This window comes from Malaclemys terrapin, chromosome 15 (genome assembly GCF_027887155.1).
Source record: "Malaclemys terrapin pileata isolate rMalTer1 chromosome 15, rMalTer1.hap1, whole genome shotgun sequence".
NCBI classification, from domain to species: Eukaryota; Metazoa; Chordata; order Testudines; family Emydidae; genus Malaclemys; species Malaclemys terrapin.
The window spans coordinates 18,955,921-19,027,552 of NC_071519.1; the positions used below are offsets into that span (position 1 = coordinate 18,955,921).

Here is a 71,632-nt window from a genome sequence, read left to right on the forward strand (position 1 = left end):
CCTCCCTGGTCCCAGCGCCTGCCCTTCACGCGGGATCACCGCTTTGCACACCCGCCACCCTCTCCAAACAAACACAGGCTGAAAGTATTAGCACTAAAATAATAGGGCTGGCAAGCCGCGGCCCCCTTGGTAGAGGCAGATGCTGGTAGGGGTTCCTGGGAAGGAAGCCACCTCCCTCCCGGAGCCGTTCTGCTCGACAGAGATCTCTGCAAGCTCTCTGGAGAACTAAATAAATAACGGTGCCGAGTGGAGTTCCGTTTAGTTTGGCAGCAGGGCCAAGACATCATCTCAGAGCGTGTTTTCTGTTCCTAGCGAGAGCATTAACTCCAAAGACAGGATGATGAAGCTGCAGTGCTGAAACCCCTGCTGCTCTGCCGGGGCACGGGACTCCTGGATGCTTTGCACGGTGTCAGCCACAGGTGTGGCGACTCGGTTAGCCTTGCACTCTGGGCAGGCGACATGCATTTTCCCATCGGCCTGTGAGTTGGCCACGGTGACCCAGGCACCGCTGACCCGCCAGAACAGAGCCACCGACCCTGCAGGAGGTCCCAGTGGGTCAGCGTGCTGTAGTCAGCTTGCTTAGTGATCACCTTGGGGATCTCCTCTCTCCACACGCTCCCTGTGGGATAGGGAACCGAAGTCAGGAGTGGGCCAATAGGCAAAGCTACCCAACGATCACTCCAGGGATCCCTCCCAGTGCCACCATGCCTCCCCCCCGGAACAATGTGCAAAGGAGAGATGCGGGCATGTTGAGGGACAGAGCTTTCTCAACAGCTGGTCCATGACTGTGCAACTCACCCCCAGAGCCCATCACAAGGAGCAAGAATCAGGGTGCCTCCAGAACAAACGGCACGTCCCTAGCTAGATGGATGGGATGCCTGGAGATGGATTGGATAGAAACTGGTCTTCTACTAGTTCTCTGGTTTTCCCAGAAGTTTCTTCATTAAAGCAGTGAGCAGCTGTGCCCCCCAGGGCTGTGATCTCGCCAGTCCTGCAAGCTCAGCAGTGGTAGGTCCTGGAGCAGGAGACCTTGGGGGATCACCAGCTGCAGCAGGAAGTGATGGCAACAATTCGGCAGGGCCTCCTCTCTGAGTACACTTGCCCCAGAGGGAAGCTGCTCTCGGTGTGGCAGCGGCAGGCACAATAGCCAGGCCTTCGGTGTTTAAAACTGTGGTGCAGAGCCCCAGGGTTACCAAGGTAGCCCAGGAGAGCATTGTGGGAAAGGCCCATGCTGGCCCACGTGGCCTGAGCATCCAGCACTGCACAGATGGGGCTTGTGTGGCGATGACCCAGAGCTGCAAAGTCTGGCGAAGGATTTCCCTAGGGTGACCAGATGCCCCGATTTTATAGGGACAGTCCCGATATTTGGGGCTTTGTCTTAAATAGGCGCCTATTGCCCCCAAACCCCCTGTCCCAATTTTTCACACTTGCTGTCTGGTCACCCTAGATTTCCCACCCACCAAAACCAGGGTGTGAACTGAGGGTTGGCTTGGCCTGACTCCTGCCCTGCTTGTTGCCCTCTGTAACCGTCCATCGCGGTAAAAGCTGTCACCGAACGCACGCTGCCGCTCCGCGAGACAGAGGGAAACGCTCTCTCTTCCCTCGGCGCGAAGTGCAGGGCTCTGAACTAATGTTATTCCAGTTGGCTGGCTTTTTCCAAGTGCATTCCCCTAGGGTCAGTATTGAAAAGCTCATTAACAAGACCAGCCCCTTCCTGATTCATAGAGAGCAGCTGACAAGCCAAGGCAAAGAGACAAGCGAGCGCTGTCAAAAGAGTTCCTCCTGTACGCGCAACCCTGGCATGCTGTAGGGGCTCCCACTGGAGAATGGGGGAAGACTGAAGGCTGGTGGTTCGAGTCAGCTTGCCAGTCATGTGTCTGACATTAATCCTTCGTGTCAGTGCAATTCATTGCTCCCTCCAGCTCGTGCTTGAAAGAAAAATGACACTGCTGCTGTACAGAATATTTCCAAGGGATGGACAAAGGACACTGGGTAAAATAAGAGCTTCTGATCCCTTCCCCAAGCCCTGAGTCTTTGGAGAAGCGTGGCTAGCATGCTTGCCATTTTCATACCCCTGGCAGGCTCCATGGGAAGAGTCCCAGTACCAGGATCAAGGGTGCCTGGTATCTCTGACCCCGCCCCACCCCCAGGAATAGGCTGCACCAGACAGCTCACGGGAGTGGCCAAAGTGCCTGGATCCAATTCCCAGCTCTGCTGCTGGGTAAGTCACTTCACCCCCTGTGCTTTGGTTTCTCCAGCTAGGAAATGGGGATACTGACACTGACCACCTTTGTAAAGTGCTTTGAGATCTGCTGGGGAAAAGAACTAGATCCAAGCCAGGTACCTTTCTCCAGACAGCCGTGCTTTCTCTACCCTGAGCGTGTGCACTGACCACCATATCCACCCCCTTGATCAGTATTTATACACCAGACGCTCATCACCAGGGCATGCGAGCCACTCACAGACATGCATGAATTCATCCTCACAACACTCCTGCCATGAGGCAGAGAAGAATGATTATCCTCATTCTACGGATGGGGAAAGTGAGGCACAGAGCAGTGAAGTGACTTGCTGGGAATAGAAGGGAGGAGTCGTGGCCTCCCAGGCCTGTGATTGGGCCCCAAGGCCACCCTCTCTCCTGTTGATTTGCTAGCACAAGAGGTCTGGTGATTAACTGATCACTCTGGTGATATGGCCTTTGACTCCTGGACGTTGCAGAGACAGAATCAGTGCAAACTCCCTTGTCACATGAGGTCACATGAATCCTGGCGGGCATCATGGAAAAGTTGGACTGAGCTCTTGTACTTTGTAGCCCTCCTGTGCCCAGCTAATATTGCTTCTTACTGTGTTGGGGGGCCAGACCCTCCGCCCCTGGAGCAGCACAAAGGAGACTTAAGTCAGCGCCAGAAGATTGGGCCAGTGGAGAAGGATCCTCAGATGATGAGTTACATCACCCCCCCATGGGCATTCTGGGGCTGGGAGAAGGGGTGTGTGTGCGAGGGATGGAAAGGGACAATGCTGGAGCATGATACACACTGACGAGGAGAGCAGCCCCTTGAGGTGTGCTAATCAGTATCACAAGCTCGGGTAGCTCCGAGGCTGCTCTAAGTTGCCCCTACAGGATCAGGATGAGGAGGAGCTAAAAGACGGTGCAAAACCTCTCGTGTCCCAGCCTCCTCGGGTGCACAGTTTCTGCTGTGTGCGAATCCAGCCGTCAGGGGCTTGGCCCGTTTATTTATTTATTTACATTGCATTAGCTGTTCCACTGAAATCAGGACCGTCACATCAATTCAATGCAGGCCATCCCGTGACAGTATCAAAGTATCTGATCCTTCCTCCAGGCCCGTGTGCCACAGAAGTCTCACTTTAAGCCCCCAGTGAGATATAAGTGGTGCTGGTCCTCTGCACAGGAATGAATTTCATAGACTTTAAGGCCCCCACGGTCAATCCAGTCTGATGTTCGGCACATTGAAGGCCACAGAACCTTGCCCACCCACTCCTGAAATCGGCCCATCACCTGTGGTTGAGTTACTGACGCCCTCAAATCGTGATTTAAAGATTTCAAGTTACAAAGAAGACACTGTTTCCTCTAGGTCAAACCTTTCACTCTGATTCCTTAGACTGAGGGCACGTAGGCTGTGACAAAGAACCACTGCTCACGTGAGGGAGTTCATTTCATTAGCAGAAGCTTTGTCCACACGCTTGATTTCAGTTCCAAAAAGCTTGGCCGAAAATCAGAGAAGAAAATACCCAGTGAAGCAATAATTGGAGGGAGATGAAATGAGCGATGTTCACTGGTAACTTCCCCTCATTATGAGAGCATCACTCGTCCTCAGAGCACATTCCCCTCTGTCCCACACACACCTGCGATGTCTCTCTGTGTCCTTCTGTAAATATTGCTGACATGGGGAATGTGGAATATTGAAACTGACATGGGAGAAAACATCAACCCTATTAAAAAAACACCCCAGAGTAAAAGTTTAAAGTGTCTAAGTGACTTAGGAGCCTGTGTCTCATTTTCAAAAGTGACTTAAGCATTAAGGACCCAGATCCTCAAATGGATTTAGGTGCTCTAACTCCCATTGATCTCAATCCAGAAAGGCAGTAAGAGGCTCCCTCATGCTATCCAGGTCTCGGACGTGGGCACGCAGTACCCACACACTTCCTTCCGGAGCAGAGGGGAGGGATGGATAGAGTCTTGGCTCCGTACACACCCACATGCAGGCCGGCACAGCTGAGTCAGTGCAGAGGGTGTCATAATATGCTTGTTTAGGCCAGGATTCCTCCCCCTCCATACCAAATTGGGGGAGAATCTCGCTTCCCTCTCTGAGTCACAATACCTCCGGGGGCCGCTTATGTGTTGGCTGCACCACAGATAGAGCCGCCAACCTCCAGAGCTAAAAGCATGAGCTGCTCCAGCTTGAGCTGAAAGAGCCAACCTCTGTAGCTGAGCCGGGTCAAGGCCCCACGAGCTCCGGGGACACGGCACAGATGGGGACACGGCCACACTGACCTATGGGTTATGGGTTTCCTCTGGAAAGAGGAAGCTCGTCCCGAGGCTCTGAGGCCTCCAACAATTCACATCCCAGGTCAGTCGCCATTTCGGTCATGTACAATTGTGGGCTCTTTGGGGCTGTTCTGCGTTTGTACAGCGCCTAGCACCAGGGGGCGTTTAGTTGCTGTAGTAGTAAATAATTTATGTGCGGGCTGCCACCTTGGCCAGCATACCAGAAATGGAACCAGGCAGCTTTAGCAGCCTCATAGCCTCTCTGCACTGGCACCGAGGGGGCCCCGCATCACCCGCTCACCAATCGGGGACACTACACACTGCCCCTTGCTAATCCCGCCCTGTGTAAATAACCCCTGCTGGATTTCTTGCATCATTCTACGGGCATAAGACATGGGGGATGGGGAGGAATGCAAACTGAGCATCGGAATGGGCCGCTACCTCCCGAAAGACTATTCTAACAGCTGTGCCGCAGATGGGGAGCCGAAAACACAACTCACAATTCAATATCCCTCTTCAGTGTTTGTTTTTTTTTTTTTTAATTTTCAGTAAATCTCCCAGCCGTCTCCCCTCCCCCCCCTCGGCCCACGGCTATATTATGGGTTTTTGTGAGGGTTAGAAAAATAAACAGAATGTAACCGTAACTGTCTTAATGTGCTAAATTACTGGAAAAGACAAAACAGATTAGCAGCATGGATTAGGCCTGGTGGAAAGTGGCCAAAACAACCCATCTCTGGCAGTTATTTAGTTTAGGATCGTTTTTGTTTGCCTGTCTCTCGGGATGGATGTCTGAATGTATCTAAACCAGTTAGATTTCTCGAACCAGCAAGGAGAGTTTGTACTGGGGGAGGGAGGGGGGGTAGATCTGTGGCTTTTTAAATATTTAAATTGCAAATTCTGTAGCAGGGCATTGCGGGTTTCATGGTTCAAAAGGCAGCAGCGTCGTTACGGCTTCTCACCCTTTGGAGCTGGAAAAACGCACCGCCCGGGTGAAAGTTCTCATGAGCAGGGAGAGAGAGAGAACACACAGCCTCGGGGCTTCACTCCACTGGGGTGAATTCTCTCCCCAGCGCGTACGTGCTAATGATAGTGACCGTACATCCTCTCTTGGGTCCCAGCATCCTCCCTGCACAGCTGTCTGCTTCGCACGGACGCTGAATCAGACCATGCCCAGCTAATCTGTCTGAAGTGGCCTGTGCTGCATCACAACTTTACTACCTTGGAATAAATCACAGCTCCGAACATTCCTGAGTCATTCTCCTTTCCCTGGGTTATAGCCAGAGCTGGGTGAAGCTCCAGCAGGGTTGATGTTTGGATCAGACAATCCCCCCGGACATTCAGATTCTTCTCCGTCCGAGCTATCCACAGCTCTGCAAAGCTGGGCTGGAGACCTTGTGAGCACAAGCTCTCTCTCATGACAAAGCCCTGGCTGGGATGATTTAGTTGGGGATTGGTCCTGCTTTGGGCAGGGGGTTGGACTAGATGACCTCCTGAGGTCCCTTCCAACCCTGATCTTCTATGATTCTATGAGATTTCTGGTGCTACCAGGCACACCAGCTGCCAGCCTTGTATTTCAGCCCATTTGCTTCCAGAACCAGGTGGAACCCAGGAGCACAGAGGCAGCTGAGCAACCGAAAAAAGCAGAAAGAATGAATCACGCCTAGTAATTGTCCTCACCAGCTTGAACGTGGGATTTCCAGTGCTGAAAGCAGGTCTCGCTCCAGCATGAGCTAAAGGAGTAACTCCTGGGGCCAGCAGCTTCAGTAGACTCCCAATCCCTGTGGATCAGCCACTTGCTGGGGACAACACACACACTAAAGAGTCAGTGACACAAAAAAAGATTTGGAGCTGTGGATGGGAAGCCACCGTCCGCTGAGCTCGATCAGCCTGTCCTAGTAACAACGACCGGCCATACCAACTCTCTGTTTGTAAGCAGAATACTCTACTGACCTGCAGGAGAAGGCGCTGCTTCAGACTTATGGCACAATAATAGTATTTGTTGTAGCCATCTCAGCCCATTAGTCCATCAAGTCTTGTAAAGAAAAACCCCACAATGCACCTGGCTAATTGTGTGGTGTTATACCTGGCAGATCAGATTGAACCAAAGAGCCCATCTCTTTGAGATGGTTGAAATCTGGGGCCAATACTCATGGCCAACTTCTCTCTTGGTATCAGGACCCAGTCTGCTATGCAGGAACATTGCACAGCAGTGCTTCATGCTCTTCTCCAATTCAAGGTCCTGCTCCTCACTTATAAAGCCCTGATGGGGCTTGGGCCAGGCTTGGCCCCTCTCTGTCTGCACCACAGAGTGGCAGTTGCGATCAGTCAGGACCCACGGCGTGCCCTCTAGAGTCAGGGGCAAGCGTTTTCAGGGATGGGCTTGCAGCTGGAGAACTTGGTCCTGCTAGTGAAGGCAGGGGGCTGGACTCGATGACCTTTCAAGGTCCCTTCCAGTTCTAGGAGATGGGATATCTCCATTTATTTATTTATTTATTTATAACTGGTTTCTGCCAGAGAACAGGCTGCACCTGGTGCCCTGGTCAAGCAGGTTGGTTTCCTAACTAACCCGCAGGGCTCCTGACTCCATCCACAGGCTAGTCTAATGATAAGGATTTAGATTGTGAGCTCCATGGAATGGGGACTGTGTCCCCCTTTCCGTTTGGGGCTATCACCATATCAATTCATAGCTTCCAAGGCCAGACGGGACCATGGTGATCATCTGACCTCCTGCGTAGCACAGGCCCCAGAACTGCCCTGAAATAATTCCTAGAGCAGATTTTATGAAAACATCCAGTCTGGATGTAACCACTGTCAGGGATGGAGACTCCATCACTACCCCTGGGGCATTGTTCCAGTGGTTAGTTACTCGCAGGGTGCCAGATCCTGAGCCAATGTAAATCAGCCTAGCTGACTTCATTGACCCCTGGTGGAGAATTGGGCCCACTTTAATAACTAATTAATAGCAGAGAAGAGGTGGGGCATCCACGCTGCCGTTGGAGGACACCCCTTGCATTGGATGGGAGCTTTGGGAACTAGAAATAATGGGATAAAATTGAGAAAATGACGATCTAGACTGTGTGAGCCTAACACTGCTCTCACAGAGGGTTTACACACTGGGTGGAGTGACTCCTGATTTATGCTGGGGGAAGTGAGTTCAGAATCAGGATCAATGGGATGAAAAACGTCCTGGCGGTGAGATGCGTGAGGCTGTGGAATTGTCTCCCGCAGGCAGGTGATGGAAACGGCACTGCTAGGGACATTGAAATCAGACTGATAGAGGCTGGCGAGTATGCTGCCTGCTCCCGTTGGGGTTCTGGCGTGAGGGGACGCTCACCTTTCCCTCGGCAGGGTGTCTGGTGCTCACCGATCAGGGGCAGCAGGGGAGACAGCGTGGATTCCTGTTTGCACTCAGTCGGAGGAACGTGTGACCAAACGCTCAGCTGGGAGCTGCGAGACTATTCAGGGAGTGGAAGCTGTGGGAGCCACACGGCGCTGTTTGTAATAGGGCACTTGCCATCATCTGGAACCTTTTTAGCGGCAGGTTTATTTCAAACAACGGTAAGGCCCAGATGCTGCTCCTTGCCCAGGCTGTGTTTGCTATTAGACCTACAGCTGCAATTACATAAGCACTAAATATATAAGAGGAGAGCTGAGCATGTGGTTACAGACCCACCAGCCCCTAATGTCGGGACATCTGGTCACCCGAGCCAAAGCCACACTGCAGTCTGTGGGTGTTTGCCTGAGTTGGGATGAGTGAAGATTGGGGAGGGGGAGGCTTGTTCCCCCAGATCTATGTGCAGAGAATCCCCTGCACTCACAGATCTCCCCATTTACTCTGGATTGGGGGGCTCTGCACACGGGGAGAGGTGGGGCACCTGGATCATGTCCCCACAGCACCCAGGCGGAATCTTGCCAAGCAGGCAGCACCGACCTGAGCAGCATACTTCCTGTGTGGTGCCACACCCCTTCCCAGAGGGCACAGGGCAGCTGCCAGCATGGGCACACTGATGGACAGAGGGGAGGTGTGGCAAAGTGCCCAGCCTGGAGATCTGGGTGGGCCATCCCCTTCCCTCTGGGAAAGTGGGGCCTCCCTACGCCTCATCATAAGGATTGGGAAGAGACCCTGTGCAAAGGGAAGCTCCCAGTGTTTTCCAGCCCTGAGCCCCTCCTGTGGGTCTCCCCTCGTGAAGCGGTGACATAGCCCCGAGGAAGTCCGGAGGGATTTGGCTCTCAGCGCCGATGCCACTGGTTCTTCCTGTTGTGGCGTCACTGTGGTGAGGCTAGTACACGGACTCCTGAGGTCCGTGAGCCAGGTGAGCCAGCCGCAGGGTCAGGAGGAGCTGTGCTAATCTAGTCTCCTTTGGAAGCTGCTTGTTGCTGATCGGATGTAACACAAGCACGGTCAAGCCCTGGGGTGCCTGGGAGATTTCTCCAGGCAGGAGATGACTCAGACTGTCAACTCTCTGGGCAGAGCCTGTCTCTTTGTTCTGTGTTTGTACGGCACCTACCACTGCTGGGTCTGGGTCCATGTCTGGGGCAGCTGGGTGTCACCACAATACAAATAACGAATCCTAATAATACTAAGGAAGTGAAATCAGCAAGAAGGTAACAGCCCCTGAAAGTAAGAAACTGAAAGAGAGTAAATTCTGGAAACTGAGTCAACAAAACACCCAGCCTGCGGCCCGACCGGCGATACACCGCCGAGAAGAGCTGTGAGGTAAACGCTGGCGGAGCCTTCGCTGCCAGGGAGCTAGTGGGTGCTGCTGCTCAAATGAGCCTCCCAGATGGTCTTTATTAAATGATTATTCCAAAGTTTCCGTCACGGGGCTAGAGACTTGAGCCAAGAATGTTCAATTTCAGCTTCTCCTCTCTGAAGTTACCCTCCCCCAGGACTGTCAGTTTACAACTGGCCCAGGTACCTCCTGGCACATGAGATTTAAAACTCATTTACTCGCCTGATAACCTTCCCAGGCTCTGTGATGGAGATTGCTGCAACCTTGCGTTCAGGAGTAGGAGCAGGACGTGGGGGATAGGCCTGGCTGACAGCTACACAGCACCACGGGAGAGAGCAACAGGAGGCACCGTAAAGGGAAAAGGGAACGGAAAGATGCATCGGAAGAGCCCAAAGAGGAAAAAGAGATGGACCAGAGATGGGGGAATCTGCCAACCAACCAATAACTTCAGGAGGAGGAATTGCAACTCAGAGTTGGGCCTAGTAGTCATGGCCACATGTCAAGGATGGCCACAAGGCAGTGGACAGCAAGCAGGGACCGGAGTAATGGCTAGAGCCGGGTTGATAGACGAGGGTCAGGGTCAGAGTTAGGCTGGGGTTGGAGGCTGGAGATCAGAAAGCCAGGTGAGGTCTGGAGCCGCCGCAGGCCAGAGATCAGTGCAATCACTCAGCCAACTTCCCGGGCCACCCTCCACGGTTATCAGAGGGACAAAGGATGCTGCTGTCGCTTGGCCTCTTTGGGCTGTACTTCCTGCTGTGCCTAATCTCCTTGGAGGGGGCTCTGTATGGCCTCCTGGTGGAAAGGTGGGAGCGACAGCCCTCCCACTCGCCTCCAACCTGGGCCTTAGTCCCATGGAGCCATATAACCAGGTGTCTTCGCTCGCACACGTGCAACATCATCCCTTGTGCGTGAGTGTTCGCACGGGGCTCGAGCGCTCCACCAGGACAAACCACAACAAACAGCTCAGGCAGGTTCAATGTCATTCACTGGTAATACACTGGTCAGGGAATGCTGCCGTTATCACTCCAGGAGTGCATTCACTTGTGTGTCATTTGCCCTGTTCTGCAGCTCACTGAACACTATCCAGCAAACAAATGATTTGATGCATGTCAGCAGCATCTTCCAAATAATCCTGTTTGATGTTTGTACAGCATCTCGCACAATGGGGGGGCCTGCTCTCTGTCTGCGGCTCCTAGGCCCTTCTGCAATTCAAATGAACAATCAGAACAATTCATTAATAATGTATTCAAATTCGATAAAATCTTCCGGCTTCATCCCACTCTATAAACAACCCATCACTGCTAAGATCCACTCAACAAGGGGGGCAGGGGGAAGGGTCCATTTGTGTTGACCGTTACACGTTGACTTCAGGGATGGTTTTACCCAAGCCCCCAAGATTTGGGTCCATCTGAGTAAAGGTGGTCTGACATTTCCAGCCCATGCCTGGTGTAACGAGACTCAGCTCTGTGCAGTCCGATACACACCATGCACCATCTGAAATCCACGGACACTCTACAGATGTGCTTGCAAATCACTTTATGCTCCAGTGACGCGACTCCCCGCCTGACAGTTCCCAGACCGCCTCCAGCTCTGCACTGGAACTGATGTCAATTGCGTTAGATTAGGGCTGAATTTGGCGCGCTACATTTTGGCTCCACCGGGCTAATTAGCACATTCCAGGAAGGGTGAACGGCAGGTGAATGGCCCCTCTTCTTTATTGCTTCCACTGCACAGCTCTCTAGTTGCACCAATGTCCATATTTGATCTGAGAAGACTCCTATGCTATCATTTTTATGATGCTCCTCTGGTCTGGTCTTTGCTGCATATCACGTCCCGCATTAGAGCCTTGGCACTCAGGGTGGCCACCCGTCTCAAGTCTCCCATAAACACCACATGCAGGCTGAGAACACCTTTCAGGTCTGTGGAATTGGGCCAGTCATCAGAAGGTTAAGAGGTGATTTGATCACAGTCTATAAGTACCTACAGGGGGAACAAATATTGCAATCAGCTCTTCAGTCTAGCAGAGGAAGGTCTAACACGATCCAATGGCTGGAAGTTGAAGCTAGACACATTCAGACTGGAAATACGGCATCAATTTTTAACAGTGAGGGTAATTAACTGTTGGGACAATTTGCCAAGGGACGCGGTCATGGTGGATTCTCCATCACGAACAACTTTTAAATCAAGCTTTTAAAAGCTCTGCTCTAGGGATTATTCTGGGGCAGTTCTCTGGTCTGTGTTCTTCAGTTCCTCACTTAATGAATTCCCCTCCATTGCAGGGGTCTCAGGCACTGGTGCACCTCAGTCCCTCCTGTTCTCTGTCTGTGACACACAAGAGTTTAGTCTTCTGACGGCTGTTATATTTTGGTCTAATTCTGGTTGTTGGCTTGGTGTGGTGGTGGTTGGGTGGTGTTGGTGTCCTGTGATATACAGGTGTCAGACTAGATGATTTGGTGGTCCCTTCTAGCCTTAAATTCTATGACTCTATGTTAGTTTCCATTTTTCTTGTGGTGTCCCCCTACCTCCATTCCACTCTCCCATATGGGGAATAGAATTCTCAAGACACCTGCCACCCAGAGAAGAGCAATTCCTTTCACGGACACTGAGTCTGAACTGTCCAGAAATGGTGTCATCCTAGCAGGCGCAATGCCTGGAAGGTTTGGCGTGATGAATTATAATCCACCCAATAAATGAGAGGACAGTAGGGCATAAATAAATATGAGAAATTAGGAACAGCTGTCACAAAGGGTTTGTTTTTTCAGAGGCTCATAAAAGTGTAAAATATATCAGGCAGAACTGCTTAACCACAAACACGAGGGTCACACGAGTAGACAGCAACCCCTGCGGGAATACAGCACTAATCAGAGCATTCATCTCAACAGAGCCAATGTCTGTTTCCAAAACAATGGCCTCCGATTGTTATGGCCCAGGCAGTCACACAGGCACAGCGGCCATGAAGGGCTCCTCCAAGAAGGAGTCTTCAAAAGCCAACTGGTCAGTGGAAGGTTTACTTGATGCCCCATGGAGTTTGCTGGTCTATCAGGAGAAGATGGGTGGCTTTTACATAACCCCAGACTGGTGACCTTTTACAAGGAAGAGCAAAATTGGCAGGCGTTGGCTGGCCCAGGGGCTGGGTAATGGTTTACAGAGCCTTTCACCTCTGAGTCGCCATCCCAGGAGAATAGTGACCAAACCCTGTTAACCATGACTGCTTACTGGCCTCTGTGAGATGAGTTAGTGGGTCTTAGTCCCAACCCTACTGCTCAAATGTCCTTGTCCTGAAAACCACAAGCACCTTTGCTGGCAGTGGAAGCAGAAAGGTAAAGGACCTAACAGGCTATTGAAACGGAACTCTGCTCTCACTCCAGTTCAGGAGTGTGGGGGCGCCATGTCCAGACAGATAGACTCTCTGGTGGATTCCTGCCCTCGCCCAGGGAGAGACACTAAAGGGGTGACTGTGGTTTGAGGATTCGTGTGCTTCTCTTGGAAGCTTGTAGCCAGTCAGACAGAAGTAAATACATAAAGGGATAAGTCTCCTGTGTTTACATTGACACCCCCACTCCCGCCCGGGAGCTGATTGGCTCATGATGGGAGAGAGTTTGGATTTTCTCTGTACTTTAAAAAATATAATCCATTTTAGGATGGGTTCATTGTTTTTACTTTTTAAAAACTTTCATCGGGGAATAAGCCTCCCTGGAAGTTGACTGGATGAGAGATGTCCCAGCCCATGTGGTACAACGTGCCTTCTAGACTCTCCAGAATGACCCAGAAACCCAGTAACTCAGAATACTTTGGAGCTAGTTCATGGCTAAATTCTCATTTAGTCTCCCCTGCCTACAGTACGTGCTGTGTTCGCTGATGGGAATCAAGAGACGCTCTTGCTAAGGCTGGAATTTTCAAAGGGGCTTAAGAGAAGGAAGCCCCAATTCCCTTGGGCTTCCAGTGGGAGTTGGGCACCATTTGAAAATTTCAGCCAAAATCTAAATTGTCATCCCGTGAGGCACGAAGGATGGATAGTGGGGTCTGGGAGTCAGGATTGTTGGGCTCTATTCCCAGATCTATCCCTCTATGGTACTTAAATGGCCCCATTACTTTATGATGGGACAAAACAGCTGTTGCTGATACACCATTAAGCGTGTGCTCTCCAAAGTCCCATAGCCACCCAGAGCCTATCCACTGAGCCTTTCACTGATTCATCAAGCATGCAGCCACACAATCTCTGCGTGATCAGGTGCTCCCTGAGCCCGGGGTCCCTGTTGGAGCAGAGAGGAAAGTCTTTCCCCTGACATTCAGGGAGAAGAATCTTTATCAGCGTCAGGGCAGCCCCCAACGGAAAGGAACGCAGGCTATCTGTTGAAACATGAAGGTGGTATAAATCATGGGAAAGAGAAATTCAGCAGCGTAGATAAAACCCTGAGAAGCATAAATCAACACCGAACAGAAAAGAGATAAAAACACTGAAATGGACATTAAAAATGCAATTCTCCTGCCAAGTCCCCCTGATGGATCCAATCTCTGGGGAGTTGGTTTGGAAAGTTGGCCTTGGTTTTGAAGGAATGCAGAGCCCTGTCCTCTCCTCCCCACATCAGAACATCTCAGACTCAGGTTAGACATTTAAGGAGATTTTTGGCCATTTTCCTCCCTTAGGAACTTTGCAGAAAGTTCCTTATGACCAGAGCACCTCAGTGTTATTCCAAATGCTATAATTAGGAGCAACTGATGCCCAGTGCAAGTTTGGAATGTGCCTCGCCCCAGACACAGCTCTTTGGTTCTTTTCTTCAGTAGTGGATACCCAAGCCCATCACATCCAGTCATCAGTGCTCACAGTAGGGGAAGAAAAGTGCTGATCTGCTACCATGGGCTGACTTTGAAAATCCATGATCCCTGGCTCACCAGCATTTCTTGGGTACTGGAGGCACCCCTAAAACATGTGAGCCTCTGGGGACTCTGGCAACAGTCCCACAGCCTCCTGAGTTGAAGCTAATAAGAGCCTGCTGGTCTGGTTGCCAGTATGAGTCAGCAGAACGGCTCTGCAGCTTCACACACAGGCCTAGCACCTAACACCACGAGCAGTTTAAATGAACTTGTCTTAACCACGGAGCCAAAGTAATGATGATTTCAGTCTCCTGTACCATGGTAAGCACAGCACAGCAGCTCGTTTTGTAATACTTAGGTACATAAAGGGCCACATATGCCAGAACACTCCAGTTAGTGTGCACTGGTCTTGCAATGCAAAGCCAATGTAAACCTAGCTGAACCGGCTAGTTAAGGTGGCTCACTCCTCCTTTGCATTGCTGGAGGGGCACAAAGCAGCCATAGCATGCCTGGGAAACAGGACCATATACTTTAAAGACTGCACCCCTTTGTGATAAAACTGCCTCTTGGTCCTTTTGTCGCACTGGATGTGATTTGCACTGTTGATGTAACTTCGATCCTTGGAGCAGGGACTGTGCTTTCCTCTGTGTACTATGCCGTGCTGAGCACACTGAGAGCCCCTGATAAATAATGTTAACAAAGACCTGCCATATTCCCTGGTTCCAGCCAGAAACAGGGTGAAGACAGCCTCCCTCATGGCATTTTGGCATGGTTCCTAGTGCAACCAGAAAGTGGACACAAGCAAACACATCAATGAACTATCTCCAGCGCGTCAGGTCAGGTTGGGGCAAAGGCTCTGGAGGACCTTTGGATCCAAGCGAGTTTATCCAATGACCGTGGGTGAACACAGCCCCGTCACACAGGTTTCCTGCCTGGCACTTGTTGATGGCCGTGTTTTGCAATGTGCCATGTTTCCATCACTATGCAGACTGCCCAGAGATGCAACCGAGCGATACAGTTACTCTGGAATTCCAGCCAGGACCCAGTAGACTCCACTAAAGAGTTGAGCAGTAGGAATGAAAGCTGAGGCCAGCCCCAGGTTCAGATTTCACAAAGCAGGGCTGCTGAGGCGAAAGCGTAAGGCTCTCCATCTGCTTGTGCATTGCGAAACCTGTCCCTGCAACAGCTGCGCCCAGCCGGGGAAGGCAAATGAAATAAGCTCCCAAAGCGTTCGATAAAAGAAAGGGGGATTTCAGGAAATCCACGTGCTCAGATCTCAGCCCAGCTGTGTTGTTTTTCATAAAGTTACACTTTAATGTTCTAAACCAACACGATCAAAAGAAAAGCATTAGGTGGAGCTGAGGAGGGAGTTGGGACAATCTAGCCCAGATGAGGAGCTCAGTGCAAGTCTGCCCTGCTTTGTTAGTGGTTTGATCAGACAGATTAAGGTGCTAAAGGCGACTGGGTAGGTGCCATCTCACTAAGGCGGGGGCCCCATGTTTCTAAAATCCATTGCAGGGGGGTTAGGTCAGGGAAGGAGACTGTGGCTGGTTGTCTCAGGAGGGGAACTTAAAGGCTCCTGTGACTCACTGACAAAGCCTTTAAACACTAGTTCGATGTGAAGCCACTGCTCAGAATTGTTACCAGTAGAGTTGGTCTCAAGTGGCAAAAGTTGGCTTGGTGTCTGGGAACACTTCCCCCCTTCCCACTGCCTTGGGACTTCTCCTCCACCTGGGATTTGGCAGAGGAGAAGCTCCGGAGGGCAGCAAAGCGGGGAAGAAGGGGGAGTCAAGACAATAATCGAAAATAGCCGGCAGTTCGTTCCCGTTTCCTTGGATGCTGAGATGGTAACCGAAGTCTCCATCTGAGCATCCAGGGAGAGCTGCATTTTTGTGCGCGCTAGAGATTGGCTTTTCAACCAGAAATTCTCTGACACACACTGGTGGAGGAATGGCGGGGAGTTAAAAAGTCAAAAAGACTAAAAACAGGGTCTGATGATGTTTTTAAAACCTCGTGATTGATGGGGCCAATCGCACGATTCTTTGGCTCTGACGTCTGATCTCTTCAAGGGGTCCAGTGCGTGAATTTTCTCTCTTGAGGCTGGTAATGCGGAGCAGCATTCAGGCTGCTCTGATTTATACTGGGGGACAAGAGCAGTGACCCCAGGATCAGAGGAGAGCAAATGTGACTACATACCCACCTTGCACTCTCCCTCCTGAGCTGCATGGAGGCAGAACCCCAGGATCTGGCCCAATCTAAGAGGCCAAAGACTTGGGTTCCAATCCTGCCTCTAGCTGAGATTCCTTCAAAGGCCTTGGGCAAGTCACTTCACTTTCCATCTTGCCCAGGAAGGTGCTTCATTCATGTTGGCGGGCTGCTCAGATCCTTGTGACTGTGCCCAAGCAACGCGAATAAAGAAATTCGGTCAGTTGCTCCCCCAGGTTAGCCCCAGATCATCGCTCTTCATTAATGAATCCCTCAACACAAAGCCACTCCCTGACTGACTCTAGCTGGCCCTCAGTGGACAGGGTGACTCCTGGAGCCATGGGGACTGAATGCTTGTCAAAGCAGGGTGTCCCTCATGGGTGGGTGGAGGCACGGTGGGAGCAGGTCAGCATGTGAGGAGCATGTGCTGCTCTGCCCAGTCCGTACCTGCTCTGTGGGTGAATGGCCTTTGCTCTCCAGCACTAAACTCACCTACACAACCTACGGGCACAATACGTCCCTCAGCTTCGCAAACGCCAGCACCGTATTAACGCGGCCAGTGTTTTCAAATGGAGGCTCTCACTTGAGACACCTGGTAGTTTTGGTACGAAAAGCCCCCCCAATACCTCCCGATCTTTGATGTGCATGTTCTCCCAGAACCACTGGGAGGGCGGGCAGTGCTATTATTCCTATTTTACCAACGCACCTAAGGCATGGAATGGCTGAGTGACTTGCCCCTGCTGGTGGTAGAGCAGGGACTTGAACTGCTGTTATCTCCTCAGCCCTCGCTAACCACTGGACTATCCTTCCTCAGCTTTCAGCAGCTCACGTTGGGCTCCCGAAACCATGGCCCTCACAGCTGAACGCCACTTTTGAAAACGTTGCCCTGCTCTTTTCTTTACCGTACCCCACCTGTCCATTGCCTTAGGACTCCTGTACAAAGCAGGGATGTTTCTCAGTGGTTTTGGCCTCTCCTTCACCTTGAGTCGTTATCAGAGAAGGGGTCATTCCTCAGGTCTGGAGACTTCCCCCTCCGTAGCATAGCATGATGTATTGCACTGGAGTGTGCCTTTAGATTGATAGTTCTGCCTGTTTTCTGTTTGAAGATTCTTAAATGAATTGACCAGAGAAGAAGTTAGTAAATATGATGCACCCTTGAGGACAGCAGTGGAAGCTTAGCAGAACAGCCAGCAGAGAGTAGGGGAGGGGGACCATCGAGGAAGGGAAGGAGGCTGGAGCCCTTGCAGTTTGGGACTCTACTAAATAGAAACACCAGCTGGATTGTGCTGCAGATTTGCTCACTCCAGCTAATGTCCAAAAATGTTGCTGTTCTTTCACCTCTTGTGCGAAGGGCAGCGCCGGGAAAGGAAAGGCAGAGGAAATCTGTCCGCTGCTCACATGCTGATAAAAGTTCCCTCGTAGGTGGGGCAGAGGGGTTTTGCTGGGTGATGTTTCACCCACATTCTTGAGGAGCTTTGGGGGCGAGTTTGGAAAGTGAGTTGAATAATGAAGATGGAGGGGGAGGGGGGCGAGCCATCTGGGGTGATGTGAAGATTCCTGCCCTGCTGAGATCAGAACCAGCTTAGGCCAAACCAAAGCAGAAGCAGATGGTGGAGAGCGTGGAAGCAAAGAACTTTCAAATATTTCAGTCATATGGGGTGAGACCAGGTACTGCCATTGGAGTGCTAACAAGCTACAATCCATCCGTCATGACCTCAGCTGGGGAGCAGAGCAGATGGAGCTCAAGGTACATACAGCATGTGCCACAGCATGGCTGGGTGGGGATAGAAAATTTCATGTTCGATACCTTGAAGGTGCTCAGATACATAGGCAGCGAGTTATACGGGCCCATGATGCCTGGGCTTCACCAATATTCAGGAACGTGGGCCCGACTCCACCAATGTTTGGGCTTATATTTTCAGAGCCATCCCATCCATAGGACAGACCGGGGCAACTGCCCCAGGCCCACGCTTTGGGGGGACCCCATGCTTCAGGGGGGGACAGGGTCCAGGGTGGCCTGGGGGTTAGCGGGGGGCCTGGCGCCGGCAGCAGTGAGTGACCCAGCTCCAGCCTACCCCGCTCCACTCTGCCCTGCCTCTTTCTGCCCCAGCTCCGCCCCACCCTGCCCCCTCGCCACCCCTTTCCCCAAGTCCCCGTCCCACCTCTTCACCCCCTGCTCCACCCTTTCCTCCATTCCACTCCTTCCCCCAAGCCCCTGCCCCACCTCTTTCCAGCTTCCGCCCCCTCCCCTGAGCAACTCCGGGAGCCTGCGGCACGGGCTAGGTCTGTGTCACTCGCTGCTGCTGGTGCCAGGCCCTCCCGCTAACTCCCCCAGGCCACCCTGGAGCCCGTGTCCCCTGAAGCACGGAGCCCCCCAAAACATGGGGCCCCTTAAAGTGCAGGGCCCGGGGCAGTTGCCCCAGTCCATCCGTGCATGGGATGGCTCTGCTTGGACCCATTCTGGGCACCACCATAAATTATACAAACCTGGCGCCCATGCTCAGATACTGTTCCTCTTTTCCTCTCACATCAGAATAGATCAGGAGTAACTCCTTTGAAATTGGAGTAAGTGAGAGAACAGTCAGGCCAGTGGATAGATAGATAGATAGATAGATAGCTAGATAGATAGATAGATAGATAGATAGATAGATAGATAGATGCTCTACTAGCCAACATTCACAGACAGGACTATATCCCTATTTTTTAAAAACATATTGGGCCAAGTCATTCGCTGGTATAAATCAGCTCTCCTGACTTCAATGGAACTTTGCTGATGGACACCCACTGAGGGTCTTGGTCCTGTTATTTCTTGGCAGAAATACTGTGAGTGAGATAAACGAGTGGATATTTTACACTGAGGCTTTAACACGGCAAAAATTCTCACACGCACCCGCTGCCCAACATGTCTCTGCTTTTCAGCTGTCTGGCTAATGAAAGAGCCTTCATCTGAACTATGCGTGTCCCATTGTTCACTGTCCTACTGGGACCATGTGCTGGAGAAGGGAGAATGCTTGGCCCTGTTTGTGAAGTTGTTCGCTGCTAGCAGACAAATGAAGGGGGGGTGGGAGGGGGTTGCATGATTCCGGTTCTGCAAGACAACAGATGTTGTGCAGCTCTATGCCAATTGTTATTTTATCAAACATTCTGCGCAGCAGATGTGAACTGCGCAGCACGAGACCCTTCACAGCAGCCTGGGAATGGACACAACAGACCATGGGGTGATGGGAAAATAGGGCCAGATCCTTATCTAAATTACGCCAGTGTCACTCTAGTGCAGGGGCGGACAAACTTTTTGGCCCGAGGGCCACATCTGGGAATAGGAATTGTATGACAGGCCATGAATGCTCACAAAATTGGGGTTGGAGTGCGGGAGGGGGTGAGGGCTCTGGTTGGGGGTGTGGGCTCTGGGGTGGGACCAGAAATTAGGAGTTTCAGTGTGCGGAAGGAGACTCCAGACTGGGGCGCGGGAGAAGTGTGGGGAAGGTTTGGGGGCTCCGGCTGGGGGTGCGGGCCCTGGGGTGGGGCTGGGGATAAGGAGTTTGGGGAGCAGGAGGGTGCTCTGGGCTGAGATCGAGGAGTTCAGAGGGCAGGAGGGGGATCAGGGCTGGGGCAAGGGGTTGGGACACGGGGAGGGGCTCAAGGATGCATGCTCCAGGCAGCGTTTACCTCAAACGTCTCCCAGAAGCAGCAGCATGTCCCCTCTCTGGCTCCTACATGGAGGCATGGCCAGATGGCTGTGAATGCTGCCCCATCCGCAGGCACCACCCCTGCAGCTCCCATTGGCTGAGGTTCCTGGCCAATGGGAACTGCGGGGGTGGTGCTTGGGGCGGGTGCAGCAAGCAGAGCAGAGCCCCCTGGTTTCCCCTACATGTAGGAACCGGAGGGGGGGCCATGCTGCTGCTTCCAGGAAGTGCCTGGAGTGGCCCATGACCCTGCTCTCTGGCTGGAGTGCCAGGGGGCAAGCCCGAGACTCCATTCCCCAGTGGGAGCTTGAGGGCCAGATTAAAATGGCTGGTGGGCTGGATCCAGCCCGCGGGCCATAGTTTGCCCACCCCTGCTCTAGTGAAACTTCCCTGAACTCAATGAACCTGATTTTCCTTTCACACTCATTTTATACTGCTGTAACTCCATTGGCAAGATCCTGGCCTGATCCTTCCCCCACTTAGACCAACTCCATTGGGTTCTGTTCTTGCAGGGGAGCAAATCAGAAAGCAATGGAATTTCATCAGGGTGAAACTGATGTAAGTAACTGGAGAATCAGCCTCACAGTTTCACGCGGACACAATTCCACTGACTTCAGATGAGTTTCTCCTGACTCACATCTCTGGGAGAGGACCATTTGGCCTGACAATGGGCCAGATCCTCGGCTTGTTTAAATCAGTAAAGCTCCCCAATACAGCAATACTGATGACACCAGCTAAAGACTTGGCCCATGAATATTGGGGTACCCCATTTTTCATAGGTTGGTGGTAGTTCCTCTATGCAGAACCCTGAGGTCAAGCAGACATTCGAAGATGTTACATCTGCTGTCTTGTGGTGTATTACAATCCATTTTTCCATAACCTCACTATTAGCACATCTTATGCAGTAACCTTGTGAACCGATGGGCATAGGGTTATTCCTAGGTCTTTCACTCAGATCATAGAATATCAGGGTTGGAAGGGACCTCAGGAGGTCATCTAGTCCAACCCCCTGCTCAGGGTAGGGCAGGGCCAATCCCCAGATGGATTTTTGCCCCATTGTAGCTGGGAAAGCTGGCTTCAAGGCTGACTTACCAGATGCCAGAATCTGGCCCTATGGGCCTGTGCAAATCAAGTATGAACTGCTACCAGATCAGACCTCTCCTCTCACTCTCTCACACTAGCAATAGTGTTTCACACCCTCTGTACAGGAGGCAATGACAACCCGTATTGCAAGGCAGAGATTTCCCCTGATTCCACTTACAGTTCGGGCTGAAGTGTTCCGTTTCCCCTTTGTTCCCTCCATTATGCTATGGCCATGGCTGTATCCTTTAATCTTTCCCCATCCACCTACTCCTTCTGGGACATCTCACTACTATTCACAGCCTTGTACATGACGTCTCTGTGGGTGGCCTCCAATCTACAGCCCAGCTTTCCTTGACTCACTCTCTGTTTTGTGTCTGGACTCTGCTCAGACACAAAACACAAAACAGAGTGGGGAGGGTTGGCTCAGTGGTTTGAGCATTGGCCTGCTAAATCCAGCTCCATCCTTGTGAGCTCCATCCTTGAGGGGGCCATTTAGGGATCTGGGGCAAAAATCTATCTGGGGACTGGTCCTGCTTTGAGCAGGGGGTTGGACTAGATGACCTCCTGAGGTCTCTTCCAATCCTGATATTCTATGAGATCCTGGTTGCATCCTAAGTTTCTGCTGAAGAATGAAGTCCGTGACACTCTCTTCTCAGACCTTAACTTTGTTTCCAAGGCCAGCCATCATTGAGACATTCCTGAAACTGGGAAAGGAAGAGAAACAAAGGGCATGAGTTGGGCTGGTCTAAAGGGGAGCAGTTTTGCCCAACGATGCTGAATGTGAGTGACAACATGGCACCAAACAACTATGGAATCATAATAACAGTCAGAAGTTTAGTGAGTCTCCACTTGGCCTGTGTGCTAATGCCCCATCACTGCCAATGGGAACTCAGCTGGTGAATGCGTGGAGCCGGAAATTATCATGCCAGCCCCTGTACCGCAGTTAAATATGGCTCTCCCCTCTCCACCAAGTGAGTTTGACACAAGCTCTGTACAACGGCGGAGATCTGCAGCAGCTCTATCCCTGTTCCCTGGCATCAGCTATCCCTGGAGGTGGCTCAGCGGAAAGTTAATGCAGGGCGTGGCTTTATCAACTCGATGATCTGCTCATCCTTTCTGGCCTTAAACTCGGTGACTCTAGTACTCTAATTCCCACCAGACTGGATGTGCATCCACCCACCATCAGCTCCACCATCAGCCCATCCCCTCTTCTCACCCATTCCCTCCATCTGCTTCAGTGCCCCGGGGATGGGGGTGTCTTCCAGGGGAGTAGCAGAGGGAAAGGAAGAGCCATGCATGCAGGGTTCCTTTGGCATGCAGTTCTAAAGGGTGTGATCCGACTTCAGCTCTTCCCTCCTCCATCTCCCCTGTCAAAGTCAGCTCTCACCACCTCCAGAACATTGGCAAGACTCACTCTTCCCTTGACCTGCCTCAACTGAACTGTTATCCAAGAGTTAACTGCTTCCATCTGGACTATTGTAATCTGCTTTTCCCCAGTTCCCACTCTACATTTCAGGAGGCCAGGCTACTTCTTCACACCAGGAAATGGGACCGTATCACCCCATTCTGAATCACCAAATCCAGATCAGAACCAACCGCCCGTTTTCCAAACCTCCATAAACAATTCACCCCAGCTCCAAGCTATCCACTTGCACTCCATTCTAGTCTCTTGCTTCTTCCAGGCTTGGCCTCCTGTCTGAATTTCCCTTACCCCTTTATCTGCAGTTATCCTGGCCCTGCAAGCCAGTTCCTCTCTCACTTTAAAATCTCCCTTTTCTCATTAGCCTCTGCCTGCTATTGACTCCCTGTGAAGCACTGGGCTCTGTGCGAAGGATGCAAAATAAAAACAAACCATATGTATTTCATTGTGTTGAATAAACATTATACAGTTGCTAAGCAATGAAGCTGATGGCAAACTGCATGGCTCAGGAGAGCAACTTTGGTAAATGAGGCCTTTCAGAGGTAACCAGATTGAATCCAACTAAAGTCATTGCCAGCTGATGGCCATGCAGTGGCTTGTGAGTTTGGTGGGCTCGGACCACTTCCCACAAGACAGGTGTCCATGTTACCATACTCACCACAATTGGCACTGATTAGTACGATCAGTGCCAAATTCAGCAAAGCAGGCTTCTCAGTCACTTTCAGTGCTTTTGAAAATTTTACCCAACCTCAGATTATTATAACTGACTTTCCGTCAGCCCACACCAGGTCCATGCTGAGCCACGTTGACGGAGCAGCGCGGGGGAAGTTTGCACTGTTAGTACCCATGTTATCTCTATTGGGTAGATACAAGACTCCGGTGCTATCGGTCTGGAGTTTTCCTCAGCAAGACGCTGCCCACAAACATACCAAACTGATTTGATTCTCCAGCATTCCAGGAGCACACGTGCAGTTTGAAAGCGCTTTGTCAGCCTGTTGAAATCCATATTTCTGTTTTCCCAACGGGCCCCGTACACTGAAATCCACAGTTCTGTTTTCCTAGCAGTCCCTATACGTTCCGATGGAACATCTGTGCGATGATTGCTCAGGCTAAGCGGGGAAAAAAGCTGTTTGACCCCAGTGGATAGGAATAATAATTTCTGATTAAGAAATGACTTATCCAGAATAACTCCTACCCACCCTGCTCAAGAATGTTTCTGCAGATATTAACACAGACCTTGAGGCATTTGAAACAAACTGGGCTGCTATGCCAAAAGTGAGCTCAGACTCTGCATTTTGGAGTTTTTACCTATTTCAAATGGTTTTCAAGGGTAATAACCAGCTGGGCCTCTCTCTCTCTTTCCTGGCTGGGGATGAAAGGTACCAATGTGTGCCCACAAGAGAGGCAACTCTTTGGGACCGATTTGTTCTTTAGTGCTAGAGGGATTCCACAGTCAGTCAGTGTCACTTAACGGTGTCAGTTTGGAGCCAGTGCAGAGGCCGAAGCCGGTGGTAAGGGGCCACAGCACTTTGAGCCCCACCGTTGACGGCACCACAACCAGCACCGTTTGAATGCCAGGCCTCCTGAAAAGGAGCCACTCAGCGCTCTCCCAGGGTTGGAGAGCCTGAACGTGGAATTGGCTGCTGCTAATTCTCACTTTCAACAGTCGGTTACTATGCACCGGCCTGGGCTCACAACCAAGGTAAGCACAAACTCCCGAAGTGTTGCTTACAGAACCATAGATCATTAAAGAAGGTGAAAACTTTTCTCTTTGCAGATTCCATGAAGCTGAGACTTTGTGTGCCGTTCGGAGAGGGCCGGGCTGTTTTCCCTCTTTTCAATTATAAATACCAAACCATCCCCTATGGAAGGAAGAACCATTCTTCACCCACCTATTGTGGACAGACAGACCTGGATGGATTTAAAGGGGGGAGGTGGTGACTGCCGCCCCTCCCCCTACAAACACACACGATCCAGCTGGATAGTTTTGTTTTATTTGGGAAATTCTGAACCCGTCAAATGAGTTCCTGGAGCAGCTGGAAATCCTGGGCAGAGCTCAGGTCTCAGGAAGGGGCACAGCTGACTTGTATTTTGGTGGGGGTGGGAGGCTTGAAATTCAGCCAGCAGGGCTGGGGAACCTGATGTCACCGGAACGTGAGGAGGCAAACCAGACACAGGGTGATTGAAACGTAAAAAGGCCATTCACAGTTGGATGCCATGTTCCAGCCAGGTGGGTCCCAGGATATTAAAGAAACAAGGTGGTTGAGGCGACATCTTTTACCGTGGACCAACTTCTGTTGGTGAGAGAGAGAGCTACACAGAACTCTTCTTCAGGGCTGGGAAAGGTACTTAGACCATGTCTGCATGGGCACTTTCGTTGTTAAAACTTTTGTCGCTCAGGGGTGTGAAAAAAACACTCTCCCAGTGACAAAGCTACGGCCCCTCATAGGGGGTGGTTTTATTTTGTCATCAGGACAGCTCTCTCCCAGTGAAAAAGAGTGGCTACACTGCGCGGCGGCAGTGTCACAGCCACGCCGGTGTATGGTGCTCCGTGTAGACATAGCCTAAGGCCTTGTCTACACTGGCAAGTTTCTGCGCAGTAAAGCAGCTTTCTGTGGTGTAACGCCCGAGGTGCGAGCCACTTGGTGCGCAGAAACTGCGCAGTTGCAGCGCTGTAAAAAAACCACCCCAATGAGAGGCATACAGCTTTCTGCGCCTGTGGTGTCAGTGTAGACACCCTGGTCAATTACAGCGCTGTGATTGGCCTCCAGGAGGTGTCCCACAATGCCTGTTCTCGCCTCTCTGGTCATCGGTTTGAACTCTACTGCCCTGCCCTCAGATGACCAACTGTCATTCCCACCCCTTAAATTCCTTGGGAATTTTGAAAGTCCCCTTCCTGTTTGCTCAGTGACATGTGAAGCGGTCTCAGCGCATCTTTCCAGGTGACCATACCTGCTCCACGCACCAGGCAATCCCCCACTTGGAGCAATGCCAAGCTGCTGGACTTCATCAGCATTTGGGGGAGAGAAGGCTGTCCAGTCCCAGCTGCGCTCCAGCCGTAAGAATGATGATGCCTATGGACGAATTTCACGATGCATGACAGAAAGGGGCCATGACTGGGACACACTGCATTGCAGGATCAAAGTGAAGGAGCTGCGGAATGCCTACCACAAGGCATGGAAGACAAACTGCCATTCTGGTGCTGCGCCCATGAGCTGCCGGTTCTACAAAGAGCTGGACACGATACTCAGTGACGACCCCACCTCCACTGCAAAAACCACTGTGGATACTTCGGTGGCTCGTGCGCCAGTCGAGAGTGGACCGAGCCAGGAGGAGGAAACCTTGGACGAGGATGTGGAAGGACCTAGAGGCAGAGGACGACTTGGAGGTCAGAGATGCATGCAGCCAAGAGCTCTTCTGTACCCTGGAGGAGGCTAGCCAATCACAGCTGTCAGAGCTTGGTGAAGCACAAACAGGAGACCCCTGGTAAGTGGCTTTGATTTTGGGAATCGCTGAAGCGAGTTGTTGGAGGCAGGAGGGTTGCAGAAAGCAGGCTTGTGTCTGTGTGATGCGCGTAACCATCACATGCCTAGTCTGAGCGGCGGAACAGGGTATTGATTGACTCCCTCACTTCACGGGAATCTGCCTCAGAGATCTCCAGGAAACTCTCATGGAGATACTGGGCAATCCGCTGTCGCAGGCTCTTTGGTAGAGCTGCCTTGTTTCTTGCCCCATTAAAGGTAACTTTCCCACGCCACTCTGCTGTCACTGGGGAGGGGGGACTGTTGCTGCACACAGGCAAGCTGCATAAGGGCCAGGGCAGAAGCCGCAGTCTTGGAGAAGACCCTCCCTTCATTCCCTGCTCACCCTCAGCAGCGAGAGATTGTCCATAATGAACACAGACTGTGGAAAATGTGGGGACAGGAATGATTATAAGCCCCCCCCCCCCCCATGCAGTGCTGGCTTTCCCCAAGAGCCACATGCCCGGTGTACAGTACGGTCCTGGAACACTGATTTCCCTTGCCCTTGTGGTTACTCACCATTTTGGGGGTCTTGTGGGTCATGTATGCTTGCCTGGGGTCAGCCAGATAGTGATAGGTATGTGAATAGTGGCTGTGCTTTAAATCAGTGGTCTGTGTGTTGCAAACAATACTGCTTCTGTAAAATGTTGCATTTTGGCTTCACAGATATGACCCTGGGAGCCCAGCCTCCCTCTTTGTTATCACCGGCTGAACGTCTACGCAGAATTAGAAAGCAGCCACGAAGAACTAAAGAGGACTTCCTGCGTGATGTCATGATGCGCTCCGTGGCCGAAAAACAAGAATTGAATTGAGTCCTCAGTTGTGGCAGGATGAAGCCCTTAAGTAGCTTTTCTGCTCCCTTTACATCTCTTCCTTCTATCCCCTCGGCCTCTTACTCCTTCTCTCCCTTCCCTCGCTCTTTCACTCAGTTCCCTTCACTAGGCCTGCGTGAGGAGTGGATAATGTTTGGCAGGCCTAGCAAGCACTGTTCAATCAAAGGCCAGTATTTAATGGGATCTGAAAGACTTGCTCCTCCCAGCTGGTGACCCTCCTTTAACTTGGCATTGACATTAATAAGAGCACAGGCGAACTCAGATCTGCAATACTGAAAACACAAAGGAGGCCTGAATAAGAAACATATGAAAAAATGAAGGCCACATTATTTGGAAATCTGTAAAATATTGGAAAGGTGGTTTTTTGTGTGAGTGTGAACAGCGCATTCTGGCAAGCACCAGGGGACTGAGATGGGGCTTTGCAGTACTGTGAAATACTTTCCAGATATCCACATGGCCAGGCTTCAGAGCAGCTAGCCAGCCGGAGAAAGGGACTTGGAAATTAAAGGTGTTTCAAGACATAAATGTCCTGGGCATTTCTCTGGAAATAGCTCTCTGAGTTTGCTAATAAAACAACGGGCACTCAGAACGCTGGCTCTTATCCAGCTGCCTACAAGAGGTGGGGGAATTGCGTGCAGGGTAATTGTAGTGTGGCAACAGGTGCTGGATTGACAATCCCGAGCATGGAAATCCTGGGTGTACTCCTCAGAGCAGGTACCTGTATGGCACTGAAGGTAGCACCAACAGCTTCCCCCTCCCCAGCTCCCACCATCCTGACTCTAACCTCATAGGTAAGGCGCAGAAGGGAGAGACAAGGTCAGGCGCTAGGGCCCATTCAAGGAAGTTAATCAGTGCCGATTGTTGTGGCCGATTGTGATGGCAGTTGTGATGGTGGTTGTGCTGTGAACACCTATCCATTAGGAACTGCTTGCTCTCACCCTTGCTCCAGTCTTGCTCCCGCCCTGCCTCACTCCAGCTAACCTGGTTCGGACTCTTGGCTCCAATTCCCAACCTCCAACATCAGCTCTGGCCTTTGGTTCTGATTCTGCCCCTAGGCTCTGACTCCTGACTCCGCTTGTGACCCTTGGCTCTAGCACCTGGCACCTGGCCTCTGACTCCAGCTTGACCCCGGGCTCCAATTCCTGGCTCCCAACTCCTGCTCTAACTGCTAGGCATAACTTCTGCTTTAACCACTAGGCACAACCGCCCACATCCCAGTCTCTGACAGCATCATGTGAGTTCAGTCTGCTCTGCTGGAAGGGAAAGAACAAGTTAAAAATTACTTAGACAAATTAGATGTCTTTACGTCACTGGGGCCTGATGAAATACATCCTAGAATACTCAGGTAGCTGCCTGAGGAGATATCTGAGCCATTAGCAATTATCTTTGAAAATTCAAGTAGGGGCATTGCCAGCAGATCGAGGGATGTGATCATTCCCCTCTATTCGACATTGGTGAGGCCACATCTGGAGTACTGTGTCCAGTTTTGGGCCCCACACTACAAGAAGGATGTGGAAAAATTGGAAAGAGTCCAGCGGAGGGCAACAATGAGGAGAGGCTGAGGGAACTGGGCTTGTTTAGTCTGCAGAAGAGAAGAATGAGGGGGGATTTGATAACTGCTTTCAACTACCTGAAAGGGGGTTCCAAACAGGATGGATCTAGACTGTTCTCAATGGTACCAGATGACAGAACAAGGAATAATGGTCTCAAGTTGCAGTGGGGGAGGTCTAGGTTGGATATTAGGAAAAACTATTTCACTAGGAGGGTGGTGAAGCACTGGAATGGGTTAAGCACTGGAAAAGGTGGTGGAATCTCCTTCCTTAATGGTTTTTAAGGTCAGGCTTGACAAAGCCCTGGCTGGGATGATTTCGTTGAGGATTGGTCCTGCTTTGAGCAGGGGGTTGGATTAGATGACCTCCTGAGGTCCCTTCCAACCCTGATATTCTATGATTCTATGATAGAAGAGATTCCAGAGGACTGGAAAAGGGCAAATATAGTGCCCATCTATAAAAAAGGGAAAAAGGACAACCCGGGGAATTACAGACCAGTCAGCTTAACTTCAGTATCTGGAAAGATAATGGAGCAATCAAGCAAGCAATTTGCAGACACCTAGAAGATAATAAGGTGATATGTAACAGTCAACATGGATTTGTCAAAAACAAATCATGTCAAACCAACCTAGCAACCTTTTTTGACAGGATAACAAGTCTTGTGGATAGGAGGAAAGCGGTAGCTGTGGTGTATCTTGACTTTAGTAAGGCTTTTGATACTGTACCGCGTGACCTCCTCATAAAGAAACTAGGGAAATATAGCGTAGATGGAGCTACTATAAGGTGGGTGCATATCTGGTTGGAAAACCATTCCCAGAGAGTAGTTATCAGTGATTCACCGTCAAGTTGGAACGGCATATCAAGTGTGGTCCTGCAAGATTTAGATAATGGCAGAGAGACTACACTTATAAATGTTGTGGACAGTACCACCTGGGAGGGGTGGCAAGTGGTTTGGAGGATAGGATTATAATTCAAAATGATCTGGACACACTGGAGAAATGGTCTGAAATAAATAGAATGAAATTCAATAAGGACAAATGCAAAGTACTCCACCTAGGAAAGAGCAATCAGTTGCACATGTACAAAATGGGAAATGATGTCCGTGTATATCAGGGCACGATACAGAGATCAGAGAAGTTCTAATAGCTGGTGGAGAGGGTCTGGGCTGTCTACTGAACTGGGATCTTCCAGTGGCTGGAGGCGATTTAGTAATAGTTACTACACGTTTCTAGTGAAATCATGGGAAATTCATCAGACGCTGTTCCTCTCCCAGGGTTTGTTGTTAATGTCTTGATTTAAGGTTGCTGTTGAAGAAGAAAAGGAACCTACTGGTGAGTGTGTGTTACATGTCCCCAGGTAGGCTTGAGCCACAGAGGATGAGAATCTGTTCCAGCCACAACTAGAGGACCCTGGCTCTTTAGTTCAAGCTGTGGCAGCCATGCTTTTAGCTCTGGAGGCCAACCCGTTCAGTCTCCAATGCGTTGGCCAACATAGTAGCCATCACATAAGTGGGGTCTTGTCTGGGATTTGAACTGCTGTGGGCCTCGAACACTTGGGATCAGCTTTCTGACCCTACTCAGCTCCCAGCTCTGCCATTTGTCACAATCTCCTCTGTTGCTCATGACCCCCCACTGACTCCAGGGCAAAGACATACCTCCCCCTCCAAAGGCGCAGAAGCCCTTTGAGAGAGAAGGAAAAAAGCTCAAATTAAAAATAAATCTTGCTATAACTTTCTTGGGGCAGATTTTTACAGGCACTTGAGTTTTCTTAACTGCTTTTTCGTCACAGACTCCTTCGCATTTTTCCCTTTATTAAAATGGCATCTGTCCCAGGACACTTTATGATGCCATATGTGTTTTCACTTAGGCACTGATTTTGTTTGATAGTTTCTTTTCCTATAAAAATCCTGGTGATGTTATTAAAGTTCTTTTCTGTGTAATAAAGTCGCACAAGGAAAGTACATTTGCTGTTCCCACCTCCGTTTCCAGTAAGCCCGGGTTCAGAACTCCACATTTTTCCATTTCATTTAAGCATTGTCATCTCTCTTCCAAGAGGTCAAGGGCCAGGCTAAGAATAGAAAGAAACTATGTCTGGAGACTCTGCACCAGGTACTGTTTGGAGCTTGGCTTGGAAGCAGTGCTACAAGGCCTGCTGCTGATGGACAGCGACTCTGTCACTTGCCAGACCAGTTCCTAGGACGATGAGGTGAGGTGTTTGCACCCACACAATGCAGCACTGCGGCTATGGGTCATAGAAACAATAGCAACCTTGCAAAGGAATGCCAGACCATGCAGCAGGAGGCTTTTGTGGCTCTCCGGTGGCACAATGTAACTGCTCTCTCAGTCCCCTCTCCTGGACAGGGAGAAGGGCAATAATAACAACAGTAAGACTCAGCTCTTTTCACCTGTAAGTCTCTAAGTGCTTCACAAAGGAGAGGCGAGATAATTAACCCCATTTTCCAGATGGGGAAATTGAGGTGGGGAGAAAGGAAGTGACTGGCCTGAGGTCACAGGGCAGAGCTTGGAGAAGAAACCAGGTCTTATAACACCTCACCAGTGAAGGGCCATGCTGCAGGGGTTCTCCTTTCTCGCTCTATCATCCCTGCTCCTTCTCCCTCCCTGGCTGCTTGGAGGGAAGGGGTTGGATCCCAACAATTCCACTCTGTTTACTCAGCACTTTCCCCGTAGCCTCGCGGGGGCAGGGTGAACAATATTCATTAATAATCCCGAACGTGTTGTGACCTGGGGGTCTATTTACCGGTGGACTAGCATATAGGATCATAATCTGTGGGATAAGGACAGCTGGCACAAGTTCAATAACTGCCCGGGGTCTTTTATTGCTTGAGATTAGCTCGGCAAGCTCGCCTCCTGCTGCCGGTGTTGGGGTTATAGTCACGTTTCTCTCTCCAAGGGGCAAGATGAACCGACACACCCTGAACTGCCTTGTGGAATTACTGAGTGTGACCTTGCCCTTTGTGGCCCCCTGCTGGAGGCCCCGCGATCCTACCGCACGCTGCCCCAGGGAAGGAGCAACGAAGGCAGGTCCTCCAGGCCTGCCTAGAGAGGCTGCAGGGAAACAGCCAATCAGGGCACAGCAGGCTCAGATAAAAGGCACTTCAGGGGCTGAGCAGAGCAGTCCCAGGCTGGGACCAGAGGTGCTCAGCTCAGCTCAGGTCAGAGGAGTTTGGTGGGCTGCATTAGCTAAGCCTGGGAGTGAGAGGAGCTGAGTGCTCTAGCTCTAACCTAATGGACAGAGGCGAAGAGGCCAGCTGGGAAGAGGCCCAGGGAATGTAGCAGCAATCAAATAAAGGCACATGGCTGCTATTTATAGGGTCCCTGAGTTGGGACCCAGAGTAGGCGGGCAGGCCTAGGTCCCCCCACCAGCCCTGAGAAGAGGATGAGGCTCATTTACAAGCCCAAGCAAAGGGATGAACTCAAAGGGCCCAGGGAGGGGGCTGAAGACCCTGGTACGGGCAGACAGACCATCTGGTGAACTCTTGGTTATCTCACTGCCCCAGAAGAGGGCTGAACTTGAGAGATTAGCTGGGGCAGTGAGAACCGGTAAAGATGAAGAGTCTCCAGGGAGGAAGTCCTGGGAGCAGTGTTCTATCAGAGGGCAGGGAAGGACTTAAAGCTAGCCCACAAGGGGCTGAGAACTGAGCCCAGAGACTGGGCTGAAGGGGCTAACAAGGGTGCAGTGATAGTCCTTGGTGGACCTTTGCTATCCTGGAAGGGGTTCATCTATTCAGCTATGAACTGCGTGACTTAGCTGGAGGGCTGAGTCACTGATGATCTGCCTGGCGAAGTCGGCAGCCCACCTAGGGCACCGGGAGCGGAGGGAAAGAGTGCAGGACCGCACCCAGCTGACAGGAGGCTCTTACGAGAGGTGAGTGCCCTGTTGCACTAAGCCTGGGTTCATTCACCTCTAGGGGGAGCTACACCCGTTGGAGACTGTCTCAAGTGTGTGGAGAGCACTGGTTCCCTTGCCAGTACAGTTACTTTCTTACAGTGTCTGTGCTCTCAGAGACGTCAAGGCTAGGAGGGAGCATGTCTAGCTGGAGCTGTATAACACAGGCCAGGCTGTATCCTCTTCCCTTCTAGTAGAGCCCCAAGATGCCCCTGTCTGATTCTGGAACCTAGCCAGGTCCTCCTGTGTGGTGCTGATAGGCCACGACTGCTCCCAGTGATGTCACTCAGTGCCCCACAGGATGATGGGATATGGCATTCAGGTTTTTAGCCATATGAATTTGGGACAACTGCATACATCACAGGTAGGGAAGCTATGAGAGTTACCCAGATCATCCGAATGAGTGCCAATAAAACCTCTAAGCCGCCCCACCAGGCACTCTGTACATGCAGATACATTGCTGAGATGTCTGAGAGTTTTCCAAGATGAAACAAGGACTATTTTTCAGTGTCCGTATGGGATGGCCACCATCTTGGCCAACACATTCGCGACTGAACTGGGGTTCCTCCAGCGCTAAAATCATGAGCTGTTACGGCTTGAGCTAAAGGTCACCCCCTGCGGATGTAATCGACTTGTATCTCTTGTGGTATGTCACAAAGGAGCCTGTAACACACACTAACCTCTGGAACCTAAGTAACTTTTCGACAGCTAAAAGTGTCCCAATTTCAAACTGTGATATCTCAGGCACTTCCACGCTAGACATGATGCTGACAGCCCCCATTGGGCAGATGGGCCTCTTTCATTGCCACAGGGCTACAAATCCCACTTCTAGCTCTGCAGAGGCATGGTCAGCACGCCTTGAGTCATCACAGGTGACTACAGAGAAGCCGGTTATGACCCAGCCTGAATCTTGTTTGTCTTGCCCTTGAGGAAGTGAAATTGGGCGGGGGGCGAGCAGTAAGCAATTCCCCATTTGGCGGCTCGTTCCCAGGAGGCGGGCCAGTGGGGGAGGCATGAGGCACACAGGTATTCCAGTAGCAGTCTCACCCGCGTCAGACACCCATGTAGTGCTCCTGCTAACCAATCCCCTCTTTGTAGCCTTTCCCCTCCCTTCCCCAAACCCTCCTTCAGGTTGTCAGCTACTCCTGTTGTTCTCTCGACTGACTGGGCAGTAGACTCGTTGCGAGAGGGTCCCCCAGCTCTTTTCCTTCTGTAAAACACTAGGCACATCTACGGTGCTACCTAAACAATTAATGGAGCTAAATAATAGTGATGAGAAATTCCTCCGGAAGTCTCCGTTGGATGCAGTATTCTATATTTTCTGTAAAGGTGCTAGATCAGGGGCAGCTAGCCTGTGGCTCCGGAGCCACATGCGGCTCTTCAGAAGTTAACATGCGGCTCCTCGTATAGGCACCGACTCCGGGGCTGGAGCTACAGGCGCCAACTTTCCAATGTGCCGGGGGGTGCTCACTGCTCAACCCCTGGCTCTGCCACAGGCCCTATTCCCATTCCACCCCTTCCTGCCCCCTTCCCTGAGCCTGCCGTGCCCTCGCTCCTCCTCCCCTCCCCCCCCCCGAGCCTCCTGCATGCCACGAAAAAGCTGATCGGGAGGTGCAGGGAGGGAGGGGGAGGTGCTGATTGGCGGGGCTGCCAGTGGGTGGGAGGTGCTGGGAGCGGGGAGGGGAGGGCTGCTGACATATTACTGTGGCTCTTTGGCAATGTACATTGGTAAATTCTGGCTCCTTCTCAGGCTAAGGTTGGCAACCCCTGGGCTAGATCAAAAATGGTGCTGGCCAGTGCCCTCAGAGGGAACTGATGGTGCCCGGCCTCTCACAGGAGGCACTAGGCACCTTACAGGTTTGGGCTGTTAAAGTATTGTGTCGTGTTGCTGTGAGCTGTTAGACAGTTGCCGCATTCCACCCAGAAGTGGCTGCATTTCAGTGGCCCCCTATGTAGCTCGACTTTCGGTTTGACTTCTTTGAGATGAAACCTACTGCATATGTAGGTATATAACGTAAGGCCCTCCCCCACTGCAGCTCCCCAAGGCAGAAACATCCACCCTGATGCTTGGAGTCACCTTCTTTCCTGCTCAGCTGATGCCATTTGGGGGTGCGGGGCACTGGCTCCATAACCGTCCATCTGTATTTCTCTGTTTTTCAGAGCATTACGGCAATCCTGATTGAAATCATAGCGCTCTGTGTCTGAATGATTGGCTAGGGAGCAATGAACCATGTCCCCATCTCCCTGAGTCACCTGGTTCTCAGCAGCTCCAAGGCCGAGTGCTTTGCCCATTGTGGACACGCTACATGTAATTACGCAGCAGCTGCATTTTCTGATCTCCTCCTTGAGAGCTGCTCCCAGGCCAAAGGGGGTGGGCTCCAGCTGTCTCTCTCTCCCACTCAGAAAAGCACGCTCGTCCCTTTCCATCATTATCCCAGAGCCCTCCTCAGCAGCAGGTGCTAACGCCGGAGGCACCGCGCCAGCCTGCAACATTGGAGCCAGCATTTCCAAAATGGCCCCATTCAAAACAATAAGAAACGGAGAGGAGGGGAAGCCTCCCCGCCTGTTAGTCAGCAGCACTGAAGGTTATCTGGATTTTCCACATGTCAAGAGGCCAAATAACGGCCCTGTGCAGCGGAACGTTTCGGCTGTAGCTTTGTCAGGTCCCTCGCATCTGGCCTGCAGATGTGCCGCAGCACTGCGGAGCCAGCCTCTGCCGTCCAGATGGGAGAAGGAATGAAGTGCCGAGATTTTATTTGAAAGCTCCTTAAAGGTTGAGCTCCATGACTCACGGTCCCAGGGCAGGGGACCCATTTTCCATGGCCGCGCCTTCAGCTGGGAAACTTCTCCCAGCTTACGCTACGGAGTGCAGTGAAAGGTGGCAGGCAGGAAAAGATCCACTTCCTTTATGTAATCCAGGGGCAACAGCTCACCATCACTCTGCTCCTATCTGACCCCTCTCCAGCCAGACCCGTTAGAAATCTCTCAGGCCATAGTGACTACATGGGAGCGTTGAGTGTGGTCATTACATCAGGGAAGGTGAACATGACACATGGAGCAGAAGGCTGGACTCAGATAGGGAGCCAAGGGGATAGGGAAGACTGGAGAAGAATTGCAGGGAAGACAGGGGTTAACCAGGGCGGTGAGGAAGACTGACATTACTAGGGAGAAGGGCAGAAGAAATCTACCATTTCATTGCACTGTGTGACATTGTTTCAGATGCCACGTACCATATGAGAACCCAGGGAGGGCAAAGACAGACGATCCGTTTGCTGGGTGCTATCTCATGAGGTTGTTTTTTAGGACAATACTACTCGAATGGGCAATTATAGCTAAAAGACTGATACCGACGGAAGGAATTAGATTGGTTTGCAACCAGTGGGAACCTGAAGAGGAGGAAGCACAGGACAGGGATTGGGAAACCAGCTGAAATCTTGGGGAAAGCTTCCTAGACTTAGAAATAAGGGGAAGGATATTTCCATCTGCTACAGCCCCTGTGTGCCACTCCAGCTGGACAGCCCCTGGCCTGTCCACCCACCCACAAGCCCCCACACAGAAGGTGTGCCAGGTGCACCAGGGAGCATGTGCTCACACCCCAGCTGGTCAGCATGCTGAAATACCCACGTGGAAGCCCTGAGGGAGGACTGCAAGCTACAAGCTCTGTCCTTTGCTCATTTCTTACAGCAGGGCTGGGCTTGGGGACAGAACCTAATGTATTAATAAGACATAACTGGTTTTCTACAGCCTGATTGAGGAGTGCAAGTTTGATGGGTGGTCTTAGACTTAGAGCAAAAGACTGGGAGTCAGGAAACGCTTAGTCTTATGCCCGTCTCTGCCATTGGCAGACCCTGTAACCCGGAGCAAGTCTGGTTCCTCATTAAAATTGGGACAAGAATACTTAGATACTTGTAAAGGACTTCGAGATCCTTGGCTAAAAGGTCCTATATCGGGTGGATCCAAAGCCCATTGACTTCAATGGGAATCTTTCCACTGATTTCAGTGGGCTTTGGCCCATGCCCTAGAAATGCAGAAGCGCTGTGGTCCCTGGTTAACCGCACTGCACAGCCTCTCGTGGGAGAACAGATCTCATAGATACGGTGCTCTTTTTTTCCACCTTGGGGGGGGGGGGGGGTGCTGAGTATTATGAGCCAAAGTCTAGTCTCACTGGAGGCAAAGACAACATTCCCGCTGACTTCAGTGGGTCTAGGACTTGGCTGCAGGGCCACCTGCTAAGTGTAACTCACAAAGTTCAATTCCAAATGAGGTGTTAACCAAAACACAAGGACATGGGATAGCTCAGTGGTTTCAGCATTGGCCTGCTATGTCCAGGGTTGTGAGTTCAATCCTTGAGAGGGCTATTTAGGGATCTGGGGCTTGGTCTTGCTTTGAGCAGGGGGTTGGACTAGATGACCTTCTGAGGTCCCTTCCAACCCTGATATTCTATGATCTACTGTTCTATTTCCCTTTCTGCCACCAGAGTGAAGGAAAAGACATGGGCAGAGGTAGAACCATCATATTACAGTGCCAGTACTGCAGAAATCCCTGAACTACGGAGGACTGAGCATGGGATGCTGGTGCTGGAGTAGACAGCAATCTTCCCTCTGAGTCACTACAGGCCCAGCGCTTCAGCAGATGCCCTGTGCTGTTGCTGCCTTTTAGATGAGACCTAAGACCAATATGTAGCGATATCTCCTGACACTTTGTGCAAGAGTAGATGGCTGCCCCCATATCCTGACCAAATTCCAGTGGAGGTGACTGTATTCAGTTATGCTTTACCCCGTTAGTTTTGGTTGTCTTTTTTTTCTCAAGAGGAAGGGTGATTTTATGGTTAAGGCAGCTGAAAAAAGAGTAGTTTTGGAAAGAGTGGTGAGAATTGGTGAATCCGTTTTTAAAGTTACATTCTTTATACAATGGAAAGGTTCTCTCCTACATCACTGCCGGGTTTCCTTGTGAATTTTTTTGCCACCTTATAATGAGAATGAATAATTTTTCCGCTTTAAAAAGTCTTTATATGTATTTCTATGCCTGACAAAGTCATGAGATGTGCTTTTTACAAGGCTGAGAAAAATGTATTGCAAAATAGCAAAGTTGCACATGTTTTAAGTGTAGCCATTTGAAACATGTGGGCTGCTAAGTATTGGGACCGCTCCCCTGATTAAGCGTTCAGAACACCCCAAGACAACTTAGTACAGGAAGTAGATCTTACTAGTAAAAGACAATATCAGTTTAGAACATTGTATAAATGATTATTTAGTCAATAATTCCATGTCCAATTTAAACTCAAAAGAGAGAACTTGAGATCGGCGGAATGGAATTGCCCATCCTTTAGTTATTAACTCTTGAAGATTGTCACGGAGTCACCGGGCGATGCTCTGGAACTACTCCCTACGAAGCCAGTCAGGACTCAGGGGGAACCGCCTCTCTCTGAGCATACTGTTTTCAGGGCAAGAAGCTTACACAGCTTCGACCTTCCTGGGTCTGACCTTGGAGCATTCAGCATCCCCTTCCACACCGTGCACTTCCCACAGTGGGCCCTACACCCCAACTCCGCAGTCATGACTCTCAGCCAGCCAGTAAAACAAAAACAAGAGGAACACGGCGTAGAACAGAACTTGTTAGCACAGAAATCAGTGACTTTCAGCCAAGTCCATCTTGTGGGGAAGGGAGCCCAGAGCCAGGGCTCTGGCCCTCCTCCTGTGCCCCAACCCAGCAGAGACTGACTCACTTCCAGCTGCCTGGCCCCTGCCCTGCCCGTTGCTCCTCCTCCAGCCTTTATCTCACTTCAAGAGTCACCTAGTCGCACCCCCCTCCTGGGTCTCAGGTTGCGAAGAGGCGGCCACAGCATCCATGCAGGCAGTTGGAGCAACCCCCACAAAAGTCACACACGCTTATTCCCACCACCTAGACATTGGTGCAATACACAGGGAAACTGAGGCACGCACAGCATTCATGCAAAACAGTAAGACTCACATACAACATAACCAGGGAAAATCTCCACTTCATCACAAAGATATACTGGGCAATCTTTAATGATGAGTGGTCTCATGTTTCGTCACTCATTGGAAAGACCACCTCCAACAGTATGATATCCCCAGCTCCCACCGAGGTGAAGTTGAAGAATGCCACCTATTGAATCACCCAACTCTAGGTGTCTCTTCAAGTCTCCCCTCGTAGTGATTATACCAGTCCAGGGTACTTTTTCTTGGCTTTTAAGATCCAAGGGCCTTAAAGCCCAGCATGGTATGGCTGGAAACCAAGAGATACTCAACACTCAGTGTTGTTTGGCTGAGGCTGTCTTTCACCACAGCTAGTCTCCTGGGTCACAGCTTTGCATAGCAGAGTTTTCTTTTCTTTTATGAATTGCCAGTTGTGGGATTTATTTGTTTAAAAATCATCACAAAGAGGACAGCTCCTCCTTCAGATCTGACTCTTTATTTCCCTGTCAATCCCCAAGGGTGGAAGGCGGTCTAGAAGAGCAGGCAAACATTTCATGGTCTTGCCCAGCAGCCGACATTTGAAGAAAACCGCGTTCATTGCACGTGGCATCATCTGGTGCTTGCATTGCTCTTTGTTCATTTAAATTGCATAGGCAATTCCACTCCAGACGTAGACGAACAGCTGGCTTCAAGTCAATGTCATTACTGTGGGTTTTTTAAAGAGGTGACCCTACCAAAAACACAAACATAAACTAGCTTAAAAGGAAAGGGCCAGAATTGCAGAAGTTCTCCAGATGATTTGCATTGCTCGAGCAACCCAAAGTATCTTTAAGTCCATCTTGGCTGGCTGAGTAACCCTGCTAGACAGCTGTAAAACAGTCAGAGAGTACCAGGGAATCCTAGCCCGAAGTCTGAAAATGCTGTGTGATTTCCCCCCTTTCCCTTAACACATTCGATCGTGGATATTTCTTTGGCAGGAAAGCTTCAGCCGCGGATCAGATTCATGTTCATTGGCAGGGAGATGGACTGTGTCATCGATGAGGTCTTTTCTAGCTCTAATTTCTACGACTCCACCAATGTAAAAAAACGTGCTCTACCAAACAGGCCTACTCCATGTCGGAGATGTGTAACTGAAAGACCCTGCTGCCGCACATTATAATGAAGCGCTGCACTGAAGAGGGTCTCTTTATATAAGGTGGATCAAACCCCAGCTGATGGAAATTAACATAGCAGCTAGACCAGGTTACAATAGCTGAGGGGACCCGGTGGGGTTCCATGGTTCTTGTCTCTCAGTCATGCCAGATCAGATGTACTGTTTACAAGTAATCAATGCTTTTTTCTAACCCCCAGGATCAGAGCGCCAACCCGCTCTTTCCTTCAGACAGTCGCACCGGTAAGAAACGTTCAGCAGGATCAAGCTACGCCCTCGGTGACCCCTGTACAGTCCCAGTTCTGCAGTGGGTTTGCACAGGTGGAACTGGTTGGAAGTTAGCAAACAATTCTGTTGATGATACACCAGAAGGCCTGGACACCAGCTTCCTTCCTACTGCTGTCTACTCTGCTGGGCTAGCAGGAGCACAAAGCAAGGGAAATGCATTTTCTCCCTGGCCTCTTGTCCTTCATATTCCCGATAAGCAGCAAATTGTCCCCCATCCCGCTGTCAACCTTGCTGGGGTGTCACTCCTGGCAGTGTTACAGCTGAACTGAGAGCTTCCTGGCCCATTGTCCCGAATTGCGAGCAGGTGCCTGTTGTTGTCTCTCTGAAAAGCCCCCTACCCACCAGTGCTGCAATGGGAACTGGCTCCGGGAAGGGGGAGCTCTGCTGGGCTCCTGTCGAGCTGAGGTTTCTGTGCTAGCCCTTTCCATATATTTCACACTGCGTGGTGCCGGCACACCCGCTTTCCAAGAGGGCTTAGTACAGACAGGAACCAGAGGAACAGTGCTATAGAGCTTCGGCTCCAGACGCTCTCTAGTTAACCACAGCTTCCAGGTCAGATTCCAATCAGAATTTTTCAGATTCTTTTCATCCTGGAGTGTGGGGGCGGCAGGCATTTGGGGGTCACTTGGCTCTCCCCTCCTGCCTATACAGTATGAAGAAGAGATGTGACTTTTCTCAGGCTGTGTAGACAGAGGATTCTCTTACCTACTCATGTGGGGGCTGCAGTTCCTCTTACTCATAACCCTTCCCACCCAATTTCCCATTCTCAGAGCCTGGCCCGGCTGCAATACATTCCAGTTACTGCTGCTAGGAGATTCTAGTCTCCCAAAGAAAGATGCAGAAGCCCAGCTGCATGGAAAAGAAAACAGAAAATGGCTTATAAGGACCAGCCATGCATTGGCTGGGGGATAACCAAGATGTGACCTAACAGGTATTTGCAATCTGTGTGCCTTTGTTGTTCTCTGCACTCTGTTTCCTATCATCATCAGAATGCACACCTAGCAGGAAATCCGCATCTGATACGGAATAATGCTCAGTGCCTGGGATGAATACGTACCCTGATCTCCATTGTACAGATGGTGGAAGCTGGGCCACAGAGGAGGTTCATGAAGTTATGAGGCAGTGGTGGAACTGGCAGTAGATCACTCTCTCTTGTTGATAGACGTTAAGGGAGTGATGTGGCTGACAAACATTTATATAAATAAATGCTTCCCCTATAAATACACAGCTCTGCATTCTGAGCCAATCCATTCCTGTTCCACTTGCGATTTGCACTGAAATCTTCCCTGCCCTGGGGCTCCTGCCAGTACTTTGATGTGTCCTGAGTGCTCTGGCATGTGTGTGAGTGTATGTGCATGTCCCGCTCCCCGCAGCTGTCCTCACTTAGAGGGAGCCTGCTCATTTTCACTTTTCCTTTTTCCTTTTCTTCAGGGTCTCCCTTGGGGCTGACGCCATCACTGGTTTATTACTGTTCTGACCAAGTTTATTCGGTGTTACGGTCCCACCTGCCCAACATCTCTGTTTCTTCCACTGTCCCATTTCCCTGGACTGGGAGAAACTTATCACGAGTGCTGAGTCTGTGTTTCTCAATAGGAATCAGGACCCCTGCCCCCTCTCCCCCCCGCCCCCAGCACTGTCAGTTTTCCGACAGTTCAGAAATGCCCACTGGCCATTCCTCAGAGCTGCATTTCGGCAGCGCAGTTCTCAGATCACTGTACTTTGGCCTCACAGCTGCCTACGAGGTAGAGAAATATCATGACTAGCATTCCCATTTTACAGAAGAAGAAGAAGAAGGAAACAGCGGGGAAAGTGTCTTGGTCAGAGTCACACAGCAAGTCCATAGGAAAGTCAGCTCTTGGGTTAGGGACTGTTCGTTCGCTCTCTGTTTGTACAGCTCCTAGCACAATGGGGTTCTGGGCCATCATGAGGGCTCCGAGCGCTGCCACAGGACAAATACTAAAATAATAATAACGCTGAAAATAAACCCCATGTACTGACTGCCGGTTCCCTGCTTTGACTCCTGGGCACGCTGCCTTCTTGCACTAGCGACCGGCCAAAACCAGTCCCATTTGGGGAGGTTTCTGCTAAAGTCACAGTGGACAGCTCCCAAAAATCTACGGCTGGAGTTCCATCCCATGCGTCTCCTCCAGCAAAAGGAAGTGAGTCACCGTCCCCAAGTGGGAGGCGCAGAAATCAGACTCCCTTCCAAATGCTTTCATCCCATTCTGAACTGCATGGGGGCTGGGCTGCAGCTGCCCCCATCCCCCTACAGAGCTCTTTGGGGGGAAGCAAGGAATGTGGATTTTGTAAGGAGGTGCTATTAAATGTGCACAGAACCCCCCCAAAAAAACCCCAAAACCTGCAATAAAATCCGATTAAGGCTGAGAGGTAGAGCCACAAAGTCAGGATATTTCTGTGTTCACATGATTGCAGCTGCCTCCGCTCACCTCCTTGGTGCCTTATTACTGCACATCTGGTCTGTCTCTGTCAGAGCTGGCCACTCTGACTAAACAGGGGCTTCACAGATTGAAACCATTTTTAAAAAGAATAACAACAGTTTCGTATCCAAGCCGAGGAGGTACCTACTGAGTTTAGTCCTGTAATATGGGTACATAGTGTTCTGAATGCCCTCTAGTGGCAGCTCTCATTACAGTACTACTTAGTACAGGAAATTGCCTGTGAGACTGCACCAGCCAGAATACTTAATAGGGACATAGATGTGCCTTTGGTTGGATAGTGGATTTTCAGCAGCACCTCAAGGTCTCTCTCTTCCCTTAAATACAATACGTAAGTCCAACATAATTAGATGCATTCAAGACACTGGGATTGCAACGGAAGATCTGACTCATCCTTGACACCGCGTTGCTAGAATCAAGTATTCATGTATTGTGTTAGACCAACGTGAGGGGCACACGACTCTTTCCATTCCGAGCTCCGTTTTCGGGGAGTTATCACTGAAACTGGTGAGCAGGAGGAAGTAAGATAAACATACCCAGTTGGACAGCCAAGATCGGTCGCGGTCCTAAGACTCCGCCCCAGATACCGAGGCTTGATCCAAGCTGGAGCGGATGAGGACCTAGGAGCTCAGGACCCTCGGCAGGGTCTCGCGTTGCTGAATGGAGGGGATCTTTTGTTCAGTTTGTGTTACAGCGCTGCAGAGCTGAGTTTATTGCCCTTCAGCCCTATAGAATTATCCGACTGGCTCAGTGGCTTAAAGTTTTTAACGTGGCCACTGATTTTCAGAGGTGCTGACACCCAGCAGCTCCCGCTGAAGTCAATGGGGGCTGCGGCCCTCAGCACCTCTGAGTATCAGGCTCCCAATGGCTCAGGTTTGTCACGCAAACATTGATGGAACCATATTCAGTGGCCACTTCTTCAAATGTCTGGGAGAGCCTGGGCGGTGTCCTCCCTGCTCAGAGACTCGCACCCAGACACCTCCTGCCACTCCCTGGGTGACATAAGCGAAGAGGCTCTTTTCCCTTTGCCTTGACTCAACATGTTGGTTCCATTCTCTTGCCTTTCTCCTAGTCTCTCCTCATCTGTAGCTGATGTTACAGCACAGCCTGCCACAGGCCCTCTGCCGTAACTGCCAGCTCTCTCCTTTTGGCCTGGGGCAGGCCCAGGTGTCACAACCCGGCCCAAAGCACAATACCAGCTCTTGCCCTGAGCAGGCGGGAGGCTGGCTGGGGAGACCCCACTGCTTACACTGGTGTGTGAGAGCAGAGGAGCTGTATCAGGCGGGAAAGGCAGCGTAGTCAAGCCAGCCGCTGCCTCCTGCCTGCTCTGCACAGTGCAGGGGGGAGGGAGACGCAGGTAGAGGGAGAAAAGGGAAAGAGAACGAACCGGGGATGTGGGAAGAGGAAAGAATCAGGCATGTGGGAGGTGCAGTTGCTGGAGGGGGTGGGGATCAAAGGTCTCCTTCCCCAAAAACACCAGATGGGATAGCAGGTCCCTGGACCTCTGCCAGAAAGACAATGTCAAAGGGGAGGGAGCCCATCAGGGGAGCTGTGTAGGGCAGCATGGAGGATGTTGGGGGTCTCATGGGGGCCTCCATAGATTCTTATAGGCATTTGAACTTCTGGATGGCTTTCTTCGCCTCCTTAGCCCTGCATTCGGAGTGTGCCTGGCCAAGGGAGTGGCTTTGCCTGTGGGGTGGAGAGGATCCTCGCCCACCAGGGATTGCACAGAGCAGACTTCGTTCACTGCAGCCAATGCGATAGCCAGTTGCTTGGCTGAGGACGAGCCTCATAAATCACAACGGGCGAGTTCCTGATAATGAGAAGCAGCTTTACGAGGTTTCCACAGAGGTGAAGCTGCCCAGAAAACAAGCGTACAGGGTTCGCTTTGGGCCCCGCCGGGGAGAATCACGGCCTGTAATACACTGGAATGACACAGGGTGGCCATAAGCACAACCCAAGGGAACTGACTGCTTAGGGTTCCTCAAACGCACGGCCCAATCCACACCCGCTGGCCGTGCGACCAGAGCAGGAGGAAATGCACCTCACAATCCCTGCTCCCTCCCTGCTACAGGGGACTGAGATCTGGCTCGCTTGGCTCACAAGCTTTGTGAGATGCCCACAGGAGGACAGCTCTGAGTCCCACTGAGTTCTTTGGCATCTCAGCAAAGTTCAGGCTCCAGGGAGAGGGCTGAATTGGCTTCAATGCTCAAGCGGCACTTGGTCCCACAGGGCGAGAGGAGAACATTGGAGAGGCTCTGGGACTTGTGTGATAAACTTGGCAGTTTGAGGATGTCATAACTATAAAGGGAAGGGTAACAACTCTCCTGTGTACAGTATTATAAAATCCCTCCTGGCCAGAGACTCTAAAATCCTTTTCCCTGTAAAGGGTTAAGAAGCTCAGGTAACCTGGCTGGCATCTGACCCAAAGGACCAATAAGGGGACAAGATACTTTCAAATCTTGGGGGCGGGCGAAAGGCTTTTGTTTGTGCTCTTTGTTTGGGAAGTTGTTCGCTCTTGGGACTGAGAGGGACCAGACATCAATCCAGGTTCTCCAAATCTTTCTGAACAAGTCTCTCATATTTCAAACTTGTAAGTAAACAGCCAGGCAAGGCGTGTTAGTTTATCTTTGTTTTCTCAACTTGTAAATGTACCATTTACTAGAGTGTTTATCTCTGTTTGCTGTACTTTGAACCCAAGGCTAGAGGGGGGTCCTCTGAGCTCTTTAAGTTTGATTACCCTGTAAAGTTATTTTCGATCCTGATTACAGATTATAGAGATGATTTTTACCTTTTTCTTTAATTAAAAGCCTTCTTTTTAAGAACCTGATTGATTTTTCCTTGTTTTTAGATCCAAAGGGGTTGGATCTTGATCCACCAGGAGTTGGTGGGAGGAAGGAGGGGGGATGGTTAATTTCTCCTTGTTTTAAGATCCAAGGGGTTTGGATCTGTATTCACCAGGGAATTGGTGAAGAGTTTCTCAAGGCTTCCCAGGGAAGGGAATTAGCTGTGGGAATGGTGGCAGCGGACCAGATCTAAGCTGGTAGTTAAGCTTAGAAGTTTTCATGCAGGCCCCCACATTTGTACCCTAAAGTTCAGAGTGGGGAAGCAGCCTTGACAGAGGAGATGCTGGAACACTGTAATCTGCCCAGTCCCAGCCAAAAGAGCTGGAAAATGGCTGACGCAAGAGAGATCAACCCGGAGGATTAACTTGAGTGTCTGCACCTGTTAAATGGAAGTTCAGGCAGTTAAACCAGTTGGCACCGAAGCACCCATGTGGGGGAGCATCAGACACATTGCACTGCAAATATTTGTTCACGGTAGCATTCGCCATGGGCTAGGCATTGTCCAGATAGTCAAGAAGGGGTGAGTTGTCCATGCCGTGATTTGCTCACAGTTTACCTTGTCCAAGAAACGTGTATGCAATAAACCACCAGCGCCCCCAAGTCCTCCCTGCCAAAGTGTGACACCATGTCTCCAACCAGACAAGGTCATTCAAGCCTGATTCGTATGCCGCTAAGCCAGGGGTAGGCAACCTATGGCACATGTGCTGAAGGCGGCACGCAAGCTGATTTTCAGTGGCACTCACACTGCCCCGGGTCCTGGCCACCGGTCTGGGGGGCTCTGCATTTTAATTTAATTTTAAATGAAGCTTCTTAAACATTTTAAAAACCTTATTGACTTTACATACAACAATAGTTTAGTTATATATCAGGGGTCGGCAACCTCTGGTACGCGGCTCACCAGGGTAAGCACCCTGGCGGGCCGGGCCAGTTTGTTTACCTGCCGCATCGGCAGGTTCGGCCAATCACAGCTCCCACTGGCCGCGGTTCGCCATCCCAGGCCAATGGGGGCGGCAGGAAGCGGCGCGGGCTGAAGGATGTGCTGGGCGCAGCTTCCCGCCGCCCCCATTGGCCTGGGACTGCGAACCGCGGCCAGTGGAGGCCGTGATTGACCGAACCTGCCGATGCGTCAGGTAAATAAACTGGCCCGGCCCACTAGGGTGCTTACCCTGGCTAGCCGCGTGCCAGAGGTTGCCGACCCCTGGTATATATTATAGACTTATAGAAAGAGACCTAAAAAGGTTAAAATGTATGACTGGCACGCAAAACCTTAAATTAGAGTGAATAAATGAAGACTCGGCGACCCACTTCTGAAAGGTTGCCAACCCCTGCGCTAAGCCATCCCTTCCAAGACAGAGCACAGAGCAGTTACTGCTCTTGTCCACAGAAGGCAGTCTCAACAAGGTTCGAAGGGACCTGGGACTCCTTGCTAACGGAGGAAGAGAAGCACATTCTCCATCAAGCGTTTCAGTTCTGCTCTTTAGCCCACAATTACACATAATTGTCCTTGTTTTCTTTATTCCACTCAAATCATTCCCAATTGCCCAGGGACCTCAAGGGTTTGCTACCTCTCCTTATGACCAACATGCCAGAAGAGCATGTGTTTTATCTCAGATTCACAAGGTTTGTGGCTCAGATCAGAGTGAGAGCTGTACTATTAGCATAGAGTTCACACATTTTCAGGCCATCAGAGAGAGGAAGGGCTAAGCCAGGATGGCTGTGGCCGTCTGAGTTTAGACGGAGGCAGAATTTCAGGCTCCATTAGTGAAATCCCACTGCATCCCTGGGCTCTATTAAAGATCCCTTCTCAGGCTGCTTGAAACTGAAAGCTAAGCCCACCCCATAAGTCAACGGCTCTGCACAGCCACCTTTGAAGTGGTGATGGGGGACCCTCGGAAGTTTGGGAGAAAGCCTCGGCACTTTGAAGAGTTACAGCTTAGCAGACTTTATTCCCAGGGTCTAAGACCTCCCATTTGTCTCCATTCCCTTCCCTCTTCATGACTAACCCAGAGTTTTCTCCCTTTTCCTGACCAGCCGCCGCATCTCTCCAGTTCCCAACAGCTCCCCCAACCCTTCGATGATATCCCGCACCGGGGCCAGGGCATCTCAAAGTCTGGCACACTCTCTGCTGGGCTCTAGCTAGTCACCTTGGTCATATTTGGTGCACCCGGGGGCTCCCCAGGTCAGAGGCTCCCCTCCCCAGGGTGCATTGCGCCCCCTCTGGCTCCTGGGAAGCCTCACAATTCACAAGATTCAAAGAGAGCAACCAGCCGGGCTGAGGTGGACAGAGTTAAAGCGAGCCCGCTGCCTGCACTTCATCTCCCCGCCGACAGACACCGGGGGCTCATCCCTACACAAGCCCTCCCGGGGAGAAGGGGCGTGTGCAACGCGTGTTTTCATGGAGACTGCAGCAACATTCGAGCTGCTCAAACAGACCTTGACGAAAACCAGGCCGCCATGCCCTGGCACTGGCCTGGGGGCAGGACAAGGGATGACGAAGTGGCTGCTGTGAGGTGGGGCAGTTGTCACATCACTCCCTCTCCTGACCCACCTGCTGACACCCCCCCCCACCGAGCCTCATCAGTGAAAGCCGGGAGAACAGCCCCCCCCCCCCCCCCCTCTGTCCAAGGGCTCTGCTCTGTGGTAAACTAAGGGGCTTCTGACAGAAAAGTAAACTGTGGCCACGGGAGTTTACACAGCACAAATAAGCAGCACTTTGGTGTGTTTAACATTCCCGTCCCCCTGAATTAGCAGAGAGGCCCTGAACCACGGCGATGCTCCTCGCACTCCATATAACCCCCGCTCTCTGCTGTCCTCCGGCCCTGCAGCCCCAGCTAACACTGACAAGCCCCAGCACAGAGACCAGCCGAAATTAGGGGGAAGGGGGAGCTTCGGACATCTGAGTGGACAGATGCCTTCAGCTCCCAGAGCTGCCATCCTGGGTCCTTCTGCCAGCACAAAACACAAAGGGAAGGTGCAAAAGAAGTACCCTCCCCCCAGCCCAGTGTTTCCATAGGCTGCACTTTAGTGGGGGGACCAGGGTACTGAACAATGCTCCCAGTTACCAAAAACAGGTCAGCAGCATCAGGAGGGACCACCGGTTTGTTCATTCCCTGGAGATGCTGCCTCACCTTCCCCCCCCCCACCCCGAGAAAGGATGCAACAGGCAGGAGGAAGAGCGGTGGAGGACTGAAGTCTGATCTGCAAACAGCCCTGCTCTGGGGGAAACATTTCCAGCTAGGGCCTCAGCCATGGCACAGTTAATTGCCCATTGTGCACGGCCTTGAGGACATCAGCTTCGCAGCCTCGACTGGAGGAGGAGGCTGTGGCTGCAGCTTCAGCAAGGGGCACTTCGTGGGCATTTTCTGGCTGTAGTTCACTGGCCGCCTTTAAGGACGTGCCTCTGTTGGGATGCCTGCACCCAACCCTGCAGGCTCCGGTGCCAGACAAAGAACAGGGGGACCCTGGCTAAGGCTGCCTTTTATAACTACAATGAATATACCATTGCCTCAGTTTTCCCTACAAATCCCTTTTATTTAGCACAGATCATGTTACTTAGCTAGCTAGGGGAATGAAACATTCATAAGGGTGATGGCAGTTGGTTTTTGTTTTCTGTTCTCTCTCTCTCTCTTGTTCCTGGTACTCTTTTCTTTCTCGGTCTTCCTCTCTTTTAACTACAAGCCAGTCGTTATCATTTCAAACAGAACAATACACAATGCTGATATTTCCACCCTGCAAGAAAACCGTCCCCTTTTCATCGGAAACCCAATTTGGGTGCAAATAAAGCTCCGGAGGTGTCAAACCACCCTGCTCAGGATGGGCAGGGGCAGCTCTGGAGAGATGGAACCTCTCCGGTCCTGTTCAGAGCCAGCAGATCTGGCCCAGAGGAGCTCACCCAAATGCCAGCAAATCGCACTGTGGCGCGAACTCGATGTGGGTCTAGTTTGAAGGAGAGCAGCGGGAGGGCTCCTAATTTCAACCTGTGACTGTCTCGCTTTTGTCTACCTTTCTCTGGGAGAAATAAAAAAGTAAGCGCACCAGGAAACCCCTGGCAAGAGGCGGGGGTTGGCAGGGCCGTCGGGGGGGGGGCTGGAGGAGGGACACGCCAGCTCCGTGCTGGTTGCGAGCCAGGTTTGCCTCGCCTCGCACTCTGGTTTAATAAACTCCGAAAGGGGGTTTTCAAAGGCCCACTTGATCTCCCCCATCAGGCATCCCCTTCTTCCTTTCAGAGCCGGGGGACTGGAAAGAGGGGGGGGGGGAAGCCCTCCGTGAACAACAAGGCCAGAGAAAGAAGCGCCTGAGGGTTTGACTATGAATTTTTGATGAACAGAAGGAGACCCTACCCCCTTCAAGGAGCGCTGGGTGCAATGTCAATAATGTTAGTTTAAGTAATTTAGCATGGTTCAGTGGCTCTCTGAGAGCAGCTTGTATTCAGTCTGGGCCTCTCTAACAAGCCTCTTTTGCTCTGGGCTCCCTGGCACTGAGACTCTAACAATAGCTGCTTTCAAGGGGCTGCACTCTATGGAGTACTTGTCTTTCCACATCCTAACCCTGCCGCGTCCACCAAAGAGGGGGTCCGGCTCCTTTCACGCTCTCCCTTGCTGCAGTGGCAAGAGCTAACGGCACTTTAGGAGAGGATAGGTCAGGCTGAGCTCAGCCGGTGTCCCCGCCATCCCCCCCCCCCCCCCCCGCACACACTGCTGGAACAGAGCCGGCAGCTCGGTGGTGCAGGTGAGGCGAGGATCCGCTCAGCTCCAGGGCAGAGGCGCTTTGTTACTCCTCAATCCAATGACAGGGGAGCTACACCTGGGCCAGGCTGCAGGTTCCCGGGCCGGACGGCAGCACCCGGCCATGGCTGAGAGCGCTAGGGGTCAGCTGGCCTTCCCAGCATGTGTAGGGAGAGGCTGACTTGGATCTCAAACCCAGGCAGAGCTTCTGGGTGCAAAACTGCTTGGGGGAGTGCTACCTTTCACTGGTTCACCCTGAACAACCACCGATCCTCCTACACCCCCCCCCACAACACCCCACCCCCACCCTGCACACCCCTCGTCCTCCTCCCTTCCATCTCCCTGAACCCCACCCAGGCCTCCTCCCCTCACTGAACAAGCCCCAGGTCTTCTCCCCTCCCCTACTTGAGCACTCCCTGGCCCCCTCCTCCTCTCTTCCCCCTCCCTGAACGCCCCCCAAGCCTCTTCCTCCTTACCTTCCTTAGACACTCCCACAACTCTCCTCCTCTTTCCCTACCCCCCACCCCATAGGTCTACTACCCCACCCCAGATTCAGCTTTCTCACCCTGCCTCCCTCTTTCTGAACCTAAACCTCCCCCCAGGCCCTCTTGCCTCATTCACCCTGACCCCACCCAGGCCTTGTCCCCCACCCCAATGTCCCCCCAGCTCTCTGTCTCCTGAAGATCCCCTGCTGCCTGCCTGCCTCTCTCCATGCAGCTGGCTGTTCTTTCCCAACAGTACATGCTCCTCTGGGAAGCAGGCTTGGGTGGAGAAGGCCTCATGGCACATCCTGCCCCAGGGAACCCCCTGAAGCAGAAGGGGTTTTGATAGAGCAGCCAACGTGAGCTCCATTGGGTGCATGCCAGCCCCACGGAATAGCCCAGCAGGGCTGGAGCATACCAAGGGCACGAGGGAGCCAGGGTGACACAGGGGGTGGGCTGGGCCTGGGTCAGATAAGGAGTTTTGAGAAGGGGTCGTTGCTCATTTGGGGCCCATCGGAGGTCAGGCGGCATGGGATGGGAGGGTCTCAGACTGAAGAGGCCCACGGGGCAGAGGAGGGGAGTTGGACATTCAGTGAGCCCGGGGGTGCTGGAGACGGAGGGGACCCAGGCATTCGGGAGGGTGAATGGAGGGTTCAGGGAGCCAGCCAGGAGAAGGAGGAGGCAGGGATTCAGGCTGGGAGCAAAGCAGCTTTGCAGGGTGCATTTCTCCCACGCGCACCTGTGCAGAGGACGGGACATAGGGCTGAGGGCTTCATCCTGCAGCCTCTCTGCGGGGGGGCCAGAAGCGGGGTGCTGCGGAGGGGTGCAGGACAGGCTGGGGGCTGGGTCACACTTAGGCAGTGCAGTGGCAGGCACTCAGACCTACTCGTCTCCCCACCCACCTGCCTCTCTAAGTGCAGACCCCTTTTGGGGTCCATTCCCCATGGATTCGCTAGCCTGCCAGGTCTGGGGCTGCTCTGGTCTCCCAAGGAAACACTTCCTGTTAACTGCCAGCCCCCCGTCTAAACATAGCTTCACTGTATCAAAGGAGAAATAAGCCGGAAGTTGCTTCCCCCTCATTCCCTCTTCTGTGTCTTCCATTCAGGCCTGAGCCCTGCTGGGTCTCACCCGCTGGCCTGTCTCTCCTGGGACCGGATTTCCCCCTCCCCCACAGCCAGATGAGCCAGGTGAACCCACTCAGGACTGCCACCCGTCTGCAGGGGCAGGAGAAGAAGCAGACCTGCAAATCAGCTGTGCTTCCGAAGGCCATGCAGGCAGCCTGGCTTCTCTCCTCCATGCAGCATTCTGGGGAGGTAAAGCATACCAAAGACCTGTCTGCTCTTCTAACAACAGCTCCAGACACCTCCCTTCTCGGCACACAAACCCCTCACTTGGCAGGGGGCAGTCAAAATGTCTCCCAGCTGATACTAATTCTCAGGATCAGTGTCTCGTACCCGGTGGGTTCCAGAACCTCACTCATTCTGACAGTCCGGTCTGGGACTGCTTTATACTCACTTGATGCTAGTGTGAATGGCAATGCATGGATATCCATGCCGTGTCCCCCCAGCATACCCTCTGCAGTGCAGACTGCAAGGGATGCATTTGGGCTGATCTCTGCTAGGTCTGTGCTGGGGGCATTCTCCCCTGGCCCTCCGAGCTGCCTTTACAACCCCTGTACATCACTGGAGTGGCATATAGGGGCAGAGTTGGGGAGGGGGGAATCTCTCCCAGGGTAAGTTAGGTGTCCTTTCTCACCCCCACAAATAACCAACGGTAACTAGCTAAAGGGTCTAATTCGCAAACAACCCACTGAGAGAGAGGTATTTGCATAAAGTCTCCAAATACCTCTGCATGAGGAACAAACTTACCACAACTCAGAGCCCGCCAGTGCCTAATTCATGAACCGAAAAGAGGCTAAATGCCTCAAATAAATGGGCTGTGGGAACAGCTCTGGCGCTGACACTGTTATGTCTGTTGTTACGTTAAAATAAAACAAGGTTGAAATAGAAAGAGCAAGAAGGACCTTGGGAAGTCAGAACCCGCTTAGCAAAGCCCCCTGCATGGATCTGTCCTGCTATTTGGTTGCAGCTGTTGGCTTTGTAGCTGTTCTGCTCTCGTTCTCTCCCCAGGGGCTGCAGAGGATCGATTTGGGGAAAGGGAGCAATTATCAAAAGAAACCCATGTAGCATTTTTAGACTAAATTATTTGCTGAGAAAATAAGGTTCATTTAGAAAACAAATCAGGAGTCCGTCCTAATGAGCCGCTTTCCCTGCCATTTGGCAGCCAGCGTGGCTGCTTTGAAGGTGACTTTTGACCCCTGAAAGTCCTGAAGGCTCCACGATGCCCTTCCACTGAAGTTCTAGCCGGCCGGCCTGAAATCATTAGAGGAATTTTCCAGCCTTCTCCAAGAGCACCTGCCAACAATTAGAGCCATCTCTCCAGAGGCTAAACTCCTTCCCAGCCATCTCCTCCTCAACATTTCCATGGCCCTCTCACCCCTCAGTCATTCCAGTGAAAATAGGTTGGTGGGGGGAGGAGATTAAGCTCTTTTCTATTATCTATATTACAGCAGCACCTAAAGTTGCCAACAACTAGGACCCCATTGTTCTGTACACACATGGCCAGAGACAGTCCCTGCCCTCAGGGCCAGCTTCAAGCACCAGCAAAACAAGCAGGTGTTTGGGGCGGCACATTTCTAGGGGCATCATAGGCGTCGACTCTGGGGCATGGGGAAAAAGTGCCCCCGCCGCCCCAGCCCGCTGCCCCAGCTCACCTCCGCTCTGCCTCCGCCTGCTCCCCTGAGCATGCCGCCGCCGCTCCGTTTCTCCACCCTCCCTCCCAGGCTTGCCGCGCGCGAAACACCTGTTTTGCGCAGCAAGGCTGGGAGGGAGGAGAAGCCGAGCGGCGGGTGCTCAGGGGAGGCGGCAGTAGTGGAGCAAAGGTGAGCTGGAGCGGGGAGTGGTTCCTCTACTCCCCCTTTTACTTCCTGCACCCCCCACCCTAGCACGTGTTTAGGAGGCGGGGCTGGGGATTTGGGAAAGGGGTTTGGAAGGGGTGGAGTTGGGGCGGGGCAGGGGGCCACGAAAAAAAAGGTGGGCCAAAATTTTTTTTGCTTGGGGCGGCAAAAATCCTAGAGCCGGCCCTACCTGCCCTGTAGAGTTTTCTAATTAGGGAGCCAACGCATTCTAACGAAAAGTATAGGGCCATCACTACATAAACATTGGAGATGGTTAAGCACAGTGTAAGGACATCTTCAACAGCTAGGGCGACCAGACAGCCAGTGTGAAAAATCGGGACAGAGGGTGGGGGGTAATAGGAGCCTATATAAGAAAAAGCCCCAAATATCAGGACTGTCCCTATAAAATCAGGACATCTGGTCACCCTATCAACAGCACACACACGCTGATGCATTGACTCAGCAGAAAGTGCATCGGCTTCTCATCACTAGCCCAGGTTCCTGCAGTGTTTGGGTTTACCCTGGCAGACGCCCATCCACGTCAAAAACTGGCCCAATCCTGATTAGGGTGTGAAAGCTGATGACACAGCGGTGCAATGTAAAAAGACCGTACCGTGTTAGGACCTGTGACAGTAAGCAGGGGGCAGGCAAAAGCTGTTAGTGAAAATGAAACAAATGAAGCAATTAAAAAAAAATAAACCATCAAAGAAGAGAGAAATGAATCACCCCTGAGATAAACAGAAAATTAAAAGCTCTGCTCAGGACTAATCTGCAAATCCACCCTGCAGATGTTCCGTGTTTCTGGGCGATGACTTTAAGGAGGCTGTGAGAATTTTGCATTTAAAGAAAGGCTCTGTTGACGGCAGCTGGGGAACAGGTGGGAAAGGGCCCCGCCAGCGTGCAGGGAAGACACTTAAACCTCTGGTCGTAGAAAGCCAAGTTCAGCCCTCCCCCTCTTCTTTGGGGCTCGCATGGCACATTGTGTACCTCTGAGTGGGGACAAAATGGCCCGGCCTGCCCCTGCTAGGGCCATCTCCCAACCTTGGGACTTTGCAGACTTTCCAGGGGAGCCACTTCCAGAAGGGTTGGCCAGAGGCAGTGCTGAGGGCACATATCTCAAGATACCGGAGAGTTGTGGTGGTGGCAAAACCATTACAGATCTGATCCTCCAGTGGGGGGGATAAATACTGAACCCTGTCAGCACTGGGCCTGCCTCACCCTAGCACAGCAAGGGGGATAGACGGGGCTGGGTTTAATTTCTTAACAGCAGCAAAGCATCTCCCACCCAGCTCGTAAAACAGCCACATTCGATAACAGCAGGTTCTTTGCATCCGCTCCACTGTGTCTGGGGGCTTTAAACTCCTGCCCTATCCGTACCCATGTCCGCTCACAGCACCCGAGACAGGTATCTGGGCCTGCTCACCACCCTGAGATCTAGTGGGGAGCACTGGGAGGTGGGCCTTGGTCCTTAGCAGACCTGTGCAGGTTCCCCACGCCAGGTAGGCGGGAGATGTGTTGGTCTGTCCCGGTGGTTCTCAACCTATTTACCAGTGTGGGCTGCATACGCAGCTCTTTATGTGTTATGTGGGCCGCATCCACGCAATATAGATACTATCTGTATGGCCCTGAGGATGTCACATGGGCTGCAGCTGCATGCTGATTGGGCCACAAGGGGCCCATGGGAGGCAGGTTGAGAACCTCTGGTTTATATATTATAGCTAATTGGTTCTCATGGCCCTTTCTCTGTGCTGCTGGAGGCAGGGACTGGTTTGCACTCTTCACTGTGCTCCCTACGGCGCATCGACTGGGACTCACTGGGCTTGTCACCTTGTTCACTGGGGGGTAGTAGCATTTTTATTACATTCTGCTAAGGTGCCCAGAGAGCCTTGGGCAAGTGGCACCAAGAAATAACCAGCATTGCTCTTACTGTAACGTTTCCATGCAATAATCAGGCGGCTGAGGGGGCTCCCTCCCCTGCCTCCCCCCCCCCCCCCACAAGCTCCCCTCTGCCCTCCACACAGCCAATGCTGGCATGGGAATACTCTCCCTCTCGTCCCATCCACACTCAGTCCAGACTGTGTCCCCCTCCACTCCAGCAGCGTGATCGGCGCCGTCTCCTCTCTGCCAAGGGAGAGGATCGAATGTAGATACAGATGATGAAAGGCCCGAATCCAAATGCTGCCTGGGAATTTCCTTCTCGCTTTTCCATTTCTTTTTTCCTTTCCCTCTTCGCTCCTTCCAGTCGCCTTTTACTGTTTCCCTTGTCCCTCCTTCCTGTCCCACTGTTCTTTTCCCTTCTGATGTTTTCCCTCCTCTTACTGTCTCCACCTTCTCCCTCCAAGCACTCCGCTCTCTCTTTCCTGAGGCCCAGCTCCCGTCTCTTTGTACACTGCACTTTTCTCTGCAAAGGCAGAGCTGCCTCCAGCCCCTTGCTGCCATCCCTGCTCCAGCCCCCAGCCTGCCAGGGAAGAAGTTCGTTTCCAGAATCTCCACGTCCCTCTGTCCCTGGCAATTGGACTCATCACATGGGAGCCCTGGCCTGCCCTTATGCAGCTGAAGGATTTACCAAAAGTTCACAGGTGACTGTGTCCATTCCAGCACTGCCTGTCTCAACTCATGGTGTGCACGTGTAACCCACACACCTCCTGGGTGTGGTGTTCTGTCCCATCTAGTGGCACTGAGACCACTTAAAGAGAGAGAGATAAAATGAGTCTGCTCTACAACCTTAGCTAACAGCTTTTAGCTCATGCAGTAGAGAGGCTCATGCACTAAGTTCCCAAGGCCCCAGGTTCGATCCCAACAACCAGGGTTACAGTCAGCGTCAAACACATGCCTCTATTTCCACACACCCTCCCAACCCCTGCATGGAAGTCACACCTTGCAAACTGCCTCCCTTCACACACGTACACTTTAACTGGGCACTGACACCCTGCCTACCCACCCTGTGCTCACATGAACCCTCCTCACTGCAGACCTGGTGCCTTCTCTAGCGTTCAGGGGAGGAAAGTGGTGCGATCTCCCTGCTCACCCTCTGCTCTTTTCTTTCTCTCTTGGGTAGAGACGGGCCCTTGGATCTGAACCCAGGACCCAACTCGCCTGGCTGCTGGAGAAGTTGGGTTCCAACGCTGTACACTGCTGCTCCGGCTCATCTCAGCGTGCATCTATCCTGAGACGCATCAAAATCCACCCTAGGGCCCCAGTCCTTCTCTTGTTAAAGGCAGTGGCTCACCTCCCCTTCACTTTAACAGGAGCTGAAGAATAACCCACAGCCACGCACATACCTGTACACACACACCCCCACCAACTTCTTTCACAGCTACAAATCCCCTGCACCCAGAGGATGGCAATGTGTTAATAAAGGATTTATGGCTTTTGTCTGACCTTTAAGCATTGGCCTGCTAAACCCAGGGTTGTGAGTTCAATCCTTGAGGGGGGCATTTAGGGATCTGGGGCAAAAATCTGTCTGGGGATTGGTCCTGCTTTGAGCAGGGGGTTGGACTAGATGACCTCCCAAGGTCCCTTCCAACCCTGATATTCTATGATTCTGCTTTGTTTCTTTTCCTTATGAAGGGGTCATGTGTTCACAGCACACAGGACCTGTGAAACATGGGCTGGCTCTCGGGCAGAGACCGGTGTGCTGGAGGGACGTGTGCGCCTCAATGCAAAACAGATTGATGTGCAAAAAACGAGCACTGAAGGGTTATCCAGCTTTGAGCATTGCCGAACTCGGTGACCCCCCACAACAAGCTGTGATTGGCTCAGTTTGGGAACTGCTCTGTTATGTGCATCACACATCACAACAATACACGGTTCCCAGAACCTCCAAGGGGGTCCCACCTGGTACCCAGAACGGCTGTGGAGTTAGTATTCCAGTTGCACGTGCCCTGACGGGCTGGGCAGACTGTGCTAGAGACCGTGGTGACAGGTTTCCCCAGCCCTCGGAGAAACCAAGTGCAGAACAGCCTCTTGGCAGAGACAGTGGGATATGCTCATTCTTCATGCACCGAAGACTTCTCTGCACAGGCTGGGCTCATAACTGGAGAAGCCAGACATAGTGCCCAGGATTCAGTCACTATGCAGAGACAGCTGGGTTTGTGAGACCCATGAGAACAGCATGGTGACCAGTCAGTTGGACACACTTGATCAGACTGAGTCTCTACTAGCTGTCACATTGCACTAGCAGTTCTCTGGTGGCGCCAACGGTAATTGTAGAACTTAAGCTCCCATCCCCTCAATGTCTCACATCTCCAGTACCACAAATGTCTGTGTTGCTTATTCACATAGTTACTATTTCAAATCAAAAGCTAATTTGATCGCTGGATGCTGAATCGCTCCCTTTAGCTTTCTGTGCCGCAGCTCGTTCACACTGTGGGATCAGGACGAAAAATAGCCTCTGACAGCAAGACTTGGCCAGTAGCAGCTGGATGGAAAGCACCCACTCCGTTCAGATGCACACTAGTGAACAAACCACTTTTCGGTCATGCATCCGGGGGCTGTGCTTTAAACAGGAGTACCTGGGTACTAACCCTGCTGTCACCCATAAAGTCCTGTGTGGTCTTGGAATGCTGCATAATTACTGTAATTATATATTTCCCTGCAGTATGTTATTCAGCTATTAGATGGCTACACGTGCTACATAGAGTTCCAAAAAGGGCGTGGTCCATGGTAAACCAAGAAGACAAAGGTGGAATATGAGCTGCGTGCAAGCCTGTATATTTGTTTATAGATGTCATTAGTTTCATTAATAAACATCACTTCCTTAAGGACTGTGATTGCAGATAGCAGGGCAATACTAACAATTGTAAAATCCTAGGTAACATCAGATTTGCAACAATATTTACTGTCCTAGTTCTCCATTATTTTATCACCTCCCTGGAGACTCCGTTGAACTGTCTCCTGGCTTCTATTTAATCTCTAACAATGGCACATATATGTCTGAGTCTAGCATCTCCCATCAGGCTAAGCTAAAGCCCAAATCACATGTCCCACTCTGCCTAGCCAACATGGGCCGGCAGGGTTTAATCTTGATGGGAGTGAGAGTGAAGGATAGGGGAGAATAATCTGCAGGTGCCTTGAAGTCCTATAAAGCACCAATAAATTGCCCAGCTCTGCATGAGAAAGCATAAACTTTATGATGAAAATACACGGCAAGAGGGAGAGATGGGAGCGGGCCCATCACACCTGCCTGGGCAATGCCGGGAGGCGCCCTGCTCTCCTATGCCCAGCACACTCTAGCTAACGGCTGCCCCTCTCCGGCGCGGATTGACAAGGAGCTCCCTATATCTGGCAGCTCCCTTAATTGAAACCAAACCTGTGTTGCTCTTTTGTGAACAAACATGGCACAGAAGAAGAAATGTTTTCTGTTGGCTGCCAAGGCTTTAAGTGCCTACAGGTGTCTGAGGAATGCTAATGGCAGGAGGGAACGGGGGAGGGAGGAGGGCTGTGCTGCCTCCTGCATTTGGTTCCCATTAAGCCCCCTTCCCCACCCCCTCTACACCCGCCCTTTCTTCAACCCTCCAGCAATACGCAGCATTCACGAGCCAATTATTTCACCCGCTGCCCCACCCCATGTGAAGCTGTTGCCGCCTTAACGAAGAGCAGATGTGAGGGCGGGACGGTCCCACTGGCCTGCGATGACAGGCCAGAGACGGGCTGTTCCCCACTCTCTCCACTCTGTGTCCCCAGAGGATGTGCGAGAGAAAGGGAAAGTGGCTCCAGCTGCGTCCTGCCTCCGCTGGGCAAGGGATTTGGGTTACATCACTCTGCTGGAGGAAGCGGCAGGTCCCATGGGGCTTCTCAGCGCCGCCCTGCTGATGGCACAGAGACACCTTCTGGGGGTAGCTCAGCCAGCTCCCATGATCGCCAGAGCAAGTGTCCCCAGCAGACATTGCAGAGAAGACTACACCATCCCACCCCAGGGTGCTGTAAACTTCCCCTGCGAACTGTCTCGCAGGAGACACAGGACTCCCCCACGACAGCTACAACCCTCCCCAAGAACTATGACAAGGAAGCACCAACCTCCTGCCCTCTCCTCAGGCACGTGACTGTAACTCGGCACTTTTCCAGCCCCAGGAATGTTCCCGGCAACAAAGGGGCAAACAAAGACAAAAGCCCTGCCCCAAAGTCCACAGCCAGCATAGTTCCGTTGGGCAGGGGGTGAGGAGGTGTGATCCCCGAGCCACATAACTGTGCTGACAAAGGCCCCTAGTGTAGACACAGTTATGCAAGCAAAACTGTGCTTCTGCCGGCATTCCTCATTTTGCTCGCAGCGGTGGGGGATGGACTAAAGCATACTGGCAAACACAGCTTTGCCAACATAAGCTGCGTCTACACTAGGAGCACTTTGCTGGGATAGCATGCTGGGATAGTCTGAAGGTCCCAATCCCGTAGCTGGATTCACATAGGCAGACTCTTACACTCATGAGGATCCAATCCTTTGGAAGCTGTTTTACAGAAACCACCGTGCAAAGCATCAGAAAATTATCATGACCTTGCAGAATGTGAAATACAGGCCTGGCGGGAGATCCTTAGGGGGCACCCCGCTTTCAGGAGGGGCAATCAGTGGTAAAGGCATAGTAAGAGATCGCACTACAGTACTTGTATGAGGTGAATTGAAAACTACTAATTCTTTTGTTTCTCTTTTTTACAGTGCACGTAGTCGGAATCAAAAATAATAATATCAAGTGAGCATGGTGCACTTTGTATTCTGTGTTGTAACTGAAATCAATAAGTTTGAAAATGTAGAAAACATCCCAAAAATTTTCAATAAAAAGTATTCTATTATGGTTTAACAGTGTGATTAAAACAGCGATTAATCGCAATTTATTTTAATCTCGCCATTCATCACGATTCATTTTTTTTAATCCTTTGGCAGCCCTAGTGCAGCTCTCTTTTAATTAAATGAGAACGTTTGCCTCATCTTAGTGGACGGTTTCACCACACACCTCACAGCACTTTGCCACGTTCGCTAATTCAGAAACTTGCAGGCAGATGGACAAACTCTGGGCAGCCCGTAGCGAACAAACTCCTTGAGTCAAAGGCGTGTAATCCTGAAATAGTGACAAGGGAGCTGTACACCGGGAAACTGGAACTGAAGCAATACACTGTGACGAACGTCAAACAGCCGCCCACGGTGCAAGCGCGAGGGAGTGTTTGATGACAGAAAGCGGCTGGCAACCTGCAAAGGTAACACCTCTATCAACCACCCCAAGGTCAGACATCTTAACTACTCCATGAGTCAATGCTGCAGAAGGAAGAGGAGAATCTTAAGAATCCATGGAGGACACTGGAGGACACCGGCTATCTGTTACTTGAGGAAATCCAGAATTGCCATTGATGGTGCTCGTGCACTGATGGAAGAAACATTCACCCACCCAATCATGGACAATGGAAAGCACCAGGAGCAGCAAATGCAGAGGCCAGGGGCTAGAGCCGCCTTCCTGGCAGATCAGGCCACAGCAGGAAGAAATGTTCTGGGAGCAAGCGGCCATGCAATTAGAAATCTGTATTCGTGGCGGTTGGGTTTTTTTGATGTCATAGGGCTGCGGGGGAGGTGGGGTTCTGCACTTGAATTAAATACATAACAAGGGACAGTTTCCCAGTGACCCCTGGTGTGAATGGGACCCCGGCATCTGTCAGGGGATTAGCACTTTGTAACCCCGATCCATGCCAAGTGCCTGGGACCAACGTACAAAGATCCAGCAACACTTCTGTATTACACTAATGAGTGTACACTGGAGGAAGGAAAGCAGCAATGAGATGATGTGGTTCATGCCCACGGTGTGGAGAATATTCTTGAATGGATTTCTTTGTATGGGGCCTGAGAGGGGAAGTTTGATGGACAAAGTCAGGGCTCCTTCTGCACAGCGGGGAGGCATGAAAGAAGCCGTAGTGGCAAGAGCAGCAAGGAAGCAGGGGACCAATGGAAAAGTGAAAAGAGACAAAGGCAGAGAGAGCCATGAGGGGGCTCATTTGTGCAGGGCCTTCCAAGCAAAGAGAAGGAGCTTGGGGCTGATGTAGAAGGCAAGGCGCAGTCTGTGGAGTGACCTGAAGAGGCAAAGCCCTTGCTCAGGGGGAGAAGCAAGGCAGATGTTTCCTAAAGCCCCATTTTGGAGGAGCTGCAATGGGGAAGGGGAGAGAAAGCGAGGCCAGAGAAAAGCACGTTCCTGTGCTCCTGATATGTAACCAGGGCCTGGGGAAGGGCGTTAGCGGTGGGGATGGAGAGGAGCAGGGTGGATTCTGAAGGAATAATTGGCAGGACTGACAGCAGCGACATGGATCACAAAAGAAGCTGCCACCCTCCTCCCATGAAATATCATGCAGGAAGCTACAACCACACCACAGCAGGGTCGCTAGCCAGCAGCAGCGGATGAACCTTGAGACTGGGTCGGGGGAGCCCCCCGACAATATAGAGAAAGGCTCTTAGGCCCACATCCTCAAAGGTGCACCAGTCCTTCACTCCCAGGGCACCTGTGCAGATCCAGGCCTCAGCTCTAGATCCCTACAGATTTCCACAATCCATCCTATATGCCCAGGGGCAGCTCAGAGTTCAGGGGCTGACAGCTCACGGGAACACATTAGATTTAGGGATGAGTGAGCTAATCTGGACCGACTCAGTCTTCATAGTGAACTCATGCCAAACCCCAAACCCTATTCCAGGCAGGAAAAGTACCTGACATCTTATAGTTTCCTTTCCCTGGTGGCATTCTCATTCCCTGGCTCTGGCTGGCATAAGGAGCAATGAAATGCCACAAGGTGGGTTCTGCTCGGGTCATTCGACTTGGTCAGGAATTTTTTGACTAAACATTTTTTCATCAGAAAAACGTTGATTTGTCGAAACCAAAACACTTCCCAGGAAAGGCTCAGTTTCTATGGAGATTTCTACTCAACATTTTTTGAAATAAATGTTTTGAAGCTATCAAAATGTTTCATATTGACACTTTGAGAATGAAAGTTTGGTTCGAGCATTGCCCTGTTAAACGGAGGGTTATGAGTTCAATCCTTGAGGGGCCATTTAGGAATCTGGTGCAAAAATCTGTCTGAGGGTTGGACTAGATGACCTCCTGAGATCTCTTCCAACCCTGTTATTCTATGTTAATAAAAATGGTCAAAATTGAAGCAAACCTTTTTGACTGACCCAAACCAAAATATTTGCTGGATTTTCAGTTTGCAAACATTTGAGATTTCCATTTTTCAGCCTGATTCAGGACAGGAAAATTTGTCGATGTCTCAAAGATTTTCATGGGGTGAGAAAACAGTTTCCTGCCCAGTCCATGCCAGCTGGAGCTAGAACTTGCGGGGGGTATCGGAACCCTAGTGAGGAACCCGGTTTGGGTGGGCGTCTCAGACCTGTGCCCGAGTCGCATGGACACCATCCTTAGCAGAGGGAACAGAACCCAGGGAACCTCTGCCCATAAAGAACGAGGACTTGCTGTTGGAGCTGCCAGCTGTGAGTCAGCAGTTGGGTGTCATAATGACCAGGCCCACCCACGAGAGGGGGACACAGTAAGACGGCATTACATTTTCTAAAGCTTGTGGTCACCCCATTTTGTCAGGCCAATGCTACTGTATTCTGGGGTGCTGAGGAGACTTCATCCCTGGAGCCAGGGACTTTGGAGATACCCCAGTTCAATATGCACCCAACTCCACTCCTGCACACCCATTTTAGGTATGCAACCCCCAAAGATCAGTCCCCCTGGAGCCCAGGAGCCCTGTGCAGGCAGCTTGTCCAATCCCAGGGCAGGATGCAGATCCTCACAGCCTGCTTGTGTCTCAATAATGCCAAGTGAAATCTGCTGACTTACAAGTAAAGAGATGGTTTCTCTGAATGCCAGCCCTGCAACCTGCCCCTGGGATCTGAGAGTCATGCTGGCCTCTTTCCTTCTCACTCATCATCACCAATAAAGGTGCTGCAGGCCAAATTCTGCCCTCACTTATCCCCATACAGCCTATTGTCCACAGAGTATTACCCATAGTGAGCCTTGTACAGGCCCATTGCCGGCTGTGAGTTTGCACAGGTGTAACTGATTGGAACTCATAAAAACATAAGAATGGCCATACTGGGTCAGACCAATGGTTCATCTAGGCCAGTGTCCTGTCTTCCAACAGTGGTCAATTCCAGGTGCCCCAGAGGGAATGAACAGAACAGGGCGATTATTGAGTGATCCATCCTTTGTTGTCCACGCCCAGCTTCTGGCCTTCCTTCAGCTCATGTGGAAATGGCCAATGTCTTTGGCTTTGAAGGCTAAGGGACCTAGTCTGGGCTGGCCGCCCGGGTGTGTGTACGTGGCATTAGCTGGTAATGGCTTCTGTTTATTGCACAAAGTCATTTCACTCCAGTGGGCCTGGGTCCCAACTTTGCAGCTGGCCCTTATCTCCATGACAGGCCGAACCTACACTCAAGGTCCCAACGTGTCGAAACTTGGAAGAGTCCTGAGCCAGTCCTGCATCGGCACCCGGCCAGGCCTGGTGTGTTGGAGAGCGTAGGCTGTGCTTTGGGGCATGGCCCTCCTTCACCTCGTCAGGCCTTTCAGCTCCTCCAACCCACTTGCAAAGCGGCCCAGAGAGCACACAGGTATTTTAATGAGCTGATGGAGTCAATCCACAAACAATGAATATAAACCAGCCGGAGTTTGCCCTGTGACCCCAGTAATGACTTGTTTATCGTAGAAACAGCAGTGTGTAATATAAGACAATCTCAAAGTGTCACTAAATGGAAAAGCACCAGTAAATAGCACCATATAAATGTTAAGTCCTTGCACCAAGGTTTGCTATTAACCAAAGAGAAATCCTAAGGCCCTACTCCAGTTCCAGTAGCCCAGCCCCTTTGTGCTAGAGGAAGAAGGTATAATGTGGCCTGATGTGGATTAATGCTTGACAAGTCATCCTCTATTATCTATATTACAGTAGCACCTAGAAGGAACAGATCATACGCGGCTCACCCCAAGCATTAAGAGGTAATGCAGAGGGAGCTGAAGGCAAAGCCACGGGTGGGCTTATCGCCACCTTGATTACTAAAGTGAGGGGAGAAATGCCTTCACACCCAGTGCTTCGATCCCTTGGGCTGAAACCTAAACAAGGGGAGAGATCGCCAGCCACGGACAGGAAAACGCGGCAATTCTGGGTCAAGCATGTGCCAGGAAGTGTGGAATGTTCACCTGCCTCTTTCGTTGGGAGTCCAGTAAGGGGAGGAGGTGATGGGGAAAGGAGTGGAAAGTGCTCTCTGACTCGGAGCTCCTAGCGGCCAGATTCTGCATTGACCTATATCTCCCCAACCCACTCCTCCCGGAGGCCAGACAGTCACATTCTTTGTTAGCACCTAAGGTCACCCTGGCCTGAAATATCAGTAATTGGCCATTGTCAGAGGCTGGATCCGCCGAGGGTCTGACTTGATATGGCAGCTCCCAAGCAGCCAGGTGGAGAGAGGAGAGCAGAATGGGGGGATGGAGCAGAAGAGGGGAGGGAGAGAAATGGATGGTAGGAAAGAGAAGGCAGGAAACTGGAAATAAAATTGTATGAGTCTTGACACTGATTTCATTGGGAGCAGGATTGGGCCTGGAAATCAGTGGAAATGGTGCTGTACAGCCCAGCGGGAATGCACCGTCTCTGCCCTGGAGGAAGGAGAGATGTGAGGGGAAGTCAGGGTCAGACGGAACCTGCCATCCTGACGCTGACAGCACTCCCATTGCCTTGGGAGTCTCGCCCGAGTAATGGCGGCAGGATTTGGCCAATAGGGATCAGCACCGAAACACTGAGAGTGCAGAAAATGCCAGCCCCTGGCTGAATGAGATCCCATGGGCTGTGACCTGCAGCTTCGGGGTGTCAACTGTTGGAGAGCAGCCACTCCCAAAGCCCCTCAGTGTGGAGATGAGTGAGTTAGAAATAAAATCATTGTCACTATAAAGCACCCCTACGCTGCCTCTTTTACACCAGTGGCTGCTTCACACACAGTGATATACCTACAAAGGTCGAGAATTTGCTGCCCAGCTGAAGATTTCATTCTAGGACATTTTCCAGGGCCCCATGGGAATGGCTTGCTCAGAGAATTTGGAGCCCGGTTTCCCCGTAACAGGCTCTGCTTCAGTCACTGACACCCAGATCAGCCAGTTTTCTTTTGAGGGGCAATAGGAGCCTATGTAGATCTCACCCAGGTTTGAGCTGCAAAGGGCGGCTATCTCTGTTCTATGGGCACAGAGAGATTAACTGCCATGCTAAGGTCACACAGAAAATCTATAGCAGAATGGGGATTAGAACCCACATAGTCTGAAGTGGTTTCTCATGTCCAAACCATAAGTATTGCCTCCTCTGCAGGATGCACCCCTAGTGCTGGGCATAGCCAGCACTAATCTCTCACCCCTAGAGGTCATTCTCCCTGGCACAATGGCTTCTGTAAGGGATCAGCTCAGCAGGGTTGCACATTAGTGCCCTATAGGTGAAAACATCCACACCCAATTCCCTGAGCCAGGCCATCCCCAAGCAGCCTGGGGAGTTTATCCTTTGTGCCACCAGTGCTGCCTGTTTTACAGCTGAAATGGGCAGGGAGTCACATAAGTTGCTGCAGCTCGGTTTTTATTTACTTTTGTTCATTGACGGCTAAACACGTCTCAGCCGCATCTAAACCCGTCCCGTGTGACTTGCCAGAGCAGTGGCCTGGGGAATCTCCCATCATCTCAATGTCGTTGCTGTAGAAATATTTGTATTAACTTGCAGCAGCAACCAGAGCGAGATGACTGCAGAGCTCCTGCCGCGTTACAGCCTGGAACATGCGGGACATTTGTGGTGTCTACTAGAACCTGGGTGGAGATCCACTTTTAAACAAAGATAACAGAGGAGCAAATAGGCTGAACTAGGAGGCATTAGCTGCCTCTTTTACTATGTGGTACACACCTGATTTAATGCTCTGCAGGCCCCAATTATTGCAGTGTGCAGGCCAAACCCTGATCCCTTTGGAATTATTAATATTATTATTTATTTGTATTATCGCAGCATCTAGGAACGCTGGTCATGTACCAGGACCCCATTGTGCCAGGTGCAAAAGACATGAATGGTAGTTTGCCTTCAGCGAGGCCATATTGAAGGCTTGGGCATGTTAAAAGAGCATTTTCTATGTACTCGAGCAGAGCAAGTCCTTTACAAGGAAACCCAGGTAAAGCAAAAACATTCCCATGACACCAAAAGAGGAGCATGCAAATGGAAACGGTGCTAAGCAGGGAACAGGTCTGCTGGAATGCAGGCGCTCTGTGGGTCTCAAATTCAAACATGCCCCAGCCCGTAGGTCAGCTGCAGCCTCTGAGATGCCAGCCTGTGAAAAGTCGGACACTGTGAGACAGCTGAGCCATCCTTGTAGCTAGAGGCGGGCAAACTAGCTCCAGTAAGACAAGAACTAATTGAACCTTTGCCTGAGTTTTGCTAATGAGCTGGAAAGGGCCGGGCAAGGTGGCTGGTAACAAAGCTGGTCTTCTGGCTCCATGATGGAGAATTGCTGCTTTCACTGTATGTTTCCAGCCTTCTTCCTTGCTATGATCACCCCACAAGCTCCTTCACCAGCCAGGAGAGACCCTGCTGCACCCCGCCTCCCCAGTGTTGAGGGGACCAGCAACATTCATAGACTCATAGACTCTAAGGTCAGAAGGGACCATTATGATCATCTAGTCTGACCTCCCGCATGATGCGGGCCACAAAAGCTGACCCACCCACTCCTGGAATAATTCTCTCCCTTGACTCAGCTGTTGAAGTCCCCAAATCATGATTTAAAGACTTCAAAGAGAGACCTGCCCACCTCAGAATCAAAGCGGACCCTTTCCCTATCTGAGCACCCAGCCCACTACCAAAGGGGACCTGCCCAGGCATCCCACAGCCTGAGGTCACAGGACAGCCCACCTACTAGCATCGCTGCTGCTGAGAGGGACAGTTGGCACATGGAGAAGTCACCAGGAGAGGTGTGTGAAGGGGCCACAAACGCAGTGAGCCAGGGCTGGGCAGGAGATACGGGGTGGGGGGTGGGGCTTGCCTTGTGGGTGGATGTGGATGGAATTTATGGCTGGGGGGGAGGGGGAGTGTTTTACCATGTGTGTGTCAAAAAATGGTTCCAAACATACAGGTGGCGCCTACCAGCCCAAACCCACCTGCACCCCGCACCAGGCCCTGACCCCATCATCTACACCAGTGCAGAGTAGGGGAGAACCAAACCAAACCAGCCTGGCAATAATTCACATCAGCTTTGCACAAGTGTGAGTGGCAACTCCCGGTGCTAGGCAAGGAGGAATCTTGCCCCAGAGCTTCCCACCGGAACTACGTTTCTGTATTTGCCCCTTGATTGTTTTTCACTCCTGTGGCTGTCTCCATGCGTCCGTGGCACGCCACGACCCCACGGGAGACGCCGCTGCCCTGAGAGTGTGCCTGCCCGGTTCTGTGGCCCCCAAGAGGCTGAGAAGAGAAGGCAATGGGATAGAGGAGACTTGGGCCCCATCCTACACTGCCAGACACAGGGGCAGAGCCCAGCACCCTCCCAGCTGCTAGGGTCACTAAGGCACAGAGAGCTGGTAGTTGACACTTACGTTATTTGTATTTAAATTGGAGCTGAATGGGAATTTTCTGACAACGTGTTTTTTCATTGGAAAATGCCGATTGGTTGAACCCAAATTTCAGGTGGAAACACACTTGTTTTCATTAAACTGTCTTAGGCCCAGGATGGAATTTCTGTTCAAAGAGACGGCTCCACCCCAGAATGGCCGCTAGCCTGCTGGTTAGAGCACTCAGCTGTGTTGCTGGCAAGCCAGGTTCAAGTCCCTATGCTGCTCGACGTGGATCAGAGCCGCAACTTGACCCTGGCTCTCCAACAATGCAGCCGAGTGCATTAATCAGCAGGCTATGGAGTGAGCCTAGCTCACTGGCCCAGTGAAGAGTTTCTTATCCAGGTACAATGGAACCTCTCCCACAGGAGAAATTGGCTCTAGAGCCTGGTGTTACGGCACTTAGCTGGGATGGGAAAGCCCCATGTTCAAGCCCCTGCCCCAAATCAGGAAGGGCAGGGACCTGACCGTTGGTTTCCCACAGGAGAGGTCAGTGCCTGGGCTACTGGGTGGGGCTCTGGCTTTGTTCTGATGCGGCATGAAAACAAATGCCAATACTTTCTGAGAACTGAGACATTTCTCGCAAAATAGAAATTCCGTTTTCTGGCCAGCCCTGATTTGAACATTACAGAACTTGATCATAGAGCCGCCAGCCACTCAGAAACCCCCTCTAAATGCACCCAGACATCACATCCTTATGCAGCGATAGCAACCACCTTGCAGCATGTCTGCTCTTATCCTTCCAGTTAAAGCATGGAGGACTGTGAAGTCTAGCCCTGATTCACTGGGTGGCCTTGAGTTCTGGGTGTCACATGTCTTGGGTGCCCAGTTCACACCTATGTACCCTCACAACGGAGGTACCCCAGATGAGTGGACACTTTGGGCTCTGACCTCTCTCCGTGCCTCAGTTTCCCTGTCTGCAAAATGCAAATAAACAACCACCCGCCTTTGCAAGGTGGCCTGAGATCTTCAGAGGAAAGCTGCTACATCGGTGCAAAATGGGATCAGCCAAAGTTTCAAAGCATGGAAGAGTCCCCCTCCTGAGCCCAAGAATGGTTTTCATTTTTTCTTGTATCAATGTGAGGAGGACTTTCCGATGGACGTGTGTCACAGGTGGGTTACCCAGACGAATCCTGTTCATTTATTATTTATATCATGGTAGCACCCGGTGGCCACAATCAGGGATCGAGGTCCCCTTGTGCTAGACGTTGCCCCATTCCTCCCCTCAAAAGCCTTATTCTTGCTTCCTTTACTCTGGTTTTCAAGCTCTCATTGCTTTTCTCTCATAGAAAAAGGAATCCTTTTTGTGCAACAAAAGCGACTTCTATTGTCCTCGAGACGGGGCATGATTGGAGATAGTTGGTTGTGTAAAAAAAAAATAAACGTGAGACAAAATCCCAAGTATAATTTCCCTTTCTTTGGACTGGGGGAGGAGAGTGGGACAGAGAATGGCTGTGGCATGCTAGTCTGCTCAACAGCTGGTCCTGATCTATTTTCTCTTGAAAAGGAGGGGGGGAAACATGCAAAAATTATATCTCTGCTTCTAGAAAATGTGAGCAGGGCATTAGTTTCTTTGCACAACTTGTCTTTTACAGGAGTGGATACAGCTCGGGCAGAAACCAAAGGCAGCGGGGGAAAGGAGGGGGGGAAATCTGTCAAAATGTTTTAAAATGTCACTCTAAGTGGGACCTTTCGTGCAAGGCTGTCAAAACAAGAGGCCCGACCCTTTCACACAATGGGCCTCTATGAAGACAGGTTCGTAACCGAGAGCCACTTTTCAGTCAAGTCAGGGTGAAGTGATTGCACTAACGAGTCAGGGGCTATAATAAGGGGAGAGACAGCTGTCAGGAACCCAAACTGGCCCTAAGTCCACATTAATGAGACTTCACATGGAGAAGTCGTCTCTTTCAGGAAGGCCAGGATCTGAGGAACAGCTGGAGCCCTGCAGTCATCAATGCTGTTTATTAGGAGACAAAGAAAAGAACTTTGCTCTGAGTGTTTAAGGTCAAACTCAAGGTATCCCCAGGAGACAGCAGGAGAATTTATGAAGTGGTGGACAACTGGTTCAGCAAGAGTTCTTGTTCCCTGACTGAGCACCGTTATCTGCCTACTGCCTAGCTATCAGGCTAGCCCTGTACCTTGCCTCCCAGAGAGCCCTTCATGATCACTTACCTGCGTTTGTCTTTACTAAAGCTGTTAGGTGCTGCTGCAGTGGAGTTTAAATATCACTGAAATTTCCCAGGCAAGTGTGACAGCTCTTGTTAATCAGAAACCAACCTCATCACTGCTGCTTCCTTTGCTACACACAGGCAGGTAATATTTCCTCCAAGACTGAGTTGTCCCAGAGTGAATGTGATTAGTTGGCACTTGGAAGAAGAAAGGGACAGATGCATTCCTGCATGGAGAAGAGAGAGGGTTTAGCAGGGAACAGCTGAGACAGGAATAATAGTATTTATTTAGGGAAACTGAGTCAGCGAGCAAAAGTGATTTGCTCAAGGTCACTTAGCAGGTCAGTGGCAGAGCAAGGACTAAAGCTCAGGTCTCTTGACTCCCACCTTGTCCTCTGGATCACATGACTAGCTGCTAGTCATTTGTGGGAGGCACAGAGGTCCCATGAGCTGGGCTTTCTCTGTGGTTCTTAAAAAGTCTTCAGTGACCTGATTCTGCCCTCACTGACCCCAGTTTTACACCGTGTGATTTCATTGACTACAATGGAGTCACTCTTGTTTCACACTGGAGTAAAGCAGGCCTGGTCTTCACACAAAAGCTATGCTGATTTAACTAAAAGCACTTCTTAAATGGCTTTAAACTGAGATAAGTCAGATTTCAACTAGAGCTGGGTGTGATGGGATGTCCGCCCCACACAGGACTGGAAAGGGTTAAGATGGCCAGGTAGGCCAATTAACTCTACAGGCAACAGATAATGTCTACTGCTGGGAAAGGACAGTCACTCCCTGGGAAGATTGAGGAGGGTTTGGAGCTGCTATACCCAAAGAGAGGAGGGGAACTAGAGTGCAGGGAAGGAGCAGTGAGGGCTGGGAGAGGAAAGCCCAGAACTTCTGAGTTGAGAGTCCCGGGACTGGAACCTGGAGAAGAAGGCGAGCCCCTGAGGGTGCGGCATAGACTTGAGGCGGTGAATGGGAAGACTGCCAAGGACTGCTCAAGGAAGGATGCTGTGGTTCCTGGAGCGAGAGAGGGGCTGCAGACCAGAGAGAGAGTCAGAGCGATCGCATGCGAAACTCAGAAAGGGGCATTGGCCTCGAGAGCTAATCCCCAGAGTGACCAGGAGGAGGCGCCAGCCCATCGGTGAGTGGAGCATCCAGTGACACTGGACATTTTTTGGCCAAAACTTTTTTTCAGCCAATGGTCTGGAATTCATGACTTCTTTCAGTGAATATTTTGTCTGAAAAAAAACTCAAAAAGATTTTGAAAAAAGTGAAACATTTCATTTTGACATTTTTCTAAAGGAAATGTGTCATTTTTTCAGTTCACTGTGAATATTCCTTTGGAAATTTCTTTGTTTCATTAAAAAACAATTCAAAATGTTAACAACTGCTCAGAATCTAAATGAAACATTTAGTTTCAGGTCAAATGAAACACAATTTTTTTCTGACTTTTTTTGACATGCTGAAAATTCTCCTAAAATTTGTTTTCAGTTTGACCCCTAATATTTTTTCCCATTTTTTTCTGAATTGCCTGTGAACCAAAAAAATCAGTTATTTGCACAATTCTCGTTTCAACCAACGTAAGTGCGTTCATTGTGTTTGCATTGGTTGACTTAAAAACACACTTCTGTTACAGCAGTGCAACTCTGAGTGTAGACTGGGTCTAAAATCAGGATTAGGCCCTACCTAAAGTAAAATTCACCCAATGACTTAAACAGAGAGAGATAGACCAGTGTTGGGGAGGCATTTTGCCACCAGATTGGACTGAATACAAGAAAAGAAACACACAAGCTTCAGTTCCAA

At 51.2% G+C, this 71,632-nt stretch overlaps 1 long non-coding RNA gene across 1 annotated transcript; it reads left to right on the forward strand.

Moving 5' to 3' along the window:
• Positions 1–4,482: 4,482 nt before the first annotated feature.
• LOC128849142 (uncharacterized) lies at positions 4,483–29,239 on the forward strand. Its single transcript, XR_008447176.1, has 3 exons — positions 4,483–4,589; positions 24,224–25,932; positions 26,634–29,239. It is a non-coding gene; the product is annotated as an uncharacterized LOC128849142 (long non-coding RNA).
• Positions 29,240–71,632: the final 42,393 nt, after the last annotated feature.